Source organism: Ruditapes philippinarum, unplaced genomic scaffold, assembly GCF_026571515.1.
Source record: "Ruditapes philippinarum isolate M1 unplaced genomic scaffold, ASM2657151v2 ctg2999_1_1_1_1, whole genome shotgun sequence".
Classification (NCBI taxonomy): domain Eukaryota; kingdom Metazoa; phylum Mollusca; class Bivalvia; order Venerida; family Veneridae; genus Ruditapes; species Ruditapes philippinarum.
In genome coordinates this window covers 258-72346 of record NW_026854978.1, presented here as the reverse complement: position 1 = coordinate 72346, position 72089 = coordinate 258, and the positions used below count along the sequence as shown (strand labels likewise).

Sequence of the window (72089 nt, the reverse complement as noted above, 5' to 3'; positions counted from 1 at the left end):
TTTAACATGGAGTTCCTACATATAAGTTATTATTTAGTGGAGATGAAGTGTTATCATGTTTTAATGAGCACGACTAAAGATCGTCTACATTTATGAGTTATGTCAGTGTCTGTTCTCTAGAATCACAAATTCGTAAGGTACATGGCAGTAAGTTGTTGCTGTTATGTGGACGGGGATTCGTTCTTAATTGTAGAAAAGACATAGACAAAATCTTAGCAGAATCCATTATTCAACATATGCGTATTGTATGTGTGCATCGGTTATCTAATGTACACATAGCTTTTCAAAACAATAAATTAAAGTCAATATGTGGAATTTCACATGTATTGATTTATGCTTATATAGAACTATAACATGCTTCAAAAAGCGTATATATTTACATTTAATATAAACGCGTTCAAGACTGAATGAAAGACATTTTATTCATAAGGCCAAAATAGAATAGGAACATGTAAAAAGAATCACTTTCATCAGATGCTACCGATTGGCTCCCTTGCATTTTATCAGAATGTTATCTGTTATTATTAAAATAAATTGATACATTAACAAACACCATTTATACATGATTGTCATTATGCTTCACGATATAAACGCCAGTACCGTTTTAGATAATACACTTACATTGAAATAAGAAACCCAAAACCGCTTTTTAAGAAAAAAAATCTACACCCGATGTTAATTGTTATAAAAAAGAAGAAAGATTAGTGACAAAAGAAGAGAACATTATGACAGATTAATCAATAGAATTGGCAAAATTGAACATGTGTACACAGATGAGATAGTAGATATGAAAATGAGGTGATTGAAACTTTGCAAAGTGATCATCATTGTTGGAATATTTCCTTCGGACGCGTATGCCAACATTAATGCATATATGAAAAAATAGGAGAACTGGGTTTCTATTGTTAAGCTCATTATAAGGATATCGTTTGAACTATCATGGAAATGAGAACAAAAATACGTAAAAGCGTAAAAGTTGACCGGAGATGGTTTAATGTCTAAAAGAGCTATCCGTTAGTTCTGTTATTATGTTTTTATCTTCTTTTTTCAAACTCGTTTAAAGGTTCAGTGGGTTTTTTACCATATTTGTTCAAAAGAATGATGTTTAGGATACTGACATGAGGGAATACCAGTACATGTATTAGTTCACAGCGGTAATGTTACGTCAATTAAGAATTTTGTACAAAAGATATACGGGTTAAGGGGACAGTATTGTTCTGCAGAAAATCTTGGAATGTGACCCTGAGTGACTCAGCTATTGATCAAAGACACGATGAAAGAGATTATAGCCTTAACATAATAAAGTCATGTTAATGTCAAATTAAATTTTCTTTTATTGTATTCAGCATAAGATTATTATATGTAAAGAATACAGATAATTGAGGCATCTGCAATACAGTATAATAGACATAATAACACCTGCAATAACAAAAAACATAACATACGTCATTTGCATTGATTCAGGCATCATATCCAAATAAAGTTATTAAAGTGAACGTTATTTAAAACACTGTTATTGTTAACGGTGAAGACACGTTATAAACAAAATGTTATCAACTCATAAAAAGACAGTAAGTATTGACCTTGAAATCTAAATCGCAAGATATCATTGCTAAGCGTCGGGGCTCTTAGTTTAATTTGCCCTCATCACGCCGTGCACGTGCACGTGACCCCTAGTGCGATGAGGTCATATCATATTTTCTCCAAAATAATTGTCCTTAATATATATTATGTATGTAATATTGCTTACTTTCACGGAAAGTTCATCACCTGCTTTTAGTTCTGCCAGTGACGAGACATATCTACTATATGAATTGTAGAAACGGTTGGTAGATATAGTATGTGGTTGAACATTTGATACTAATTCGTCTTCCTCTCCTTCAAGAATATTGAACTTAAAAATACCGTGCTTAATTGGTTTATTAATATCTTTGATATTCGGTAATACTGACGAGGGGTTAGATTCCTCAAAGAAATCAAGATTAGAGTAAATATAATATGTGCCGGTCTACTGGAACGACTAGTCGACCATTTCTGTATCTAATTCCTTGTCTTATAAAACTATCTGTATCTTCTCTTCCATGACGCCATTCTGTAATTGGTACCATATCAGCAATATCATCAGCTGGAAAATAGAAATAAATTGTGTTTTTAGCAATTTATATAAAACATTGAATTACATAAATCACAAATTTCATCAAATACAATATATATATTGTCATACTTTTTCTTAATGGTGGTTGCTCCTTTCCAGTAACTTTAGCGCATGGTTTCATCTCCCAGAAATGTTTGTCATTAATAGTCATTAAGCGAGCTCTGTTCTGTTTAAGATACACTTGTTGTTTCTCCTTGTCTTCTCTTTTGGCTTCATCATACAGATTTGTAACTATCTGTAAAATATGACTAACATGAAAAATCAATATCAATTTTGTAAATGTGTACTTTGAGTGAAATATTCTTCAGATCGATAGAAAGGGGATGTGCAGTTAAATAAGGTAATTAATTAAATTATCTAAATTATGCTAAACACAGAGCTTAAAACTATAATACGATCTTCAGTTGGTTAAACTCGATTATTTTTGCTTACACATATACGACTGATGATGTTTTTCATATATTTGGAAGTAATATACCGTGAAATATTATTTAACTTTGGGTAAGTGGTCACTTCGGTCATTTAATACATTTTGCAAACTTCTACTATGCATCAACATGCTCAATCAAACCGAGCCTGCAACATTTTCAAATTTGTCGTTTTGAGCGTTTTTTTTTGTGATCCTATAACTTAATTTTACTTATACAGAGTATGTCATTCATAACATTTAATTGAGTCAGGATGCACTTGGTTATAGGTCAAGTCCATTGCTTCTGAAAATAGTTTTATACGCTTTGACTGACGTCTTTAATTGTTGGTGGATTGATACCTTTAGTTGTCCTTTAACTTTGAATGTACATGGAGGATAAGTCATCGGTGGAAAATAAGTATTTATCATTTATACAGCCGTTATCTTCCGATGGATGACTTTTTTTTATAGTTGGCATGCAGATACCTTGGACTTTAGTTTACCTTTCGATTGTGTTAAGGGTTACTGAGGTCAGTCGCTAAAGACGATATCTCTCTTTTTGAATAGGGATTAACAACAAAGAACACAATTCCTGATAGACATGATAAAGAAGTAAAAGAACCAATACTTTGAGATCAACCATAAAAGAGCCGGTAATATAATTGCGAATGAAACTTACTATTTCAAGGTAGTCATGTAGCAAATCTGTTGTTTTACCACATTTAAGGGGCCCCGTTCCAAATTCACTTGGTAAGCAGATCTGATCCTTTTGTTCTGTTTTTGCTATATCAGGCATTGTCCACACAAGAGCTAGCACCGAGATCAAACAAATTACAAAAATAATCAGTAAAGCTAGTACTGAAATCTTTAGTTTGTTATCCATGTTAAAATTCAACGAAACGTGCTGTGTACTTTAAAATCAAATTATGTAAAAGCATATGTCAACCACATGTAACATGTATATACATATTTAGATACAACTCATGTATTATTTATTTGGATAGTTTCACATTTTATCACATTGCGAATGTGTCAGGTTTATTCTAGTTTTCCACGTTATGTCATTCATTCCACAGAAAATAACGTTTTTTTTAAAGTTTTATTATGATTTATTGAAATTCTAAATGTAAGAAAATTATCAAATAAAGGTCTTTTTTACAATAATTGTTTGTATGATTGCGAAAGCGTAACTGAATTTTTTAGCAATACTGGGAATAATTTCACCAATGTGGCTAACCTTATCATAACTTATTGTTTGTTGTGGTTCGAAACAACATCATAACAGTTCATAAGAGAAAAGTGGGTATACAATTAAAAATGATTAAAGTCTCAATATTGTGTATGGATTCATAGTATACTTCAGATTTATTTCCTTTTTAATGAAAAAACTTTCGTTTATAAAGTTAAATACATTTCTATGTTTAATCATTACACCTTAAATATATATACATTTCAGATGTTTGCTCTATACTATGGTTTAACGAGTATTCAAAGAAACATTTAGATAAAAAAAGTCCTCCAGTATAAAAGTAAATTGGGTGAACAAGACTTCATAATATTTTTTGGATCTGATGGTTTCTATATCTAGAAATTACATTTTAACAAACAACATTTTATACAAATAAGAAATTCAATATAGGACCCCTTTAAAAAGGCATTTGCAAGGGAATGATTCAGTATTATGACATATTTCAATGTTATATGTCAATGGACTTTAATTCCCTTCAAATTGTCAAAAAATAGAAATGACTGGTAAAATGTTTACAAGTGCATTTATGAAAAATGTTCTTTGTTCAGATCAAATATAATACGCATTATGTGAAACGCATATCAATAAAATCGAGCATACCAAACAAAGAATTCAAACAATTGATTATATTAAGTAATGTGACGCAATCAATGGTTTCGGTGAATGACTAGTGTTTGAAAAAAAATTATTGAACCGGATTTCAATGCTATAATTTGGTTTTCCAAAAAATAAAAATCGGTAAGTAGGCTAAGGACAAGTCACCCAGATAACATTTAGTTTCCATGAAATGATAACGTGTATCCTGCTCCATTTAACAATATTTAAGTTGTTTTTATTTTTAAACCAGGCAACATGCCAGATACAAAAATTGGTTAAACAAGTAATTAAGTTTAATAGATGTGGTGTTTTGTTTCAAGAGTATAATAATATGCTTAAGTGCATTTGTTACACAATCAAATACAAATGACAGATCAAGGTAGTTTAATATTGGTTGTTTATAAACCTTACCGTAATAAACCTACGTAAATGCATGTTTAATGATACCATAATGACATAACGTAAGTAACTTCATACAAAGTCACACTTTTTCTCTCAAACAAATAGGTATATGTATATAACTAATAATTACATTTTTTTATTTTTGTATTATACGACTTTGCCACTGCGAAAATTTAGGCTTCATTGTTGATCCGTTTGCGTGAGAAATCGTTTAAAGGTTTCATTTTTTTTAATTTACATGTATTAGTGTTGGCATTCGCTTTAAAGACTTATCGATACTATAAAAGGCATACCTGTTCTTTGAGAAATGTTAAATTTTCAGAAAAACAGGCATTTTCAGTTCATTATAAACCATGATTGCATAAAATTACTTCTTTGCAAGATTTATGGTGCCGCACCTCTACAAGGTTTATGGTGCCGAAGCTCGCCAAACAAGGTTGGCATCTATTGTAAATTTGAGGCCGTTTAAACCAATGCAAGTGAATCTGCAATATTTGATACTATAAAAGTACATATTATTTTACTGCTAACGTATATAACCTTGATAAGTATGGCTAAGATAAAGGGTAACATAAAACAAGATATCTCGTTACACGAAAATTAGTTCAAATGTTTAAATATACCATAACGTCGCAATAACATAGATAAACATACACCTTGCCGAATATTTGGGTTGTATATATATAAATAAACAGTGCTTTATATATAGATGTTTGGGTATACGATATTGAAGCTATTTTTATCAAATGTGTGTGACTCGACCATTTTTACTTCCGCTATATCTTCACGTGTCTAATACTGACTGTTTGAGCGTTAGTTTGATATAAAAATGGAAAATTTGATTTCTTTTTATGTATGGTTGCTCTCGTGTTTAATATAATAACTTGAATACATAAATACATAATTTAGACATAGTTTATAGAGGATTTTGAATGAATATGTTGAAGTGGCATTGATATCCCCAGGTTCCTATGCTCTTGAAAGTGATGTAAAGAAAGAAAATCTTCGGTAAATAAACAGACAACAAAGAAAGCCATCTGCGATACGTAACATATTATACTTGAAGCATAACGTAACAGTACCTTGATAAAGGTGAGTGTCAGAACTTGGTTTGTAAAATGTTGCAATTTTATTTTATCATTATACACTACATAGTTTGTTTCTATTAGCGCATTTATACTTTGCATTGTAACTTAAAAAGGTATGTAATACGCATTTATTTGTGAGCTAAAGTTTGCAGTCACAAACAAATTTTGTTAGCACATGTCAGTTCTTCATTATAATGAATTTGTTAATTCGTTCATGTATTCTGTATGAGTTCAATACGCCGTTCACCATGAATGAAGCCTATATTGAATGTTCCATTAATCCGCGTGTAAATTCTTATTTGCAAGATTTCACTATTTTCAGGTTTAGATTAAATGGTTGTTAGGGACAAAGGCGGTAATTTGCATTTACTACCTTCCTCCCTTAACAGACGTTGTCAAACCTAGTCTGTTGCCGTTTTGGGCATCTTTTAAGTTATTCTTTTTTCTATAACATATTGTTGAAATAAATAGAATAAAAGATATCTATCAATTATTCTGCACACTTATTCAAATATTAGAGGCCTTTCGTGGATTTGATTATCTGGATTCTATTTCAGTTAAAAAGAATTTGTTGTCCGTCGTTCGTTCATCCATTATATAAGCTGTTCAAATGATATCTCCCTGTTACTTCTTCTTAAAGTTAGACAAACATTACAGTTATTTTTCTTGCATGAAGGTCTTATACACTTAAAACGGTACATTGAATAGCTAATCATTGAAGTTTAAAAAATAATTCACAATTTGTGTAGCATTTAACAAATAGATACTGAACAATTGTGCGATTGAATTCAGAAATAATATTGGCCAGAGTTGTGTTCGTAGACTTATGGAAATTTGTTTGGAGGACGATGCGAAGGAACTATTCTTGCAAGAACGTTAATTACACCCTAAATTAAACGTGGAATAAATATAAGCCCGGGAAAATTATAGCTAACATCTTATAAGATCTTATAATAACTTATGTTTCTTTAATGAACAACAACATCATGAACATGTCACATGACATTATTTACATACCAACCAGTATGCACAAAAATAATTAGCAAAGCCTGTAATTGAAAGCATGTTTTTATTCGAACCTTTTTTTGGAAGATCATATCATAATGGTATAAGAAATGACTATTGTGATAAAATTGTGCTGGATATGTAAAAAGAATATATAACATAAAACGTGTCAGATGCCTTATTTTCCCCTAATGAAAAATTATAATTACTACAGACACTCTGAGAAATAATGTTTTCCATTTATTAACAATCATTTACAAACAATAACACATACATATATCTTATAACGATTCAAATGATAAAATAACAAATTATGGTGAAATAGACAATTCGAAATAACACTGACAACATTACGATTATCAACAAATGAGTTAACTATTCATTTAACACGGAAGGCAACTCATTGTCCCAAAACATGAAAAGTTTTATGACTATAAGAGAAAATGTTATTATTTATTTATGTGCCAAAAGTATTGTGATTTACGAAAAATTAAAATATTCTTTTGATTTCGTGGAACTACAGATAAACTAAAGATACCAATACCCAGCCTCTATCAAAACACTCATTTATGTTATGAAATGTATAAACAAATTAAATTTCAAACAATTCATTGAAAAAAAAACAACAACAAAAACAGTATATTTATCACCAATACCCTTTCACATAGTATTAAATGTGCAAACAATATTGTTTATAAATGTTTCAATATAATGTAATGTGTAGTTGAAATAGCATACTTATATAATGTGAGCAAAACTTCTTAACAAGATCAGTGCCTTTAAAAGTTAATCAAAATATTGTGCTTGGTCTTAAAATTGATTCCTATTTAGTCTCGATTTTGTATACATTTCCTGGTAGTCTGCTCTGCATTTCTGTTACATTTTTTCGTGTACCATATCATTCTAGTCTTATATGTTAAAAGAAATGAAAATAAAACTCAGGGCCAATTGATCCTGATCCTAATCTATTTTTTGTGTAATAGCATTAAATCCACACGTTATGCTGAAAATGAGTTTTTGTTATTTGCAATTTTAATCTCATTTTATTTCCAAATTTGTCACAAATTGTTATTTTTGAACGTTTCAAATTTTAATATTTCATCTTAAAAAATATCTCATCTCAGTGCCAACATGAAGTTATGAAGCTACCAAACAGATTTAATTTGTTAACATAAAAATTGTTATTATATTTTGTCTGTGCATCCGGACAACGCATTGTTCAAATGGTAAACAGAGCATTACCAATCATCGAGTGAAAAATTTTAAACATGAAGTAAAGGTGTGAAGACTCCATATGAACATAAAATAAGAAGTTTGTTACTGAAGTATTATGTTAACCAAAATGTCAAACATTTCTATTTTTAAAAAGAAATGCGTTGACTTGAAAATGAGTTTTTGTTTAATAATAATTATGCATTGTTTACATTAAATATGTTTGCCAAATTAATTTATCATCCATATCACTTGTATTTTCCGTTTAATTTGTAGCTAAAAACTCTCAAAGTTAAATCTGATTAAATCATTGAAACAAGAGAATAGATCTAGTTAATGTGCACGTCGTGTTTTTTCTGAATAAAAGCAATTAAGGGAATTTCTACTCTTCAAGTGTGTCTGCTAAAACACTTGAAAAAACTGGATTTTTTCCAATATTTTACATCTTATTAATAAAATATATGTTATTTTCTCATCAACATTTAAGACAATCAGTTTTAACTGTAACAAGTGAAATGGAATAATTGATTTAAAATGGTGAACAACTTGGAAATCATAATATTCCGATACCGTTGTGCATTATATACTTTTTAGGGCTACAAAACAAGAAATACGGTCTTGAAGAGTGGGAAAAGTTAAAATTCAAACCAAACCATGTTCAATATAATGTACGTAAAATTATCAAATAAAAGTTATTTTGGCACATAAGAAACAGTTTGACCCTTAAGGGAGTGAAGGTAAACCACTGCTAATGGGCACTAAAAGGAACTGTAAAATTTACAACATATGACAGTTATATGCCTAAAAAGTCACCTGTATTTGCAAATTTTAAATAAAATTTACCATGTGGTTTACGTTCATTGAACGCCTTTACTTGTTGATCTTGTTTATCATATTTTATGAGTTATGGACATATTTCTGAACTAAAACTTTGCTATAGGTAGGGATTTTTTCCAGAAATGAGGAAACTCTAAATAATCTATAATAACATCATTATAAAAAATGATTTCCTTTTGCTCATTGTTAAGAAACAAATATTATCTGAGATAGTTCATTGATAAAGTTAAAAGGAAAAAAGATTCAAGCCTATTTTGAATACTCTTCAAAGTGGAGGTTATGCATTAGCAGTGGTCTACCTTAGCGGGAATCTTGGTCAATACGTTTTGTGCAGCGTATAACGTACGGAAATTGACGTATTGTGCCCCCACCACGGCGTGCACGTGTTTCCCAGGGTGAGGATAGTCATATCAGATTTACTCCAAAATAATTGTCCCTCGTGTACCTTATATATGTAATATTGCTAACCTTAACGGAAAGTTCATCACCAGCTTTTAGTTCTGCCAGTGACGATACATAGCTATTATATGAATTGTAGTATCGGTTGGAAGAGATAGTATGTGGTTGTACATTTATTACTAATTCTTCTTCCTCTCCTTCAAGGATATTGAACTTAAAAATACCATGCTTAATTGGTTTATTGATATCTTTAACATCTGGTAAGCCAGATGAAGAATTGCAGGACTCGAAAAAGTCCAGATTAGAATAAATGAAATATGTGCCGTCTACTGGAACAACTAGTCGACCATTTCTGTATCTAATTCCATATCTTATAAAGCCTTTTGTATCATACAGTTCTCTACCATTTAACCAATCTCTTATAGGAACCATATCAGTGCCAATGTCAACTGGAAAATGAAAAAAATATGTAATAAGCCTTTTGCATTAAGAATTGAATTGTAACAATAGCAAATGCATGCCAATTAAAATATTGTTCATACTTTCTCTTAATGGAGGTTGCTCCTTTCCAGTTAGTTTTGCAGCTGGTTTCATTTCCCAGAAATGTTTGTCATATATATTCATAAGGCGGGCACTGTTTTTACTAAGGTAAGCTTGTTGGTTCTCTTCATCTTTTCTCTTAGCTTCATCATACTGCTTCCCAATTGTCTGTAAAACAGAGACAACAGTCAAAGTCAAGGATTGGAATAGATATAACTTTTCCTTTTCTGGCTTTTTTCTGATAATATCCTAATAGCTTTTTTACCTTGGATATAATATCAACTTATTATGTGATAGGACTGGGGCTCAATTATCGGTTCAAAGAATATATAAGTAAAGTTCCTTTTTGTTTATGCATGTAAGCATCATGTTTTGTATTTACATCTGTGATAATTACCTGAGAAAAAATATGTTACTATCATTATAAATAGACAGGAAATATGATAAACAAGATCAACAAGGAAAGGCGACGTTCAATGAACACAACCCCCACACGACCCAGCAACAAGAACCAGTAGCAAGGGCCCAGGCGGACCTCAAACGAAAACAGGACAGGGCACAAAGCAGAGCACGGCCGGGCTAATCACTAAAATGATAATTAATATGAAACTGATAAGGAATTCAAAGAAAACAAATAAATAATTGAATAATAGGCCCACAAAGTCATATGACAGAGGGGAAGTGCCTTAGTTACACTTAACCTTGTATTCTGAAAATTACAGATTGGGATGAAATGCTCCCTCAGACGATCAGGGTCCTTACTTAAGCTTAAAATCATAAATGTCTACAATGCAATTTCTTTTAAAAAGGAAGAGAAAAACAGAATCCCTAAAGAAAGCCCAACACGGCAAAATTGAAAATGTTGCAGGCTCGGTTTAAGTGAGCCTGTTCATGGACGTACTGGATAGTGCAAGTAGAGACAATAAGAATCCCTAAAGAAAGCCCAACACGGTAAAATTTGAAAAGGTTGCAATCTCGATTTGATTGAGCCTGTTCATGGACGGTACTTTCAATTGCAAACTACCGTCCACACCCCCTAGCACCGGCTTAAGCAGAATTCAACATTTAACATGAACTGGTACAGTTTTGAATTTTGAAACATCCTCAGATGGCGGTTATCATGGAACCTTCAATGTGACACGTAAGTGTCATTCCATGAAAAGCGGCATATGGTCCCCAAGTCAAAAAGTGCGTGTGCCCTAAACATGGAATTTTTAAAGGGGATCAGAGGTTATGAAGCCTGCATATTACAGATAAGACGTCAAAAGACAAATTTAAAAAGCAGGCCACCTATCCTAAGGGAGATTCAATTGTATTCAAGTGAGGAATACTGGAATCACCCAACAAGAAAATAGCCGGAAAAAAAACACTAAATTACCACAAGCACCACAATAATGTCGTGCTGAACGATCTGTAGGGATCGGAAATATAACATCTCTGATTGAATGTACGGGGACTTTTTACAACCTACACAAGGCACAAACAACCATGCCGTCCATGTTCCCTAGCACCGGCTTAAGTAAAATTCAACATTGAAACACGGAAATGGTGAAAAACCATTTTCTCTTCCGGTGACCACTTTGTATAATTACTTAAATTGATCTAGCCTAACATGTCTGAAACAATTTGCTGTATGTTATATTTAAAATCTTTTGTTCAGTACTTTTGTTGACTGAATTGAAACCATGAAGAACAATCGTAATCAAAGATGAAATTGTTTAAGGGATGTAATTTCATCTTAACCTTTTCCCTATAAAGCAAATTTAATCTTGCACAAGCTTTACATATCATAGTCATACCAGATAAATTTTGATTTAATGCGGCGCCAAGATAAGTGACATTGTGCTCTTTTTTCATCGTCAAGTTGGACTATTTAAAATGACTGACTGTCATAAGGCTATATAAGGTTGACAATGACAAAATATTATGGATGAAACATTAAACCTTCTTTAAATATGAAAATACTGACTCTTGTGTATCAATTAGTTTATACACGATTGTGAAGGAAGCTTAAACTTAAAGACACACTGACCTCTTTGCAGTTATGTAGCAGGTTTAACACTTAATTGTGTGAAATTCTTATGATACGAGAACGTTATTTTTTTGTTTCAAATAGTTTCGAATTTTTTATGTAGAACGTTATATAAATCAGTTAACTATTGTATTACCAGTTAACTTCCGACAGGTAATAACAGTAAAAATGTATAAGATTCAACATTTAATTATTTATTAAATGGCTAAAACATAATAATGAAATACGAAGTAAAATTGTTAAAAAAATGTAATATATTTCAATGCCAAAAGAAATTATAAGTTGTAAAAAATTAGAATAGCATCAAACACATTCAAATCATTTATAAGATATGGATACCATTAAAATAAACTAAAACTGTAAGGATTTACAGAATGTGGTTAAATTTTCGTTTTTGTTTGAACTACTTATGAATATTTGTTGTTCGCCCTGTTAAATATATAAAGATTTTACACTGTCGAATATTCATTTGGGGAGTATCATTAGGGGTTCGTCTGTCTGTCATGTGTATATACAGATATTCAGAAAGATGAAAGAGGGACTTTGAAATATTTCGTGTGAGAAGCTATTCAGCAAGTCTATGGATGGTCTGTGGTTCTACTTAGGCGCCCGGTCAAGCCTAAAATAATGCACGGAGAAGCATATAATGTTTTCTGTCCCCAGTAAAAACTTGAAAGTCGCCATTTGACCATTTAAACCGTGTCATAAATTAGTACGGGTAAAACAAACCTAAGTTTTAACTGTAATGTGTAACATTTTGAAAGTTAGTATACTTTTATCATAAACACAGAATGAATTGAAAACTTCTTTCATTTTTGAAAAATTAACCAGAAACGTTGAATACAAACATAATTTGTAAAGTTCGATGTTACTTTTTGAATGAACTGAAAAAGTTACCAACTTCTCGTATTTGAATGAAACTTACTTTTTCGAGGAAATCGACCAACAAATCAGTTGTTTTGCCGCATTTTAAGGATCCAAACTCACTTGATAGACAAATCTGATTCCTCTGTTCTGTTGTTGGTAAATCAGGCATTGACCAGACAAGAGCTAACACCAGGGTCAAACAAATTACAATAGAAATTAGAACAACAATTACAGTTATTTTAAGTTTCTTTTCCATGTTTAAAGTTTAAATTGTATCTACTTGGTTTCTAATCGCGCTTTTCACTTATATACGACAGTCGCGTCCATAAAATAGATTAATATTTCAAAGAATCGGACCATTAACTTGCTGACAAAAGTTGTAAAAAAACCAATGACTCACGGTTATCTGTTATCTGGTTAACATTATAAATTATGTCAAAAACATTAGACAATATGAATATATCAACATTATTTGATAGGTATTAAATCATGATGTTAGATATTATTTGTTAGACTGTAAATGTAATATATAAATGTTTAAGACATTATTTGTTAGATAACATTAATATGTTATACATTATCATTTTAAAGAATTGTCTTTTAGTATTTATATGTAAAATATGACGTGTTAGTTTGATTATATGTAATGTATTCTATGTTTAAATGTACAAGGTTAGTTCTTCTAATATTCATCCGTGAAGCACATTCACTTATAGCAATATTGCCTTATGTATATAGTCGTATGTTTAGTGTGAAAAAGTACCATAATGTTCTTGGTGTCTTATTTTGTCTTTATATCAAGACAGGAATCCCATGCAAATGTGCTTGAGACTAGCAAGTATGTGACACTTAAAATTATTATCTGTGCCTGTATTTATTACATTTTTGTTTTAGGCCTGACATGTTGCGCATTGTCCTTAAACTTTGTCATATATTTAAGTTTATCGTTTATCAAAAAGGCTGTTATCAGTTTTTACGCAGTAACATATCATTTTTCTAGGTCTATCAACGACTGGTTTTCCAAACTCATAAACTAGGGTAATCAACAGAAAAACCACTAGCGGAAAAAATCTGTTTGGAGATAAATGGGAAATATTTTTGTAAAAAATATGGTTTCTGTTTTAAACATGTCAATCAAGATTAAATTCCTAACTACAACTATACTACATATCATTTACTAATGTAGCATATTCTGTCTCGACTTAAACATATTGAAAGTTATTCTTTCCCATGATTAAGTTACTCATATTTAAATCATTGGGTTTTTGTTTTATTAAAATACTACTATTGTATGTGATATCATCTAGTGATTAGAATGTAAATAATAAACGTATCAACCTGAATAATAAGGTCGTGATTTACTGTTTTAAACGTTTAAAAAAATCAACTATCATTGTTTGATATTGCGATAAAAGCAAACCCAAAATGAATCGCGTAACCACAAATAATAACAATGATAACAAAGCTTTAAATAAATCTTGTTTCGTATTTTGATTGTGCGATATCTAAACATTACTACAATGTCGATTATGTCCCTGAACCTACAAGTCACTCTCTCCAAACTCGTATAAATATATTTCATCTTTGCTTGTAATTAACTTTAAATAACTATTGTACAAATTTTATAAATGAATTCAATTAAAAGCATTGTTTGGAAGAAAAAAATTTTGACCCTCTACTTTTTACAACAAAAACATCAAAATATTGAAGGATATTCGTACGTCATGCGGTAAAATTAAGAAAAACTTTGTAAGAAGATACAGAAAGTGCATTTGCAATTTATTAAGCCATATTTACTGTTTTGCAAAAAACAGCCTAACTCTTATGAAGTGTAAAGTATTACTTCCCGCAGCAGAGTTACGTGTGTAATACACTTGTAACAAGCAATCCGTAAGTTCCCTATCGGTTGGAGCCCCAACAACACTCTGAAAGGTCATTTGTCATTGAATTATATCATTCGTGTATTCAGCAATGGGAAGAATGTTAGTCTAAAGTTCTAAACCCAATATAAAAACATAAGCATTTGGCATGTAGCATCACTTTATGAGCCTCTACTTAAGCCATAAGTCACATTTAACGATCATTCTATTTGCTATTGACACGATTTCACTTTCCTTTCATATCTTTTTAATTTTTAACAGAACGTATATTTTGTATGATTTCTTTTTGTAGATCTTTTACACATTATCTTTTCACTTTCTAAATACGAGATAAAAGGTAACTAGAATTTACAGATTTAATAAACATAACAGAAATTCCTTATTTAATTATCATTTGACAAGCTAATCAAACCGAAATATGCGTTGATACGGCAATCATACACATTGATAAACTTTGCGAGTGCATGTATGCAATTATCACATAAAATGGTATTAAGTAAGTTCAACTGCGCATTGTATTTTATACAGAAATAATACATTTTATATTAAAATTTACTTCGAATGAATTATTGCAGATAATATTGTTAAAATATCTTTTATGAGCAAAACTGCTGATTATTTTATATCTTTTTACATGTAAACATGTACATTCTATGTTAATATGTTGCTTCATGGGTCTAACACCTTCTTTAATTAACTTGAAAAGAATCTATTTGTAGGCACATAATACCTCAGAAACGACTTTTTACCTCCTTTAGAAAGGACAATATAAGTTTTATAATGTTAAATAATGGTTTTATGGCATGGTAAGTGCTTAAAATCTGAAGAAGATAGCACTGAATGTGAAATTATTTGTCATACCAGAAGTAAAATTTAAACAAACTTCCATACAAAATACTACATCAGTATATCTGTACTAATTGCCAAAAATCAAAAGCTGGTTCAGGTAATTGACCAATGAGTAACTATTTGGGAATAATTATAGGACAAAAAAAAGATTTCGAGAAATGAAAAAGCATTTCTAGGGCACGATATGGGCCTCTCAAAAGTTTCTATGTTCTCTGCTGAGAGTGGAGCTTATAATGATGAGATTAAACCATTTCCAATTAACCAGTAAAATGCTTTTCCGGAACATCAACCATTTCGTATAGACATAAAAACAATGAAGCATTTGACGTTTTATTGAGTATGTATAAATATAATTATTTGAAGTAAAACAATGTATTATAAATGAAGGGATTTGTAAATGTCTGTTGCTGTTTCAATTAGATATACGCACTTGTATTGTACCAAGATCGCGTTACATTTGTTAATGTACAAAAGTAATCAATCATGAGATACTTGTATATAAATATCTATCAAATGCATATTATAAATACATCATCATTATCATACCCCTTAGTATCCATGAAATAAATGTTCATAAAATGTCATGATATATCAATACAATAACATTTTATCATTATCTTCAGCGGTAAACTAATGCTAAGCAGAGCATAAGAGAAAAGTGGGTATACAATTAAAAATGATATAAGTCTCAATATTGTGTATGGATTTATAGTATACTTAAAGATTTATTTCCTTTTTCATGAAAAAAACTTACGTTTATTAAGTTAAATACATTTCTATATTTAATCATTACACCTTATATATATATACATTTCAGATATTTGCTCTATATTATGGTTTAAATAGTTTTCAAAGAAACATTTTGATAAAAGGTCCTCCAGTATAATAGTAAATTGGGTCAACAAGACTTCGTAATGTCTTTTTGGATCTGATAGTTTCTATCTTTTTACAAACAACATTTTATACAAATGAGTAAGAAATTCTATAAAGAACCCCTGTAAAAAGAAACAGCAATATGCAAGGGAATGATTCAATATCATGACACATTCATCAATGTTACATATCAGTGGACTTTAATTCCCTTCAAATTTTTAAAAAGTAGAAATAACTTGTAAACTTTTAAGAAGTTTAAGAAGTGCATTTAAGAAGTTCAGGCATATTTGAAACGGAAATCAATAAAGTTAATCAAGCATAGCAAAATCATATTACGTAATGTGACACAAGCAATGACTTGTGTTTAAAAATATGTTATTGTGCTAAAACTTGGTTTCCCAAAATGAAATCGGTAAGTAGGGTAAGGACAAATCACTCAGATACATGAAATGATTACGTGTATCCTGCTATGTACTTGCTTTGTAAATTATAATGCGTTTTTTTAAAATTTAGGCAACATGCCAACCACTTAATACTCAAGAGGATACTTACTGTGACCTTTCATTTGAATAACACTAAATTTACCCACAAACATTGACAAACAAAATGTTGTGTTGAAATTCTTATTGTATGCACTAATCTGATAATTAAAATTTGACAGGTCAAGGATATATGCATTGGTTTCAACACGTAAACAATACTTTGACGTACGTTGTTAAGTAAAGTCAATGTGTTGTTTCGTTACAAGTATAAATGATCTGTTTAAGTGAATTTGCTTGACGAGTGTTATCCATGACAATCAAAAACAAAGAACAAATCAAGATAGATCAATATTGATCGTTTTATAAACCTCTCCGTACTAAAACTACGTAACTGCTTATTTAATTATAGCACATTGATATAACGTTAACAAGTTCATGTTATCTTTTTTAATTTTGTTTCTTACGATTTTGCCACTGCGCAAATTAAGGTTTCCGTGATAATAAGTCATTTACGAGGGTTTTCATTTCTCCAGCTTAATTAAATTTTGCGGGTCATGCCTGAAATACTTATCCATACCATACATGGCATTACTGTAAAATTGTGATGGGAATATTTGTTTCACTTAAGTTTATTTACTTATAAACCATGATTATATGACATAGTTTTCCTGGGGTAGCTAGCGTAGCAAGTACTGATAATTGTTTATTGCTAACGTGAATGATAAGTACGGGCCTGATGATTGCTTTGATAAAGGCTTAGATAAAACAAGATACCTCGTAGTTGTTTATTGCTAACGTGAATGATAAATACGGGCCTAATGATTGCTTAGATAAAGGCTTAGATAAAACAAGATACCTCGTAGTTGTTTATTGCTAACGTGAATGATAAGTACGGGCCTGATGATTGCTTAGATAAAGGCTTAGATAAAACAAGATACCTCGTTAAACTTAACTTTTTGATAATACTTTTTTTTAAAGTAAAATAACGTCGCCACAACATTATTAGTTATAAGATCGTTGACAGGTTATATGGCCCTATATAAACGGTTATTTGTAAATATAACCCGAGCCGTTAAGCAAGGGTTATATTGCAACAATCTTTATAACGAATTTATAAAAAAGCAAGCATCATTTTTACAGAAAAAAAGTAAGATGTATTCATGAATCGATAGCAGCCGTGTATGTAAAACTATATAAACGTCACGATTATCCAATGAAAAATGACGCTAAAAACAATATAAATATATACATATTTTTGAATAATTCAAATCGCAGGTATGTATACACTTATATGTAGATAAACAGTGTTATATTTATAAATGTTGGGGATATCAGAAGTGTGAATGACTCCACCCTTTTCGCTTCCGCTTCCGCTATGATTACCACGTTTTATCATTTTCTTATATTCAGCAGAATAATTGCACTAATTGAACGAAAGTTATATATAAAGTGGAAAAAGTGAATTTTTCTTTTATATATTTGGAATGTTACTGTGCTCACGTGTTTATTACAATAACTTGTATACATAAACCTATAATTCGGTAAGCATAAGTTTTAAAAGATTCTGGACGAATGTGTTGAAGTGACATTGATATCCCAAGGTCATATCCTCTTGATATATTTTTTTTTGTAAAGAAAGGAATTAATCTTCAGTAGATAAACAGACAACAAAATAGACATCGATCGGAGGTTAGTTAAGTTAATTTTTCATACTTGAGGCATAACTTTACTGTAACTTGATAAAGGTGAGTGTCAAAACTTCGTTTCTTAAATGATCAATTTTTATTTAATCATTTGACACTACATAGTTTGTTTCCATTTGGGCATTTATATTTTGCATTGTACCTCAAATAGGTATGTAAAGGGCATTTATTTGTGAACCACAGTTTGCAGTAACAAACAGTTATTCGTAGATAGATTTGTTAATTTGTTCATGTATTCTGTATGAGTTCCATTCTCCGTTTTCTATGGGTCATATTGAAGGTTCCATTGACCGCCGTGTAAATTCTAAATTGCAAGATTTCATTATTTTCATGTTTAGATATTGAATTCTATTCTGCTTAAACATTGCTTAGGGACGAAGACGGTAATTTGCATTTACTTCACCCATCCGCTATCAAACCGAGTCTGTAACAATTTCAATTTTGCCGTTGTGGGCGTCTTTTAACGTATTCGTTTTTTCTATATTACATTTTGTTCAAAATTAATAAATCGAATATAAAATATCTATTAATAAGTGAAGCAACATGCACACGTATGGCTTTCGCGGATTTGGTATTCGGATTCTATCTCAGTGAAAAAGAACTTTATGTCCGTCGACCTTCCATCCGTTCATCCGTCATGCAAATCGTTTCAAATGATATCTTCCCTGTAACTACTTGTTAAATTTTGATAACTTTCCATGTAGATTTCTTGCACTCTTGCACAAAGCTCTTATAAACTTAAAACGGTACATTGAATATCTGCATGAGTCATGGAAGTAAGCGTTAGACCGAGAGCCATTAATGTTTGCCATTTTCTAATAAAACTCTAGCAAGTTTAATCAAATTATAATACAATGGTTAAAATTTGCCATGGCCTAGCTAGGGGTTACTATACTTGATTGTACGTTGTCTTATGTAGGAATACATTCATAAAGCGCCCAAACCTGAATTCTCATAACTTATTATTAGTTTTTTAGAGTGAAGCCTTTCTGAATAGATCTATACCAAGGATTTCGTTCGAATCATTACACTGAAGGTTCGGTGGGTAGTCACTTGCTTTTACATAGACACTTAGTTTTTGAGTTTATAAGAATCATGACCCTGGTGTCAAAATTGTCCCCATCCCTGTGAACACTTGATTTGATTTTATATAGACTCATAAGGTAAAATATTAAATTTATCCAAATCACAGCATTGATATATATGTATAATAGTTGTCTAGTGGTATTTTACCAAATTTGTTTATTTAAATCATGACTCGTGTCCGGCCCAGTTATTGGGATTACGTTGTTACATATCGTGAATCCATTCTTAAACTAATAGCGCGATTGTGTTCATGATAGACCATTACTACATGTATACAAGGTTTGTTCAAATCATGACATTTGTTCCATTTTACATTGATTTTATAAGAAAAAAGGAATGTGATTAATTATTACAAGTGATCATAAGGCAAATTCAGGTAATGTGTGTTTATTTATCAACATTATCACATATACACGTTTTATAAGAAAGGAGAGATGACTTTTATCTCTTTTCGGAAATATTAATCTAGAAATTTTAACAAATTGTAAATGTCATAGCAAATAAATTTCTAAATCAATATAAGTTGAGTCGCACTTGATCAACTTTGGTTTTGTAATCTAATTGTTCGTTGTTGTTGTTTTGTCTTACCTAATAATAATTATTTAGGCGTTGATTGTTTTGGTCAGAAAATAATTGCACTCACGTTAATATCACAACCGTCTCTGTTGCTTTCTAAGATCTCTTATTGTTAATTAATGGCACATATTTGATTATTTTTTGAGAATTTGTTTTTATCTTTCTTCATACAATTATGACCTTGGAAAATTTATGTCATATATAACCCAAAGTTGTTACGTTCCTTGCTTGGTGAGATAAACCCAGGATGTGAAGCTTTCACGAAAACTTCATCGCCTGATGCTAAGTAGAACACTGCCCCTAAAGAGCTCGTTATCTCATCATTCAGAGATGGCATCTCACAACGTGACTTACTGCCTTCAAGAATTTTCTCGTGTTTTCCCGTTTCACTCGAGGTATGATAAATGAAATGGTCCAAATGATTTGGTAGATCTTCATGCAATGTAATGGTATTATACTGACTCCTTTTCTTTCTTGACGGTGGACTGTGTTTAAAAGTCAGCTGTGAAAATATGTAGTAGAAGCCCGACTTTTTGACTGACAATCGGCCATGTTTATACTCAATCAGGTCGGTCAGGATCGACGGTTCTTCCCTATACCAGTGAATGACGTTGCCATGACCTTGAATAATAAAACAGCATAATACACTTTATGTATCGCTCTAAAATATAATTAAGCTACACAATACAATATATCTTTAAATATAAAGGCTAAAGTCGCTTGTGTAGTTAATACTGAAATGTTCCATAAATGATAATGAATTTGATGAAATAACAATACCGACATTTTAACACTATAAATAAAATGGACATTCATAAACAAGCTTAGTCAAATCCAACCGAAATATTTATTAACAACATTTTCGTCAGTTTAAACGCAAAAATATATATCATAGTTATAATTATTATAATACTAGTATAAATTTAAACACAATGTTTTGGAAGAAATGCCACACCTCTCTCCGTCTGTGGCATCAACACTCCATTGACTTGTGCTGATGGCATTACTTCGGTAGTTGTTTTGCATTCTTCACTAACCAATGGGTATAGACCTGTTTTAATATAATTTCATAATATATTATAATATAATTTTTCTTTGCTTAAGTTAGATATACATGTATATTTACAGGATTAATATACAGTTCAATGTATAATGTTCATAAAACTTTGTCATGTTTATATTAATTTAACTAAATTTATAATGAATATGATTTGTAACAACTTTGCTGGAAAGCTTAAGTTGTTACCTATATATATTTTCAAAATACGAGATTGTTATCAGAACAAGTGATAATATCCCTAGTACTTACTTGATCTAACCTCTGTTGATCTTTCCTGTACGGCCTTAAATATAATAGAAGTTACAAAAGATATGTTAAAAGTAACATTCATTAGACATATGTTCGTTTTAAAGAACAGGTCAGTAAAATGTTTGTAAGCTGACTTGGTTACTATAATCTTCAGTGTTGAATGCTTTTTCTCCTCTTTTTTAGTACTTTTGAAAAGCCTTAAATCAAACAGTAAAGACAGCGTCTAAAAAATTTATAACACTAAAAGACCAAAACATATATATTCGAGGCTGGTTTAATAGAGTATTGAAAAATTGTAAATAATGAGTGCTTCAATTTATAAGATTGTGTTTGATTTGTTTGACATATTTTGAGAACACTACATCGACACATTTATTTCATAGAAACAATACCTCTGAAACCATCCTAGTTAAAATAGTGCTTGTTTGTCCACAACAATTACAGTCGGTTGAATTGCATTCTTTATCTTTTGATATACCCTCTGGAAGTTCGTTTACACCAAGCCCCATTTCTGAACATTTTACACATACTGTCTGTTCCCGGGGTTTCATGCTATCTTGTCTTAATTCCCTCCATTTTATGGTCAAAACAAGCAACGACAGTAACATTATTACGTTCAGTATTATCAGAATCCATGCTGTCACTTTGATAGGGGTTTTGATATATCTTGTGTTCTGAAAGTAAACATGATTTATAGTTCTTTTAGATCAACGGCATAAACCTATGTATGGACTTTAGTAGGACTTCGGTGGTGGGTGAATTCGCTAAAGATATACTGTGCTCAAATGTGATATTAGAAAATATTGCTACAAAGTCTCTTTATAAATATAAAGTAATCATGTTTTGACTTCACACTAGGTAGATATGTTTGGTTGAAAACTCTATACAATATAGGTGGTAACAATATGAATATATAGTGGCATTAAAAACTGGCATTTTTTAAGAAGAAAAAAACTTTACTTGACCTGTAATTGGTAACGCAGCTGCCCATACATAGTTTATTCATTCAAATTTAACAAACTAGTATTCAGTTAGAATTTCATAGAGTTTTGATAAATTCCAGTATAAAAATATTTTAATCAAGGATGAGCATAGAATATCTTTGAACAGATGTATCTTGTTTCTAAATTGAAAGAAAAATCAACACTGCGTACATTCTTAAATATATGTAGCTGTAGAACATTTAGCAAGCAAACATTTTATTATGTTTTGGTAAAATCTTAAATGTGCTTTGAGGCAAGATTGAATAAAGCTAATCATAAGTAAAGTATGTGTGATATTAAAAGGTGAAGAAGCATATTTCATTTTAAGTCGTAAAAAATGGTTTTATCATTAGAGCAAAGTAGTATAACTGACAAAACCTGGCCAAATGATATTAAATCGACGTTAGACTATTAGCAGAACTGTTTGAAGATGACATTCTTCCTCTTTTCTGACTTGAAATCTTAGCATTTAAAAATGTTAGTGCGTGTCTAATGTAGCTTTACTGTTTAATAAATGAAGTAAATTTAACACTACATTTCAATAACCCATTTAGCGCACTAAATGTATCATGAAATAGTACATGTATAAATATTTGATTGTTTTATACAATAATTGCTATAAAATTATTGTCAACGCTTTGCATAATAAATAAATCAATTGCAAAAAGGGGTGCATGTGACTGACATATAACACATTTTGTGAAAGAAAACCAACACCACGTCTTACATTCATTCAGCATTATCAATGATATACTATTCAGCGCAGGCCTATGGTTTCATATAGTGACTAACTATGCAAATACTAATTATATATTATTTACACAAAGCGGCGAAAAAGCCTCCTAGGACAGTTTAAGTATAACAAGAAATTATACAAATACAATGTACATTAAAAAACTAACCTTCAAAACAAACTTAACGTTAATAAATTTCAAACTTTGTCAATTATAACAAAGAACTCTCTGTTAAATTGTCTATCACATGTAGGAGTTTAACATAATTCAAAATGAAATAAAAATCAAAACATGTTGCCTTTCAATATTATTACTAATAATATCAATACATGTATATACATAAGAGAACAGATCGTCTATAAACACAGGGTAGGAACCTAGCCATTTTGCTTGTATATATAACTTATAGTACATATAAACTGATCTGATGTATTTATGAGGTGAAATTTATGAAAATGTAAAACATCATACCTTATGAAAATGGTTTAAAGAGTCTTCGAGCTCTATGTTGTTGAATTTTAACGGATTATTTTCCTTTTTATCCGCCATTTTAGATAGTTTTGCGTCAAATGTAAAGCAGACGATGGCGGATAAAAATAGAAATTTCCTTTGTGCTGATTATAAATATGAAACTAGAACATAATATATTTAGCTATTCGTAGTAAGTCAAGGTAGGGGGGAAATTCCCTATTTTTTGAAAATGTAATTTTAAATCTTGCGACATATTTGTATGTAGGCCACTTGCTCAGTTATCGGATTTCATATTGTTTAACAAAACATTGAAATATTTTTGTACTTGTCACAATCAATATTTATTCAGTTAAAATTGTTTTTCAAGGTCATTTCATTTTTTCTGCTGAAATTTTTTTGTAAGAAGATATACGTGTTAAGGTTAAAGAGGTTATTTCTTTTTTTTACAATAGATAGGTTTAATTCACACGCATGTAAGAAACATGTCTACTATGTTTATTGAGATTGCGTGTTTTTTTCATAATTATTTCGTCAAGTTTAAATATTTGTCATGCAGTACCCAAGATACGCAGGATCGAAGGCGACCAAAATATCTATACTTTAGATCAATTTTACTGTTCTTATTGTGTTCAGGCAATTCATTTCTTTTCAATGCGAGACGACGATCTGGTCGAAAAGAGCCATTAATGTATAATCTTATTATTTCTATTGAATGGATTGATCTAACACATATTTCTATCTTAAAAATTGTTATGATTAGTATTTTCTTCTTATTAATTATCTCGTTTTGAATATAGTTGCTGAAATCTAAATTATAATCCATTAACGTTTGTCCTATACTTATTTCAAGTTATTTGCTAAAATAAAGTCAATATGGTATACTTCAATTAAATATTGGTATAATTTACATTTATCCCGGGTCGTACCCTAAGGTCGACACTTTTTTCCTGGCAATTAATTCGTAATTACGAAATATTAATTCCTTTATACGAAATAATAAAACGAAATGTTATTTCGTTATTTCGAAATATCAATTTGTTTTTACGAAATAATAATTCGTTGTTACGAAATATTAATTCGTTTTTACGAAACATGATTTCGTAATTACGAAATATTAATTCGCAATTACGAAATATTAATTCGTTTTTACGAAACAATAATTCATTTTTACGAAATATTAATTCGTAATTACGAAATGTTAATTCGTTTTTACGAAATTTTATTTAAGGTCATTGTGAGCTTGACAAAGAACCTACTAATCTCACAAAGGGATCATTTACAAGCCTGGATCAACCTTGCGATTATATGCCGAATGGTTCACAAGTTATTATATTTACGTGAACAGGGTTTTTGAGGGAGAAGTCATTCTCTATCCAAAATGGCCTTTTTCTTCCCCATTGTCAAATACATGTTCCTATGAGAAATGCTTAAAATTTTTAGGCAATTAATCTTTTCTGACATGTTTCTTTAAAAAAGAAACATGCTATATTATTATTTTATTTTATCATATACATTAGTTAAACTAAAGGGGCGAGGGGGGCTCCAAGTATATTTCCTTACAATTTATGTATGGGCACCGTGCGATCATAAAAACATAACATTTCATAACAAAACTGAATAATTTCAACTGAACGAAACAGAAAAAAATGTCCATATTTGGATTTCAAGCAAATGACCCCAAATTTTTACAAAAGTTTCCCAGCGCGTGTACTATCACGGCTGTGGCGGCAACGCTATTGCAAGGCGATTATTTTAATTTATATACAAAAGTGTTAAGTTTTAAAACTTGGGGAGAAATAAAACACTATTTATATTACAATTACATGCCTTATATTCAGTCAATAATGATTTATAATGCGTTACATGAATATTAATATGTTTGTCTATTATCTTTTTTTATTAACACTGTCTAATAGACATCTGTATCACTGTTGATCCATTTTAATTCATGTTTCAGCTTTATTTATAGCATAAATATTTGTTTCTACATGTTATCATAGTTTTGCCGCTAAACGCCATAACGTTTTTCGCGCGTTTAACGCGTGTTCCGTTATGACGTCGCTTCCGGTAATTTTATTATGTTTTGCACTGATGAAGGCATATAGCCGAAACGTTTGCAATTAAATTTAATTACTAAATGTTCGTGTTTGTGTGGCTTGTCTGATTATTATATTCAGTCAGGAACTTAGTTTCGAGGCCTTATTAATAACTATTACCAAAACTCTTTGAAACCCTAGTTAAAATTTAATTCGTTTTCACGAAATATCATTTCGTATTTACGAATTATTATTTCGTAATTACTAAATAACATTTCGTTTTTACGAATTAATATTTCGTAGTTACGAAATAATATTTCGTAGATACGAAATAATAGTTCGTAAAAACGAATTAATATTTCGTAATTTCGAATTAATATTTCGTAATTACGAAATAATATTTCGTAATAACGAATAATTATTTCGTAAAAACGAATGAATATTTCGAAAAAAACGAATAAATATTTCGTAATTACGAATTAATATTTCTCAATTACGAAATAATAATTCGTAATTAAGAATTAATATTTCGTAAAAACGAATAATTATTTCGTGAAAACGAATTAATATTTCGTAATTACGAATTATTATTTCGTAAAAACAAATTAAGTTCCGGGGAAAAAAGTGTGGAAAATGTAACCGTAGGGGCTCCGTACGGTCGTTTTTGTATCAAAACATCATATAGATAAAGCGTGCAAAGTGCAAATGATGAACGGCATGTTTTTTCTTGCTTATCAGACTCGCATTTCCGATAGTATAACCCATGCCGGAAATTTCATCTGACATGTGCCCGCCATGCCAAATGACAACATATGACAGATATTATTAATCCTTAACAGACAGTATAATTTAGAAGTACAGCAAAGATGTACAAGCAAATCTTAGAGCAGCCTTTATTTTCTTTTGGAAAAAAAAACAAATCTGTGTTATTTCAAACTAAGGAAAGTGTAGCCTTTCTTAAGAGTTGTCCATAACGCGTCAATGACGTTCGTTTCTAAAAACGGAGGCATTTCATTTTTCAAGACATATTCAAGAAGAATATCCAAATGATACATTTCTTTTGTCATTGCTTTTATCAATATTGAAATACTTATTGTAGACCTATATACTTTTTATTCAAACCTATAGTAAATAATAATGATGTCGTCCGGCTGTGCGACAATGCGATAGTGCAAGATTCATATTCTCTTCTTATTCTATATGGTCAGCAGATTTAACGGACTGTACATTATAAGAGAAATTGCTGACCAGTTCAACTTACAATGAAAACTGCTGACCATGGAGAAATAATTTATTTTGCCGTGAATTGTAATGTTTGTAAATATAACATATTCTACATTTTGTAAAACAATAAAACACTGCTAAGCAACTTTAGTCTTAAGTGAATTTGACGTAATTTTTAATTTTCTTCTTACTCTATATGTGACGAAATTTGCATTATATACATTCATTGCGTGCTTATGTTAGCGTTGCTTCGGAAGCGTTCTTATGCCAATTTAACATGTTCTATAAAAAGTGATAACTCATACGAAGGAGATAAAGAAGCCTAATAAGGTGTCTATAAGTCCTAAGTCCTACCTCCTTTCCAGTACCGTCCATGAACAGGCTCAATCAAACCGAGCCTGCAACATTTTCAATTTTGTCGTGTTGGGCTTTCTTTATGGATTCTGTATTTATCTATTTTATAAGTCAAAGGTAGGAGATAAAAAAGACTAATTAGGAGTTTGTAACTCCTTCATAGGAAATAAAAAAAGCCTAATAAGGAGTTTATAAGTCCTACGTAGGAGATTAAAAAAGCCAAATAAGGAGTTTATAAGTCCTACGAAGGAAATTATAAGTCCTACGGAGGACTTTATAACTCCCAGGTAGGAGATAAGAAAAAGCCTAATAAGGAGTTTATAACTCATAACTTAAAAAGTCCAACGAAGGACTTTGTAACTCCTACGTAGGAGATAAAAAGCCTTATTAGGGGTTTGTAGCTCCCACGTAGGGCTTTATAAGTGTTCTCCTACGTAGGAGTTGTAAAGTCCAACGCAGGACTTATAAAGGCCTACGTAGGAATTATAAACTCCTTAGTAGGCTTTTTTTTATCTCCTACCTAAGAGTTATCGTTTGTATAGAACATGTTAAATTGGCACCAGGACGCTTCCGTTCGTTGTACTATAGGCGAGCCACTTTTTAACAGTTTTAGATATGTGATTAATAGAATTATTCGTGTAGATTCAATACTAAATTTATTGAACTCATTCTATTAATCTGTTGTGACTTAATTCTGTATCAGTCTGTGTTATTTGTATATTTTAATCCGCATAAATGCTGGACAAGAGGCCTACAATTGTTGTGTTCATGTAACTTTATTATCGATTACCATCCTAAATATTTGTCTGATTAAGTCCGTATGGAAACTCAGTCAACACCTGTCGTCATCAATAAAGAAGGCTTATCTTTATAGCGCTAGGGTAACCTCTAAATATGGAGAGAAAATGCATTTTCTATAAATAATGGTGCATAATCTTCTACGTTTAACTTTCGGCACATAATAATGTCAATACAATATGATTGGCTTTCTTTAGGGGTTCTTATTTTCTCTATTTTATCGCCACATCAGCGTTGTTTGTGCCGTGTGGAGGCTGTAAAAAGTCGCCCCGTACATTCAATCAGAGTTGTTATATTTCCTATCCTTAAAGATCGTTCAGCACGACATAATTGCTGTGCTTGTGGTATTTTTAGTTTTAACTTTTCAGCATTTTCTAGTTGGGTGGTTCCAATTTTCCTACATGAATAATGTTGAATCACCCCTAGGATATGTTGCCTGCTTTTTAACTTGTCATTTGACGTCTTATCTGTGATATGCAGGATTCATAACCTCTGATCTCCTTTCAAAATTCCATTTTATTTAGTTCCGCCCATTGTTTTTTTTTTTTTCGTTTAGGGCACACGCTTTTTATTACTTGGGGACCATACGCCGCTTTTCATGGAATGGCACGGACGTGTCACATTGAAGGTTCCATGATAACCGCCGTTTGAACACATCTGCGGATGTTTCTAAATTCAAAATTTTACCATTTCATGTTTAAATGTTGAATTCTACTTAAGCCGTTGCTAGGAGTTGTGAACGCTAGTTTGCACTTTACAGTACCGTCCATGAACAGGCTCAATCAAACCGAGCCTGCATCATTTTCAATTTTGCCGTGTTGGACTTTCTTTAGGGATTCTTATTTTCTCTATTTTGTAAAACATTGATGAGAAAGAAAAACACTGAAAATTTAAAAAAGATCTTATAGATTAGAATATTTTGAATTATATGTGGTTAAAACATTGAGAACTTTTTTTTTCTGTGTATTTTATATACGAGAGATTTTGATTGTAACTTTGAAGAAGAATCTTAGCTAGAGTAACTACAGCGGGGTAGTTATTGTGAAAATATGTATCGTTTATTTTAACCTTTATAATGAACTGGGTTTATCGAATTAGCCAATCATCATCAAATTTATTGATCTTGTTACTATCCATGGCGTCTCTCTTTTCCCAATTCTTTTTAATGCTCACAACTGCAGGTATTGTTATTAGGCAGTTTTAAAACGTTACTCTAAACATCATATAAATGTTTTCAATTTTTGTCCAGGGTAATTGGCCCAAATACGTTATTAGTGTTCATGAAATTGGTATTTTTCGTAATATACGAAAAGTGGACTCATCTTAACTGAGTCAGGTGTTTGTTTGGAATCTCGTACACCCGGTTGTATCATTTCAAAATTCAATTAAATTGTCCTTCAATTTAAACAGAAATATGACTTTGTCCTGAACGTGTTGCACTTAACTACATAATTATTATACAGAATAGAACACTTATAACGGTTGCTAATGCTGGGCCATTTACTCCTCTTGCAACTAAGTTTTTCGGTTAAATAGATAACAAACACATATTATCTGTCACTATCATTTATTTCAACAATTTAATTTTCATAAGATTTGCGCGCACCGTTATTTGTTTCAGCAAGCATATATAAACAAGTTTTCATTTATGTATCGTATAAAAAACAATGCATATACATTGAATAAGCGGGACAAACAAAAAACATAAAAAAAATGGAAGTGACATAAAGTATCAATTCCGAATACTTGCCTGTTCGCTCCAATTTTAACGGTTATATGTTCCCGAGAGGATAACAACCTATCGGTAAAATACTGTAAATGACACGCTTCATTAATGAATAAAGATTCACGCGGACAGTCGCCTGCAAGAAGTAAGCATAAACAAACTCCCCATTGGATCATTCTGAATCAGCATAATTTCAATTAGATTGGTCACAGAGTCATGAAACCTGCGTAGATGATCAACCTACATATTACAATACTGTCGCTCATTCAGCCCTGCAGTCGGACAACGCACGATAGAGACTTTTACATGTAATATCTCAACAGAAAATATAAACAGTTATAATCACGGGAAACAACGGAGCCATGACATTTATTTAGAATTTGACAATAATAGAAAAAGTGAATGTTAAAAAGTATCTTGTCTTTAAATGTGAGTAATATATCATCGAAACATACATACCCAGAATTTTACAATATTTCGAGTAATTTTTACATAATTGGTTTTTAAGAAACGAAAACAGTCTAGATACAGTATTTTTTTACCTTAAACATAGTAAGGAAATATCAAAAAGGAAGTCATGTTGCATTTGGCATTGGCTTGGCTGTAAAATCTTATTTAAAATCGTCTGTTCGTGTCATAGAGGGTAAAAGTAAACATGTCCTTTGGTTTTGCTAATGGAATATATTTTCTACAACTAGAGATCTTTTGTATGGGGGTAGTATATGTGCCACCTGAAAATTCAGAGTATTCGATCGATGACCCTTTTTCTGAAATACAAGTAGATATTAATTATTTCCCGAATAGATGTACACACTTTTGCATGTATGGTGACTGGAATAGTAGAATTAAATCATCGCATTCCTATACAGATTTTGATTTCGGAATTTTTCATGAAAATGGGCTGGATGATATTATGTATGAAAATCAGTCAGATATGAACGAACTGTTCCCATGATACCAATGTCTGTCTCAGGCGAAATAACCAAGATTTAAATGATAAGAATTTTTGGTACAAGTTTTTGCAATAATTTAACATATGTGTTTTTCAAATGGTAGAACCAACAGAGATCTACTCGGGTCAGTGACCTATAAGATAGTTTGCACCGTCGACTATTTTGTGTATTCGTCAAATGTAAAATAAATTGTTGTTATTATCAATCTTTAAATGTTTTTTAATTCTGAGGACCATGTACAAAACAGAACCTTATCGAATGAGAATGTAAGGATTATGGAATTCTGGAAAGGTAGAAGATTTTATTATGAACATAGATGCAACCAGAGTAAATGACATAATGCAGTGTCTAAAATGGGTGATATTTTCCATGAAAGTGGATTACACATAAAGCAAAATATAATAAAGAAAGTCACAACTTTTCTAAATATTTGTTTATTTTTATTCTATTTCAATAAAAATTGTATTGCATTTTTTCCGCAAATCAGTGCTTTTGGCAATATTCACAAAACATATATAAATCACTTAAAATAGGACGTACACACACAACAAAATGTAATATATAATGTTCAAATGAAATGCAGAAACACATCAAATTTACAATTATTGCATTGTTTCTAAAACACTAGATCTTAAGGCGAATGTTTTATCATAATTTAATATTCTTCTTTAATTCCTGGTGACATAATGTAATAGAATTTATTTAAAGATAGAAAAGTAACATGTTTTATAAAAGATTTCTTTGTTCACAACAAAATAAAAAGTGGTATTCTGATCCAACATGTTTATATGAGCATGATTCACGTTATAAAATATTTTTGTCGGTTTTCAAGTTTCTCCTTTATTCAAATTCTAAGAAAATAGAATGAGTACATAATCTAATAGATGATAGTTGTGGACATAAATTTTTATTCTTTATAATATTAGGATATTCATGGAAAGAAAACTGTGTTTTATTTTGCTTATAGTAATCAAGCTTTGGTATATCTACATGTATATATTAGTGTCAATCACTCTTTTAAAAATTGATATCTTATTCTCTGTTTAAAAGACATGTCATAATTTACATTGGCACAGTCGTCAATGACATATGGCAAACCCATATCAGTAATAACAGAATGAATGCGTTTAGCCCAACATTTAACATTCCCGTAAATGTATTGATCTTAATATATGTCGTATATAGGCGCCTGCTGGTTTTAAAGTTCTTTCCTTACATAAAACAGACAAAGAAGTTTTTCCTAGTTCTCCATTGACACCAAAAAACAATAACAAGGCAATGGCAACGTTCACAGAACGCACCCCCCCCCCTCCCAACACACCCAAGCCACCACAGCAGCGCATGCACCAAACCAAAACCGGGAGTGGGCATAAGGGCACAAAATCTTATCTGTAATTTATCAATATTTTTCGGTTTATATAAACCTCTGACCCGTATAAAGAGATTGGAGCTACCATTCTTTCAAATAAGTATAATTTTGTTTCAACATCGAATTAAACTCTATTTTAAGTGCGAAAGCCCTTCATAATGAATGTTAAACAACTAGACGTGATTTTTACAGCTAAACATTTGCATAAAATGAGAAACACAAACGAATTTGTAAATCAAAAGTCATGTATACAAAAATGCATGTAAAAATATATGAAGAATATTCAGTACATATATGCATAACATTGAAAAATAAGGAAATTAGGTAAATTTAATCGCTAAAAGATATTGGAAAATATAGAATTGTAGAACAGTTTCCCAGTTAAGCGCGGACATTAACGAAGTATACGAATATTTAAAAAAAATATTTATTATGATAGTAATGAATATTTGGAAATTAATGTGATATTTACACGAATGACATATGTGAAGAACCGAATACAGATTTTACAACAGATGAAAGAGAAAACTCTATTTAATCACTTAAGAATAATAAGGCTTGTGATGTTGGTCGCATAGTTACAGATTACAAAAGCATTAAATTTGAAAATTAACGACTCAACTCTTGAACTGCTTGGTATTTATGTTGAAAATACACTCAATTGGTACTGTCAGGTAAATGATGTGTGAAAAAAATTAAACTCAAAAGTTAATTTATTTAGGCGTATAAAGTACTTTTTTAAATAAGGAATCTTGCATGCTTTTTTATAATGCATACCTTCTTCCTATTTTTGATTATTGTTGTAATATATGGGGGAAAGAAAACAAAATATATATGCCAAATATACAAAATACAAACACGAATTTGCAAAATTATTCTAGACCTTCCAATGAGAAAATGATCAGAAAATTTATTAATATAAAAGATTAAAAATATTGCCTTTCAAGAAAAGATGTATTTTCACACCGGTGTGCACTGAATAGTATGTCCCCTCAATATATCCGAGACTTACTTACCATATCAAATAATCAAAAGTATAATCTAAGATCGATATCTCACGGAAATTTACATTTAATCATAATATTATAAATGAATATCAGGCTGGGTTTGAAAAAGAATATTCAACTATAAATAACAAGTTCGTATTAAATACTTTATCGATTTGCTCAGAATTAGTAACATAACATAGCATAACATAACTTTTATCCGACATTAAAATTGTAACAACAAAATTATAGTCGGATTTACATCAGATAGTGCAAAAGTGAGACACGTGGTTTCCTAACCTAGATATATATATGATATGATTTACAGAAATTGTTTTGTGCTTATATCGGTTTGAGGTCAGGTTAATGGTCAAAATTTCTGTCATATAATATAATTAGAAAATTTATAAACACAATTAAATACATATATGAAAATGCAAAGTCATGTGTATGTGTTAATATTAATGTGTCTGATTATTTCATATTTTACACTGGAGTTCGTCAAGGTGAAAATCTTTCACCGATTTTGTTTCATTGTATTTAAATGATTTACATGTATAAAGTAATGTTTCATGTAACATACACGGTTTAGAGGATATCGGATTTAACCCATTACGCGATATACAAGCCTTTTAACGCCTTTTTCATCTTCCCCCCTTTTTTGGTGTCTCAAATGGTGGAAATGCCTTATTTAGACCTCCAACACTTGTTTTTGTTTGAGAAATGTTGTTTTAAAAAGTTACCACTTTTTCGGCGCGGCCCCCCAACCAAAAGATACATCAGGGGGTTGCCAGAAGGGGGATGTGCCCACTTCTGTTTGGAGGGTTTGAAGGGGGCGGTGTCACCCTCATCGCCAAGAATATTTTGGACTTGTGAGAGGCTTAACATGACCCCAGATCGATCCTAAGGTAACATGTAACCAACGCTAAAAAGCATTTGACTCTATCTCAATCCATTGAGAAGTTGCAGCACTTTGAAGTCAATTTTGATGGAAAAAAATTACGCAAAATAGTGATTTTTGGCAATTTTGAGATGTCCCCTCGTTGCCATGGTAACAGGAAATTTAAGCCTGAGCATGCTGTTGCAAGGGCAATGGTCTAGTTAACACTTGTGCCAAACTTGGTTAGTATTGAAGCAGTTTTTATAGTTTTATAGCAATTTGAACTTGTAACGGCAGACTTTTCAATGAAAACAGCCAATTTTTCACAAAATGCTCATGAAGTAATGGGTTAATTATGTAAAACTGTTTGTTGTATACAGACAACACTGTAATTCTTGCTGAAACAGAAGATGAATTACAATATGGTTAAATTATTTATAAAGGTATTGTTATACCTGGAAACCTACACTCAATGCAACAAAAAAAGTGTTGGTTTTTACAACTTTTAGAAATTTTAGATGATATAAGTATATATAAAACAAATGTTACGTATAATGTTAGAATTAAAAATTGACATGCAAATATATTCATTTAACAAAATTGTAAAACCTGGTCTGCTGTACGGATTTGAGATATGGGGTTAGGGTAATATTGATTGTATTGAAAGAGTACAACTTGAATGTTTCGAATGTATTCTAGGTTTAAGATCAAGTACACCTTAATTTATGGTGGTGTTAAACCACTATTGAAATTTAATGTAAAATGTTATCGTATTGGTCTGGCCTTACCACGACAAAACTAGTCACCGTGTTTGATATATCGTAATTTGTTAAATAATTTTAAGAACTACCGGATCTGTATCTATATTATTAATTCAGGGGCTTAAATTTGTTCAAAATATTTTGTATGAGTGTGGACTTTTCAATATTTTGAATAATCATGAATTTCATAGCCATAAATGGTTAACGATGCCAGTCAAACAGAACATATCAGATATTTTCCCCGTGTTTCGTTAACAGCAGGAAACGTTTTTTGAAACCTAACTATTTAAAGAAACATACTTTACATTGTTATGATCTGCCTATGAAAACTGGTGTTACCTTTCCAGATTTCAAAAAAAAAACTTACTAAAGAAATCATATTAAGATTCGAATGAGCCAACACGCGAATATAGCGAAAATAAGATACTTGCTGACAAAAACTTGTGATACGGTATATATTAATTTTGCTCGTGACACGTCATTTTATGCAGGCGCGGATCCAGGAATTTTCGCAAATTTCGTCAAGGGTTATGCATACTCCCTATCCAAAGCTCGCAGAGGTTCCACATTTAAACCAAATATAAGCTAGGTTGGTGGGTCATGACCCCTTAGCCATTTCACCTCCGGACTGTGCATGTTAAGACATTGGCATTATTCCGAAAGTGTTACCGACAGAATCGAGGATTAATCTGTTTGCGTATTCAACTTTAACATAAATTTTCTCGCCTTTTGTGATATAAACATTGCCTCGAGTTGACAGCGAGGTCGCGTCATTCATTTTGTTATTAGTGACGTCATTTGTACATGATGTGTTAAATGATTTGAAAGTACTAAGAAGAGTACGCTCGTACCCTCCCCTGTTTGCACAAACATATAGAGCAAATCTGTACATTTTACCGAGGTTCACCATAGGTTTAGTTAGATTCATCATAACAGTTGTATAGATGAAATAAAATCCACCTTCGGACACTCTGATTTCTCCTTTATGGTATGCCACATCTTCAGATATGAAAGATCGCTCTGGGTGTTTGTCCCAGTGAATAATAGTTTCTGACTCTCTATCTATAATGTAAAAAATTATTGACTGGGAATCAAATCAGTAATAGAAAGAGCATCGAAACACGAGGCTATCTGATTTACAAGTACGAGGGGGCATCATAGTCAAACATAAAAACCCGTTCCCTGATACCACAATATGAAACCCCGGATAAAAAAGAACCAATCAACGAGCATCCGAATATGATATTTCTGTCGCTTTCCCTTTCTCTGCCGTCACAATAAGTACACATTTTCAACAGAAAGGTCCCCAAACTATGATACAATAATTATTCTATATGCTTTATGTTAAACTGTTGAGTAATCATCTACTTTTTTTAATTTGTGCGTACTAAGATGTTTCCTGCCACTAAAGTTTTGTCGTATCGCTGATGTCACCTTGAAAATTGTGTTATTTACATACATATTAAGTAAAAAGAAAACCTGTTTGTAAATTACTGTAAATCTATTCAATTATTTTTACTTTTACTTTCAGACTGTTTCATGCTTTTGAACTAGTAAACATAACAGTTCTTAAATGTTGGTAGGTTTTACTTTAAGATTTTTATTTAGTGAATTGGGAAAATTGAGTCATAATTTTATTTTTGTTAAATATATATATAATTACATGTAACACATACCACTGATATCCCTTTAAAGATAATAAAGATTAACAACTTGTTACGAGTCTGGATAATTAGGAATGCAAAAGCATGCAAAATAATTAATTGACAAGGTAGGCAATTTGTTTAATGTTTCGCTATTTACATATAAGTATTCGTTATCTTTATTAATGTTGAGACCATACCATGATCACCTTGATTGGATCAGATAGATAATAATGCAGATAACAAAATATGGAACCTTTTTTTGTTTGATGTTTTGACACACTTCTGAATGCCGCAATTCGATGACCCGACGGCTCTCTCAGACTCCTGTTGCCACATTGAAGATATCTTGTGCCTTCCTGTCCTAATTAGTACATACACAAAGAATGAGAAATATTATATAAACGTAGAGTTGTGTAAGAAATAGAAAGAGCATCGAAACACGAGGCTATCTGATTTGTACGAGGGGGCGGAGCCCCCGAGTATTAATCAGATTGCCAATTGTTTTGATGTTCTTTCTCTTTAGTAACATAATCAAACATAAAAACACGTTCCCTGTCGTCACAATATGAAACCCCGGAGAAAAGTAACCAATGAACGAGCATCTATATATGATTTTTCTGTCGCTTTTACTTTCTCTGCCGTCACAATAAGTAAACCCCAGCAAAAATGAGCCAATTAATGGGCATGCTCTGGAGTGCGGGTAACTAATACCTGCACTCCAGTTAACGCACGGTGCATGTATATGTATACGATTTAACTCGGACACATTTTAAACAGAAAGGTCCCCAAACTATGATACAATTGAAAATAATACCAGGAAAGAAAATGATTATAATTTCAAATGTTAAATTTATATGTACGAGATCATTAAACAATATTACATGCATAATTATGCATCAATATAATGTATACTTTTAAGGTAATGAGATAATACCTGTAGCAAGTCGATGTCTTGATATCCGCTCAACAACCTTTAAAAACGGAAATACTTGATAAAACTATCATTACAAAATTCTATATACAGCAACTACTATAAAATTAGAACATATGCATGATTGTTATAATAATGATAATAATAGCAATATTTGTAAGACTGACAAATCATGATAAACTAAAATGACGATACATTGAATACTTATCTTAATGCTTTACAGCAAAAAGAAAATGTCTTTCAATACACAGAAATTACCTTTTGAAATGGTTCCGTTAGGTTCCGAAAGCTACAAACGTATTTGTCGTCATGCAAATAAACATCAAAAAGTTTCTTTCTCATATTAAACGTAACAACATCTTCGTCAGGACTCAACGACAAATCGTTGCAGATAAATGGAAAGTTATGTAGTTCATTAGTTAAATATACAGATTTCAATAATATTTCATCAGCTGCCTTAAACTTATAGACACATATATTAATCCCGATTGTTAAAATACATGCAATCAACAGAAACAGAGTAATAATCGCTTCTGGGAGCATTATAAACGCGACATTTGTCAAACGTTTTCGTACACTTAATGAAGATAATATTCAAATTGCACTGCGGTACATCTACTATCTGAATTTGCAGACATCAAATCGCTACACTACAAGATAGTAGTATGCAAACATATTACGCAGATATTCAATATATATATTTTCCTGTAAATGTACTATCTCTGATTATGTTTTAAACTTTTTCAAGGTCGTAACCCACTTGAAGAGTAAAGGCCAAATATCTCTTTATAGATATGGAATTTTTTCAAGATCATAAAACACTTAGTTAATTGTGTAAATTGTCCGCTAAAGGACTATGAATAACGGTATTACGAGTATTAGACCATGTAAATGCATTTCGTCCTGAGTCACGCATATGCAACAACGTTAACGGCTGTGGTGTTCGCCTGTGTGCGCAGTTTTTATGCAAGAATATTCTTTATTACAAACTATGGTAAATGTATTAGAACAACATAAGAATTCATTTTAAATTCGACAATATGTGTGAGTAATATAACAAATAAGAAAAGATCACCTTGGAAAAAAGTGTAAAAGTACTCGTTGAATATATTGTGTAATTGACGAAATCACGCCTTTGTAATTCAAAGCAGGTGAGGGATGTGGACAAATATAACCACGCCGTCGGTTACCGTTAAATTGATATGCAGATTTTACAAGTTTATAAATACAATGATTTAAAAATAGATTTTTTTCTGTAAAGTTCATAGATGCAACCAATTGAAGGGACACAATTTACGTAAACTATGCAATTTTGAAGTTGACAGTTATCCGCACAGTATACCAAGTATTGAATGAAATATGTCATAATGTAGATTTAACTGATCGTTCTGCGATAGACTCTCTTTTATTAGGCTTTAACAATGTGATACAAGAAATTGCGAATCCGTTATTTTGTAAGAATTATAGTATACATAATCAGCTTACATTTATTGATAAATGTTTTGTTAAGGATAAGGAGTGGTTTGATTATGATTGTTTACAAGCTGGTTATTGTAAAAAATGGAGCTTAGAAGCAAATATCGATAAAACCAAAGTTGTTGTTTTCAGAAATCTTGAAGGTTAAAAAACAATGAATTATTTTATTACGAAGGGAAACATTTATATTGTCGATAGCTTCAATTACTTAGGAACAATATTTACTTATACTGGTAGTTTTAGTTTAAATCAAGAACAATTGATTGGTAAAGCCCATAAAGCTCTAAATGTACAACTGGTTAATAGATATCAGTTAAAATCTAAAGAGTTATGTCAGCTTTTTGACTCTTTTGTTGGTTCAATTATAAATTACGCTGCTGAAATCTGGGGTTTTACTAAATCTAAGGAAATTGAAAGACTTCGTCTTAACTTTTGTAAAAAGATATTAAATGTTAAAATTAATTCATGTAATGTTGCTGTGTATGGTGAACTAGCACGTTATCCTTTATTCCAAGATATGTTAAGATTTTAAGATTTTGGTTTAAAATGCTTGAGACAGATAATATAATTCTTAAAAATGTATATAACATTGCTCTTGAAAACTGTTATTATAGTAAGAAAAGATGGTTATCAAATTTTAAATTGTTATTATGTTATCATGATTTTAGTGATGTTTGGGATTTTCCAGATTCCGTAAATATTAAAATATTTTTACCAATATTTAAGCAAAGGGTATTTGATTGTTTTATTTTTACAAAGTTGGCTTCCTGGTAAAGAGAGCAGTCCTGTTTTGTATCTGTATTATCATGTTAAAGAGTCTTTTGTATATGAAAATTATCTTGATATAATTAATACCAATACTTTAAGGAAGTATCTTACAAGAATTAGAATATCTTCGCATTCATTACATGTGCAAACTGGTAGGTTTCATAGAAATAGAATTGTTAGAAATGAAAGATATTGTTTATATTGTAATCTACATGACGTCGAAGATGAATACCATTTCATTTTAATTTGTCCTTCACTGATATGTTAAAATCAAACAATAGAAGTATACTTTTAAATTTATCCCTGTATGTATGAGATGCGATGTTTCATAGAAATAACTTAGATATAGTATTCGTAGATACAACTTAAGACTCAATCAAACCATATTGCGATATTTGAGAATAATCACCTCGATAAGATATAGTATTCGTAGATACAACTTAAGACTCAATCAAACCATATGGCGATATTTGAGAATAATCATTTAATATGTTCTTTTTAAGAAATTTTAAAACGATGAATTAATTTTAAACCAGGTTGGCATGTGACTAAGCAAAATACAACAGACAGTAAACTTTCGGCAAACTATCGTGGAAGTGTTTGTTTCGGAATTAAAAAAGAATGGATACAATACTAAAAGTTGGTGTGGTAAGCTTACTGTGCGCTTTGGTTACCACTCTCCCCGTTCTAATGTATCTAATAACAACGAGAGAATTGCCACAGAATGATATGTGTGAACTATATATAACCAGAAGATTTCAATGTGAACCCCAAAAAGACTTGAAGGAAGTAGGTTAAGTTTATTTCATTTTTATGTTTGAAAATTCTGTTTTTATCCAGTAATCAATGGAATAATTGATGGACATAAAGTTGGTCAGTCCTATGATTTGAAGTACTGAATTATCTGGGATATATATATATTCCTGATCAAATTAAAGTGTAACGATCTAGAACAAATGTTTAAATAATGCCAATAAATATATTGCAAAGGTATGTTTTTTGTCTATGCTATAGTATATTAAAAGTATAAAAAGCATTAGTAATATCACTGATTTATCGTTTGCTTTAAACAGTGCACATTTCACCCCGGGTACATAAAATGTACAGAAAAACAACTTTAAGATCCTGTATGTTGTAATTGAGGTTGCTTACCAGAATTAAGTGAAATCATATAGGTATATGTATATAATTATGCTTATAAAACAATTCTCAAACATCGAATAATATGTAAAATATGTACTGCAAATATTTACATATTATATGTAATGCATTCATTTCTTATTGAAAAATTTGACTTAGAATTTGTAGAAAATAAATTTTTTATTACCTTTCTTTATTTACATGAAATATTAAATTCGGTAATATCTTTATAAATAATGTTTTTTGAACTTAAAAAAAATGATAAATCTTAATTTGAGCATAATATTTATGATATAAAACCATAAAAATTGTGTTACAGGATCTTTAATTATAGTTAACATAAATAAATTGCAGCGAATAAAGATGCCAAACAATTACACTGCTTAAAATTTATTCATAATATTCACATCAAGCTGTGCATTATAAATATATATAGAGAGGAAAGCGTTATGAAAGTTTAAATACATCTATATTTATTTTTATTATCTAGGGATTGTCGGAGATGCTTGACAGGCGTGAAATTATAAGACGTACAGAAGAATATCGGACACAAGAAACCCTTTACATGCAAAAGCCTTTTCTGAAACTCATTGGAACAGAGTTGATAAATGAAAAAAGTACAAATTTAGTACATTTTTATTAGCTGGACATTTTTTATAGTCATGTCAGCGTTTCCTCGCACGGTGCCGTTGCCGTCCGCAAACTTGAGCATTGATCATAATTTTTTCTTGTTGTATTGTCCTTGATTGTCAAGTTCAAATTAATGTAATTCTAATGTAAATTAAATATCAGCTGACCTAAATTTTAACAAAGTGACATATTTCATTGCCTTTAATTGACTAACTTTAAAATTTAGACCACGCACACAGATGTGAAAATGAACTTTGATATCAGCTGGTCTTGATTTTGACAAAGTGACTTTCCTTCTTGTCCTTTGATGTATAGCTATTAAGTTTGGATAATGCGCACAGTTTTAGAAGTTAATTTGAAATTAGATATCAGCTGACCAAGATTTTGAGAAGTGACCTTCTTTCTTGTCTTGATGTACAGCTATGAAATTCAGAACATGTGCACAACTGAACTTTGGTATCAGTTGACATAGATTTTGACCTAGTGACATATTTGACTTTTTGTACAAAGCGTGATGACATTTTGACCATGTGCACAGTGTAAAGTGCAGAAGCAGATGACCTAAATATTGGCCTAGTGTCATACTTCCTTGCTTATTTGGTGTACAACTATGAAATACCATGTATTCAAATGCATGTAATCAATACTAGATTTGACTGCTTTCAATGTCTCCCTTGTTTAATTATGATTTAACTTCATATTTAGATACAACAGAAGAACTCAAATAGAACTTAATAGAACTCAAATCGACGTTTATTTATTTATGACCTTGACCATGAAGGTTTTTGCTATAATTGGCTGTAACTTTGTAATTTATTAATGAATTATTTTCATACTTTGACAAAACAACCCCTTAACCTAAAAAGTTGAACTGACCTTAACTTGAGCATTAAATGACCTTAACTGCCAAGGTTAAATTATCCGTATTGTTTTTTGTTTATGTTGTCATAATTTTGTTATCTATGTACGTATTTAATTTATACACTAGACAGACATGTTGAATAATTTAGGTATGACCTTTAGCTTTAAATCACCTTAACCATCAAGGTCAAATAATGATTTTTTCTTGTATTTTATTTAATTGTATTTATTTAAATAATTCATACTTGAAGGAAAAACAAAAAGTTGCCGACCTATTGAAATTTAAAAAAGGGAATGTTTTTAATTTTCTTTTTAAAGATTTATTTAAACCTTTTGTTTTCTTTTAGAAAAAGCAAAAAAATAATCGAGCATTGCCACACTCGTTGGTGGCTCTTTTTAAAGTTAAATTTGTGCTCTTCTATTTTCATATCATATAATTAAAAAAATTATTTAAATATAATTAAAAAATACTTCATTGGAACCAATCGTATACAATCGCTGTCATATGAAATTTTCAATACATCGATAAATATTTTAATATAGTCAATAGAAATGTTGTGTAATATCTCATGGTAAATTCCCGAAAACAAATCATTGTACCGTTTCATTTTCTTTTGTTTCTTTTTCCCCTTGAGAAGACGAGAGAGGAGGAGTGAGCGGGATGACGATCATAACAGACTGGCAATATGACAAAGATATGTTTGAGAATAATGAAATATCTAGTAACATAAAATACACAAGTGGGTATATGACAGTTCCTGATAAAGGTCATTATTTCGTTCATTCGTCTATTGAATTAGTGGTACCACCTCACTTAGTAAGTGGTATGGATTTCACAGTACAAATCAAACACAGTATATTTCGTACATGCATCCTTGGGAAAGAGGACCTAGAGATTACCTCAAACATTCAAACATATCTGGTAACAGACAATGAAAGCTTGTACATCGGTAGAAGTCAAGTATCTTCATTAGTCAAAATGGAGGCACGAGACAAGATTTCTATAAGATTAAGTAACATCACATTTTTCCACAACTCAAAAAATAATGAATTTGCCGTTAGATTAGTTTAGTATATTTAGGGTAATAATATATTAAATAATGAATTTCTGGTCAAGTTACTGTTAGCTCAACACATTTAGAGTCATTCTATCCTGAGACTTTTTTGAGATATTACAGTAATATTTAACATTTATACACAAGTTGTGACACGCCAAAAGGAATACTACAAGTTATGAATGTTTTGTGAAAGACCAGTTTTTTTTTTTTTTTCAAATTTGTTTTGATGTTCTTTATTTTGAAATTCATATATTTTCTTACTCAGTCATCCCTGGATACGAATGACGGGCAACTTTGATCTTTTTCTATAGAAAAACATTGTTAATCACAGATGATGCGTATGACCGGAAAGATTATGAGATTCTGACACATTGTTTGGTATAATACTGAATTTTATTTGAAGAGTTCACAGCTGTAAAACTTATAATTGATGGAGCTAGAACACACAGCTGTGTACTCGTTCAATAGAATCAATATTGTACTTAACAATGTATTCGACAATGTATAATGACCTTTATATTAAATACGGCCAATTAATAAAGTTTTGACAAAGTTTATTTTACCTTGAGTACAATTTTAGATTTAATGTGTATTTTTATGAAAACAAGATAGATGTAGTTCAATATAATTTTAATATGGAGTTTACGACTCAGAAAATGAAACCAAGGCTAATTTAGTAAGATCTGATCCAAATAATGGTTTCTATTGGAACCCATCGCGGTGTAAACGTCGGTAGTTTACTTGTTACATTTAATCTAAATTACATTTTATTGCTTTCGTCACTAGATCTACTGTGCCTTAATATGTTTTTGTTTGTTTGTTTGTCTGTTTGTTTGTTGTTTTTGTATATTGAAAACAAAATAATCGAGGAACTGTTTCTTAGATCGTGTAGTTTATTAAGCAAATAAGTCAATATTAAAATTAGAATTATGCATAAATAAGGAAAACAACGCATATATATGCACTACGGTAATATGTGCTGTGTAGTTATCTCTCTTAGTAACAAAGAAATGTTGTCTCTTTTAACTATACATTGTTTTTATGGTCTTTCTATATGTGTTTTATACGTATGTACATTTTTAGATGAAACGGAAGAAAAATCTTTAGTATTTCATACTGTATATCACACATTTAATATTTGATATTTTACATAAGCAAGGAATAAATCTCCATCTTTTGTCACAATATAAAATAACATATTAATGGCTTTATTGGTGGTTTCCATTTTACTCCACGCTTAATATATAGTACCTACCATATGTCCTCATTGTATTTTAACATGTATTTTTATAAATGTCAGACAAATTAATATTCTATGTTTATTTATAGGCCGGTGCGGCTTAATTGTGTTTTTTATTAAATCGGTGAGAAAAATAATTGTATGTAAAATAAACATCGAAAACTTTGTTTTCATGTTATCCTGAAACAGATCAATTTTAACTAACATATTCTGACATTAAAGATTGAAAATGTAATTGTTTGTGTATTTACTTCAAACATGGTATGACTGAGTTTCTTAATGATAATGAAATGTGTACCATCTATGATCCTTTTTATTGATTGGTGTTTACAACATTGATCCTTCTTTGAAAAATATTTTTGATGTAATTGTATTTTTGTTGTTATTGCAATTATATTTTTGATGTAATTGTATTTTTGTTGTTATTGCAATCATTAACATTTCCACATGGGTCACAGGTTAGATCCTCGAGCGAGGCAAACTTTGTCATTGACAATCGAGTATATTGGTAATTTGTCTCTCGTCGCTGATTCAAAAATCATGTTGATTAAAAGTCAGTAACTTGCGGCGAAATTGGAAATTACTTGTATGTCAGGAAAGCCGGTGAGGTGGATCGTCCGCCAAGATATGACCAAAAATGTGTTAAAATAAGCGTGAAAACCTGGCAAACAAACAAACTTTGTAACGAATAATATTCCTTGACAATGTGCTGCAGAGCCTAATATTCCATAATAATGTGAAATATATTTCTAAGAACCTTGAATTTATCAGTTAACAAACAATAGTGTTTAAACATTACAAATTTATTAACTATAGTAATAACAAATGAAACCAAAAAAGAACAATCAGGTTTTATATAAATATCAAAATACTTTCAAAGGAATATTTTCAGTCCATCAGCAGTAAATAAACTTTCAAAACGACATAAAGGCTGACTATGCTTCCAGAACTTTGATACTGTAAACTTTTATACATGATTAGAGGCGTTTGAGCAAAATATTTTGATATATTTACAAAGTAAATAACAGGAACAGATATACAATGTGTACGATATTGAAAAATAAAAGAAGTCTAGCTTGTCATAATTGACACATATCAACCTTTTATATGACTAATTATTAATTAATACTAATATAAGATAATAAACGAGTATATCACAAATTCACATAAATTTAGCTGCTTCCATGGCTTCCTTTCCATGCATTATCATAAACTGGGCAGCTATCACATCCTCTCTCAATAACCCCTACTGTATCCTTGATTGATGAAAAATCATTAATGTCTTTACCTAAACGTTGTTTAAAGTAGCGGCACTTATGCTAAAAATGAAAAAAATTTAATTTAACCATATCAATTGCAAGACAATTATATTATATTTTTGTAACCTACAACATGAATTAAAAACTTAAAAATAAGTGGTATATATTTGTGTTAAGTGTTGATCAGCATTGTAAGTAAAAACCACCCCTAATACACTCGTTATGTAAATGTGTACTGTAAATACACGTTATGTTATCACAACAGTTCTATTCCAATTTATTTTTATCTAACGTTTTACCTATGACAAAAGTGATAGATATGAAATGGTAATAATAGGAATACCAGTACCTGCATCTTATATTTCACTAGAATAGATTAACACTATGTTTTTAGGTGTCTTTATCTTTTTCTATCACAAATACATACATACATTAATGCAACTCTGATCATTATGTACGCCAAAAATAAAAACTCTTATCATTATTTAAACCCAAAACAAACACATATGCGTAAACAACTTTTACAGAATATCTTTTCACGTATACGTCTTTTATACGAATCAAACAAAATAATAAAATCGCCACAAAACAAAGAACACAAAATGAGTTATTTTACAACTCCTAGATACAGTTTAAACAACAAACATTCAACCGAAAGTATTAACTTCTTATCAGCATCAGAAACAAAACCAAAACAGCTAATAATTACAGATATCTTTAAAACCAAAGCATCAACTATAAGAATCCTGAGAAGACAACCAAATATTTCTTACCAAACAAATATAACTTGATAACCAAATAAAATACAACAATCAACTAAATTCAAGCAATGGACCCTGAGCAATTATATATACATGTTGTATAGTTTAATGTTTCGTCTTTTTAATTGATTTACTTAAAGTGACATTATGCTGATTATTTTTCTTCTTTTTTCATGTTGTCAGTGAGCTGAATTGACTATATTTCAATAGCTTGACTGTTAAAAGTGGTGATTGGCTAACAATTAATATAAAAATCTGTTTAGGATAAAATATAAGTTTTATAAATCGAATGTTACAGGCAAATCGTGACACTTCCATGGACCATGTAATTTATTTATCGCCCATGCGCAGTAAATTACTCTGTGTGCCTTTTTGCCAAATATTCATTTCACTCTCATTCACTAATTGTCTATAACAAGATCGCAATCTTCTATCAAAATAAAAGAAACCATGGTCATAACCGTTGTAATCAAATTGTTATCTAACAAAGAATAAATCTCTTAAGCCTGCCATTTATTTAAGAACCATTAAATATATGTGTTGTTAAAAAAAACAAAGCAGTCTTAGGGACGATTATACCATCTACAGCAGTAGATCTTTTAAACCTTTGACCTACGATTAAGTTTGACATCGACTTTTAAACTATCAACCTGTTTTTTGAGCTCTTTGGGTCGTCTCGTATTGATGATCATTTGTGCAAAAAAAAAACAGAAATCTATGGTTTAAACTTTATGGGGCGGACATAAATGCGGACTTCTTGTATCTGAGCTTTCAGTGTGACATTGACCTTAGAGACAGCGACCACATTGTTGCGCTCTGCACATCTTCCTATAACGGTTATCATTTGTGCCAAAACCAAAAGCAAGGCATTTCTCTAAATCACCGATAGCTCCGCCCTTTTGCTCTACAAGATGTCTACACCTTGTCAATTTTTTAACATGTCACATTTTAATATGATAAGCTAAATAAATGGCCCTTTCAACATATAATCAAGCACATTTTTTACTGAAATGTCACAGAATTTATACCTTTATCTACAATAAGGCCGCGTCTACACCTATTCAAGTTTTTTACATGTCACATTTAGATAAGCTAAATAAATGGCCCTTACAACATATAATCAGGCACAATTTTTAATGAAATGTCTTATTAAGATTGCCCAGGATTTATACCTTTGTCTTTGCAATACTATCATGTTTCTGTAAAATGTGTGAATAAAAAGGCGGGAAAATGATGCAATTAGCTAAAATAATGGAGTAAATGTTATGCGCTATGGAAAATGTGAGAAAAAAATACATTTTGATGCAAATTCTTTATTTGATGAAAACTATTCACTAAATGAACAAGGTTATTTAAAATCCATTTTGACTCTCTTTGTAAAACAGATCTTTTTTATATTTTATTTTTCAAATTAATATATTATTTATATATTTTTGCTCTTCTTTGTATCAGGTAATGTACACTGAATTAACAACAAAAAAGTAAAAAATAATTCAATAAACAGCACTATCACACGTTTGGGCACATGTTTTGTGTCAAACTGGTGTTATCAGTGTCTTACAGCCAAAAACTTGTAGAAAAATAGAACCTGTTCTAATTTTCTTGCAAGAAATTATCTTCATGGATGTCACATAATTTCTCGTTAAAAACCATTCAAGTAGGGTGTCTACATTAGGCCGTGTCTACACCTACTCAAGTTTCTTACATGTCACATTTAGATAAGCTAAATACATGGCCCTTTCAACATTTTTTCAGGCACAATTTTTACTGAAATGTCTCATTAAGATAGCCCAGGATTTATACCTTTGTCTTTGCAATACCATCATGTTTCTGTAAAATATGTGAAAAAAAGCGGAAAAATGATGCAATTAGCTAAAACAGAATGGAGTAAAATTGAAAAAAATGTGACAAAAATTTATTTAGCTGCAAATTCTTTATTCGATGAAAGTTATTCACTAAATGAACAAGATCATTTTAAATCCATTTTGACTCTACTTAAAAAAGAGCTCTTTTTCATTTTTTTACGATGTATTTATTTTTATTTATTTTATTTTTTTTTTGCTTTTCTGTGTATCAGCGTATTGATTTGTTCCTTTGACCAAGACATTGTAATCATTTACTGAAATTCAAAGGACATGTACACTGAATCAACAACAAAAAGTCAGAAAATAATAAAAATAACAGCACTATCAAACCTTCGGGCACATGTTTTGTGTCAAACCGGTGTTATCAGTGTCTTGACAGCCAAAAACTTGTAGAAAAATAGAACGTGTTCTAACTTTCTTGCAAGAAATTATCTTCATGGATGTCACATAATTTCTCGTTAAAAACCATTCAAGTAGGGTGTCTACACTATCCAACTCAAGAGAATATGATACTTGCATTCAAGACTTGGATATGTGTAGACGGGCACTTAGGCCGTGTCTACACCTATTCAAGTTTCTTACATGTCACATTTAGATAAGCTAAATAAATGGCCCTTTCAACATTTTTTCAGGCACAATTTTTACTGAAATGTCTCATTAAGATAGCCCAGGATTTATACCTTTGTCTTTGCAATACTATCATGTTTCTGTAAAATATGTGAAAAAAAGCGGGAAAATGATGCAATTAGCTAAAACAATGGAGTAAATGAAATGCGTACATTCTTTTAAAAATTGAAAAAATGTGACAAAAATTTATTTTGATGCAAATTCTTTATTTGATGAAAGTTATTCACTAAATGAACAAGATCATTTTAAATCCATTTTGACTCTACTTGAAAAAGAGCTCTTTTTTATTTTTTTTACAATGTATTTATTTATTTATTTATTTATTTTTTGCTCTTCTGTGTATCAGCGTATTGATTTGTTCCTTTGACCAAGACATTGTAAACATTTACTGAAATTCAAAGGGCATGTACACTGAATCAACAACAAAAAGTCAGAAAATAATAAAAATAACAGCACTATCAAACCTTCGGGCACATGTTTTGTGTCAAACTGGTGTTATCAGTGTCTTGACAGCCAAAAACTTGTAGAAAAATAGAACCTGTTCTAATTTTCTTGCAAGAAATTATCTTCATGGATGTCACATAATTTCTCTTTAAAAACCATTCAAGTAGGGTGTCTACACTATCCAATACAAGAGAATATGATACTTGCATTCAAGACTTGGATAGGTGTAGACAGGGCCTTAGGCCGTGTCTACACCTATTCAACTTTCTTAAATGTCACATTTAGATAAGCTAAATAAATGGCCCTTACAACATATAATCAGGCACAATTGTTACTGAAATGTCTTATTAAGATTGCCCAGGATTTATACGTTTGTCTTTGCAATACTATCATGTTTCCGTAAAATGTGTTAATAAAAAAAGCGGGAAATGATGCAATTAGCTAAAACAATGACAATGAATGAATGAAATGCGTACATTCTTTAAAAAAATGGAAATGTGAGAAAAAATACATTTTGATGCAAATTTTTCAAGATCATTTAAAAATCCATTTTGACTCTCTTTGAAAAACAGATCTTTTTTATTTCTTTTTAATTTGTTAATTTATTTATTTATTTTTGCTCTTTTGAATCTGTGTATTGATATGTTCCTTTGACCAAGACATTGAAAACATTTACTGAAATTTACAGGTCATGTACACTGAATCAACAACAAAAAAGTCAGAAAATAATAAAATAAACAGCACTATCACACATTTGGGCACATGTTTTGTGTCAAACTGGTGTTATCAGTGTCATGACAGGAAAAAACTTGTAGAAAAATAGAACCTGTTCTAATTTTCTTGCAAGAAATTTTCTTCTTGGATGTCGCATAATTTCTCTTTAAAAACCATTCAAGTAGGGTGTCTACACTATCCAATACAAAAGAATATGATACTTGCATTCAAGACTTGGATAGGTGTAGACGCGGCCTTATCTAATACAAGAGAATATAATACTTGCATTCATTCATGACTTGAATAGGTGTAGACACGGCCTAAGACTATCATGTTTCTATAAAATATCTGGAAAAAAAACAGCGAGGAAAATGATGCAATTAGGTAATAACGATGGAGTTGATGAAATGTGCACATCCTTTGAAAATAAATGAAAATGTGAGAAAAATACATTAGAGGTTATTAATTGATACAAATTCGTTATTAGCTTCAAGTTATTCACTAACATTTAAAATCCCTATTAATTTGCTCATTTGAAAAACAGTTCTTTTTTTGTGCCAATTTAGGTTTACAGGTGGAGGGGGTCCATTTTCAATGAGATTTCAAACCAAAAAGTATAATCATTGTATTCTTAATATCAATGATTGTTAATGCAGTTCATTCCTATCAAGTGAAAGAAAATAATGTTTTGGTTTCTTTTTCTAGAAAATATAAAGTTTAAAACAGTCAGCAATTTATAACAGACATTTTTCTTAGATATAAAAGGATATAAAAAAGTTACTATGTAATCATTTGTCTCTGCGTGCTCCTCATGTATTACCTATGTAATAAATTTATTGATTTTAACCTCTCATTTAGAAAAATAAAAATAATGGCTACACGAACTTGGCAAGTATCTAAACTGTAACCGAAATCTGGGTATAAACTGTAACAAAATTGGATCAAAGTCGCTAGGTCTATGCTGTAACCCTTCAAAATAAACCTCGCTCTATACTGTAACATTGTTTATTTTTTCAAACGGATTTTACCAACAGGAAAATAGGTTCAACTGGTCATTTAATTTTATAAACGTTTCTAAAGAAAAAGGACTAACGTTTTGCAGATTTACTTTTTCTAGGCATGCAAAAATAATGTCAGAATGGGAGAAAAATGCGTTGGTCTCTCGAATCAAATTTTCAAACTGTCAAATCTGCACATTTATGAGACAATATAGAGATAAATCTGCGGTGCAGAGTCTGAAGAAATATATGACTAGATACCGGATTCTGTTCCTTACAAGCAAAGCACAAAAACAACTTTTAGAAACTAAACTACTAGTAGTATGGACCTGAATAAAAATCACCTACCTCTCTTCCCAAAAATAATCCTCCATCTTGAAAATTCTATACTGTAACCGAAAAACGCGATAATGTAACACGTTCCATACGGTGGAAATATCGCTACAATACGTTATGTATTGGACTCTCTCCGAGAAATATGTCGCGATGTCAGCGACGTCATTCGCGCAGTTAACGTCGCTGTGATGTCTTATCACATTCTTAGCTTTTCAAAAACTTTTATTAGGATTTTTCAACACCAAAATAGTTACTTACTTTTATCATGCTTAAGTATTTCGTCAGCATACGATGCGCAGTTCCTGCGCTCAAATAAGCAATTTCGGCAAGCTCCCGCACCTTTAAACGCCTATCCGTATCAAGCGCTAACTGAATTGACGCGACGCTTGACGCTTTCACGGACTTTTTTTCTGCCGGACCATGTTCGTCATTCAAGGATGTGTATCCCTCGGAAAACTTTTGTGTCATCTTAACACTAACGTACGACAAACACTGTCTTTCCCCTGAGCCTCTTGCAACATTGTAAATGTTTCCGTCGCCGATTTGCCTAAATGCAAGCAGAACTTAATGTTCGCCCGCATTTCGGACGTTCTTGCGTCATAATCTTCACGTGACAACGTCAGAGCAACCATGAAATGAGCATAATTTCTATGTCGCGTTATATTTTTTTCTACCAATGCCGGTAATCTGATCAAGAATAAGTTATATTTAATAATGATACAACATTTTGTTATATTTCATGTTAGAATAAAAATATGTGAGGAAAATCTCATTATATATTGAACAGCCCTCGTATATGGCAATCTATAACATTAAGCATGCATAATCTAAGTTGCTGACACGTTTTTTTTGCTCGTCTGGATTGATTCAGTGGATAAGTATGCATATGATGTCATGGGGCATTGAGCGCAACATTTAAGAACAATTTTTATGTTGAACTAACCTATTCAGGAATAGCACGTGCTTTTACGCAGATATTGAGAGAGTACATTAAAGAAACAATTCTAGATAAGTCACTGCGGCAATTGAGTGTACAGTTGTAGCAGAATCCAACATTTACACCGTATATATCCCGAAATGCAGGAATGTTAATATGACGCAAACATTGAAAAAGTGACGCCAGTTTGTGCTATTTGTAGCAGAATAAGCAAAACCATATTACGGATTATACACGGTGATTCCAAAACTTCATAATCGTATGGTAGAGTTAATGACAGTAATAATTTGACATTATTTGCAAAATAAAGTTTGTTTGGTTATATTATCCATGGAAACGAACAATTTGGCTAACAATCAGAGTCAATTTTAGAATATCCAATGACAAACAGATAAAAACTGCCAACATTCAGTTTCAAAAAAAAAGACGTATATAATAGTATATGAATAAAGTACGTTTTCCATTTATAATTATCAGTGCACTTTTGCAAATGAACATGTTTATGCTCTACAACAACAACAGATATAATTATAATAATTTTGTTATAAGACGACTTAAAATATTTCAGTCATACGACCTCTGAATTAATCTTATTGATTATAAATTATAATATAAGATGACATTTCAACAAACATTCATCTTATTTCAAAAGTTATCATTATTGGCCTTTTTTAAACTATTTCAGTAAGCCGCACAAAAACTATATTTAGCTTTTTAAACCCCCCTTTGAAACCAGACCAAGTAGCACTGTATAATAAATCATATAAACCACACTCTATCTCAGAAACAAGTGTGCGTTAACGGTTAAACATTGACAATGGATAAATTACTAAAAACTCTTTCCATGGTTGTTCTTTTATGTGCCGTGTCCTGTCTTATAGCAGTCTTGGCTTTAGTGTTGACAATGCATGATTTACCAAACACAGTTAAAACTGGTGAAATATGTTTACCTAGTGAAAATGGTCCGCTCAAATGTGGATCAACTGTTGACTTACTACATGATTATCTTGAACGGGTAATGTTTTGACTTTTTATTCTTTCCTTTACATATTCAAATACACTTAAACTTTAACATTAAATTAGATTTAGCAGATATCGCATCTTGTTCTGATAAGACTAAATTAAATTTTTATTTAAATAAAAATTATTATATAAAAAAAACTTAAATAGTTTAACACTTTGTCACAAAAATATGTTGTTGTTACTGTAATCCTTCTCATTGGTCGAATAACTGTACTCCAAAATGGATTTAAATATACACATCGGGACTAGCAACTTAATGTATTAACCGATTGCTGAAGATGACGATAGTAATTGCTTTATGAATGATATTCTTAAATTTCATTTTGTGCTTTAGATGTTTGTATGTGTTTCCAAAGATACAAACAGATATGGCAAACGAGATAACGAAATAGGTTTAAGTTATGTTTCTCTAACTACGGATACTTAATGTATTTACTAAGAAATAAAATATTTTCATAGAAATAAAGAATTTTCCTCGCGCTAGCTTGGAAAAAAATTATTCTATAAATGATTGGTGGTGATATTAAGGTTTAACATGCCTATTGCAGAATCTCCTGAACAGTATTTATTTTCAGCCTACGTGGAGCATTGATTTACACCCTACGATTGACCAAAGTCTTGTTTTCTTTTTCTTTCTTTTTTGTACTTTTTTTTACTTGTCAGATTATGAGATTTTTTTTTGGTGATTTCGTAATTTTTTTTTTAAATCTTGAATTAAGAAATATTTGAAAATTGATAAGTACTATTTAATGTTAAGTGAGTAAAATTAAGGTAGTTTACATCTTGAAACGTTTATATTTTCAATTCAGTATGGTAAACCTCCCTTATGTTTGGCACTTATGTTCAGAATTACTTATGTTCAGAATTGATAATTATTATATGAAGATATAACGATGCCCTATTAACAGCTTGTTTTCGGAACGTACGTTCGTTCTGACTTTTACAAGTACAGTACCGTTTAGTCCAAATTATCATCGGAGGACACTCATTTTTCACTTTGTTGTTGTTTTTCTCTACGACTGTTTTATCTTAAATCGTCAATTTTTTTCATGTATGATGGTAAACGTTTTTCTTGTACTTTGGTAAAGAATGAGATAAAGTTTCAGTTTTATTATGTAATTTTTAGATGACTTTTGAAACATTCTAGTTCATTCGTTATCTTATAATTTAATAAACACTCATATACATCGATTATATCTAATCTCCCAAAATTTATTTATCAATTTAAATCAACTCTATGGGACTGTGTCTCCGGCTTTAGTCCACCTTCGTCTCTAGACACCTTACATTTCAGCACTTGTGAATCCTTCTTCGGATCAGCTTCACTGATAATTAGATGTCTTCGACACAGACAGCTATGTAATACTACTTACACAGTTGAGAAAACAGAATCCATAAAGAAAGCCCAACACGGCAAATTTGACAATGTTGCAAGCTCTGTTTGATTGAGCCTATTCATGGACGGTTCTGGAAAGTGCAAATTACCGTCCACGCCCGCTAGCACCGGCTTAAGCATAATTCAACATTTAAACATGAAAATGGTGAAATTTTGAATTTAGAACATCCGCAGATGTGTTCATACGACGAATATCATGGAACCTTCAATGTGACACAGTAGTGCCATTCCATGAAAAGCGGCGTATGGTCCCAAAGTAAAAGAATGCGTGTGCCATTAACGTGAACACAATGGGTGGAACTAAATAAAATAGAATTTTGATAGGGGATATGAGGTTATGAAGCCTGCATATCACAGATAATACGTCAAAAGAAAAATTTAAAAAGCAGGCAACATGAGAGACGGAACACATGGAGCGTTATCTCCTTCATACGATAACCTATGGTGATAATAAATCTTCTATGACACAGGCTGATATCTTATACTACCTTCTTTCTTTCACCGGACACTGAGCATGGTTCAATAATGCAACTGCCCTAAGGTCCACGCAATATTACCTTTCGATGTTGTCTATTCAAAATTCCAAACAGATCCAATTTTTCAGCTGTTCTACTACCCTTTATAAGTATGCTACCTGTCAACTCAAAGCTAATTGGCCAAATTGGCATGGGTTATTCCATTAACTGGATCAATCCATTTTCAATTTAATGTTGCCTTACAGGGCTGTAATGTTAAAAATGTTTCTAAAACAGCATTTACTTTCATTGAATACTGTGTAATTTTACTTTTAATTAACGGTACTCTGTATTCAAAATGAATCGTTTTCCTTCCCAAAGAAGTTCACATTTATTAAACAGACAGCAACCAATTGTTAAAACGTTGAAGAATACACATAATATGCCCTCATGGTTTTTTTTATTTACCCATTGTCACGATAGTTGTTATTTTAACTTTAACATGTGTGTACTTAAAATAAGTCTGACTCACACTGAACATTACTTCTTAATATAACCTACAGATCATATTGAGAAATTGTGACCACATTTCTTTTTTTCACTTACTAGTAAGTCACTGCAATGAGTAACTGAAAATACCACCACTTCCTGTGTAGTTAATATATTCTATTTCAGTTCTTTAAACCAAACCAATACACGTGCCATTTATCGTTTTATACACGAGTCAAATAATCGAATTAATCGAAGTACTTAAATATGTTTATTATGCTATTTGTAAATCAAATGTATATATGCTTGCATATTTATTCAACAGAACATTGCCACGCAGTATTATGAAGCAAAAAGGCAAGATAAAAAGAAACGGCAGAATTACCTTGACCGTTTAATTAATGTTTATGACAAATATTTCTGGGAAATGATACCAGCTGCAAAACTCACCGGAAAGGAACAACCGGATTTGCGAAAAAGTATGCCTTGTTTTTTGTTGTTTTCTTTTCTTCTTTTTGTCCTATCTTTAATTTGTTATGAGATTAATTTTAAAACTGAAATTAATTATTAATCACAATAAATCTAAAATAAATTTCATTCGTAATTGATTATTTACTTTTATTTTACAGCTCATATCGGTGTTGAAATGGTTCAAATAAGACAGTGGTGTAACGGTAGAGAACTTTATGATACAAAAGGCTTTATGAGACATGGAATTAGATACAGAAATGGTCGACTAGTTGTTCCAGTAGATGGCACATATTTCATTTACTCTAATCTGGACTTTTTCGAGTCCTGCAATCCTTCATCTGGTTTACCAGATGTCAAAGATATCAATAAACCAATTAAACACGGTATTTTTAAGTTCAATATTCTTGACGGAGAGGAAAACGAATTAGTATCAAATGTACAACCACATACTATCTCTACCAACCGATACTACAATTCATACAATAGTTATGTTTCATCACTGGCAGAACTAAAAGCTGGTGATGAACTTTCTGTTAAAGTTAGCAATATTACATATATAAGATACACAAAGGACAATTATTTTGGAGTAAATCTAATATGACGCTATCCTCGCCCTGGGGAACACGTGCACGTCGTGGTGGGGGCACAATACGTCAATTTCAGTACATTATACGCTGCACATTACGTGTTGACCAATTGCCCTTTAACTCTACAAAGGATCAAACTGATCTTTATGTGCCAAATTCTTTTTGGTAATATTTTACGTTAATTTCCTTGAACATGGTTTGGTTTGAGTTTCACCTTTTCCAAACTTTTTATATCTGTATTTCATACATGAACCTTTAAAGTATATAATGCACAGCAGTTTCAGAATGTTTTTAATGCCAAGTTGTTCACAATTTTTAAAGCAAATACTCAGTTTCAAACCGACTGTCTTTGATATTGTTGAGAAATAATAACATATTCTTTTACTATTGTGTTATACCTTGGATCTAATATATTGGGAAAACTTCAAGTGTTTCAGCAGGTTAAGACACACCTGAAGAGTAGAGATGTCATTAATTGCTTTTAATCAGAAAGAACACGACGTACACGTTAACTCATCTCTGATTTTGAGAGTTTTGTAGCTACAAAATAAACGGAAATTTTGTTTGTTTGTTTGTTTTGATTGTTTCCGCTATTTGAAAAATTAAACAAATACTTCTATTTTCTATACAAATACAAGTACAAGTTGCTAACAAAGATATTCAAGTAATTTTCAACTATTAGTTTTTGTGTCAAATTAAACATTTTAATGGCAAAATAAAATTGAATTGACCATTCAATCGTGTGATTTTTCCATAATAAACATACTAGTGTCATAATATGTTAGTAAAAAAGAAATAATTGATGCAAAGCATTAAAGGGCGTCCAAGCAGCAAGAAATGCAGCAAGTGAAGATGAACTAGTAGACATCTGATAACCAGATAGTCTTATAAACTTTTCTATGGTTAATTGGTTTTTACCAGAATTGTATATCATTTATGAATGGGCGGACGAAAGACATTGTTCATCATGAACATTGGTAGGCATGCTTAAATGTTTTTCCACAAGAAAAATTCTATCAATATTAACGATGATATCCAAAATATACAGGTCTATAATATCCAAAATATACTCCCTGGTATAAGTTTATTTATTCTATATAGGGGTTATTTTTGGATATTATCGTTAATAATGGTTATTTGATAAAATTTCAAGTTCATGTGGCATTTTCTTTGTTCTTGTGGAACATACAAAATAGTAATCAAAATAAACAAAGTCTGTTCATTGATATATTGGGAGGTCAATCTACTAGTTTAATGAATTACTTCAAAAACCTCGTTTGGCCCACCAGTCTGTGTACATTCCTAACAACTCATGTTAAAATTGCAGACGTAAGTTTCTCTTGTTAAAATGTCACAATATTCTGCAAATCAGCATTCCACTCAAGCTACCATAAAATCGATTGCCTTCAAACAAACCAACAGCAAAAATCCGGGAAATCAGGGTCGACTTTAGCTAAAGAGACTTGAACAGCGAATAGGTTTTATAGTATAGTATAGTAGACCCAACGTCAAAATAAAAGCGACATTTAAACTTATGAACTAGGTCTAAAAAAATATCCAGGCTAAAATGTCAATAATGCAATCAGGGTCGTAAAAAGGAAAACCGGAAAGAACCTACGGAAAAGACAAAATGATAATACTATGATATAACAATTCGTAAAAATGGCCAACTTAAATTGTTTCTATAGTTTTAAAAAGAGTGCAATAAATTGTTCGAGTATTTTTGCATTCCATTTCCTGCAAAATTCTCCAGTTTGTTATTTATTTCCATAGCGCCATACGAATCTTTAGTCTAAAGCAACTTCTATAAATTAATTTTCGGACTTTCACAATGTTAAGGTCATCATTCTAATCATAGTTACAGCAATACCTACTGTGTACTACAAAATGATTAATAAAAAACGGAGAGCGCGATTAATTGTCGGATAAGATTATTTCCTTTGAATATGTTTGCATTGCGAAATTCTCCAGTTTGCTATTCATTGTACATGTCGCTACATTTCATTATTGATAAACACCCTCATACAAAACGAAAAGGCCCGAGAAGTTGCAATTGCCCTTTCACAAAGTCTGATTTCATACAATAAAGAGGGTGGCGCTTCGGCGCAGACGCCAAAAATATGAAAAACAATATCATCAAGGAAGGGCGGCGTTCAATGAACGCAATACAATTTTCCACCTTAACAGTTCCCCCGCCTGACTGCTCTAACCCTATTTTATAGTCTGTATAATATGTGTAGAGTGTTCCACCACATGAATTTTAATGGTCCGTTTTTTTAGCTAAATGTCCCTGATACTCTAGGAAAACATGACTTTCTCTTAAAACAATTCATGTGTGACGAATATTTACATGGTGTCTTGCCCCCTGTTTTAAACTAGAACTCCGCGAGTTGGATGTGTCGCCTTATGAACATAATAGCTGTCACTTAGGCATTTTCTTCTGAAACACTGCTCTTATAATGTACATATACCTTTAACTTTAGTGGCATTTGAACTGATTGTAACAATGTTATATCAGGATTATTAAAACCGTTATTTTAACAAAAATAAAAATACCATTAAAAAGTTTTACACGGACTGATCAAATGGAGTACTCTGTGATGGATTCTTAAGCACTGCACTTCAGGTCAATGAAAAAGGCTAACATAGCAAATTTGGAGTCAATCAAACTTATAGTGACCAAGTTATGCTCCGGGCAAGGAAAATTAACAAATGGCAATAATTAAAAATTATAATGTGCAGAGTAGAAGTTCTTGTGCACTGCACTTGTTCTCAATGAGATATATCACCCTATGAAAGTTCGAGTAAATAGCTTTTAAAGTGCAGGAGAATTGGCCCAGACAAAAAAAGTTCTATAATGAACAAGGGCAATTACTCTAAAATGAATAACAGAGTACCTGTCGTTGTGCACTGCACTTCTTCTCAGTGGGATCTATCATCCTATGAAGTTTCAAGTCCATAGCTTTCATGGTTAGGTGAAATGGCTGGGACAAAAAAGTTAGAAAATTAACAAAGTGCAATAACTCAAAACTCATGGAATACAGAGTACCAGTTTTTGTGCTGTGCACTTTTTCTTAATACGATCTATCATCCTATGAAGTTTCATGTCCATATTTTTTATAGTTTAGGAAAAATGTCCAGGACAAAAATGAAATATAAAAATTAACAAAGGGCAATAACTCACAAATTAAGAACCAGTTTTTGCGCACCGCACTTCTAATCAATAAGATATATCATCCTATGAAATTTCAAGTCCATATAGCTTTTATAATTTATGAGAAATGGCCCTAACAAAAATAAAGTATGACAATTTACAAACAAAGGGCAATAACTCAAAAATAAATTTGTGCAGAGTGACGGTTCTTGTGTATTGCACTTTTTCGTAATGAGATCGATCATCCTATGAAGTGTCGAGTCCATAGCTTTTATACTTTAGAAGAAATGACCCGGACAAATGACAGCATAACCGATTTCAGTTTGTGTCAGGCTTTTGCTTGCGAATGCGATAGGGCGATAGGTCTATTGTCTTGAAAAGGACAACAAGCAACCCCGAATTTCGAAGCGTCCGTTTCCAGTATAAGCGGCTTTGTCGGGTCATAGTAACCTAGTACTGGTGCTTTTGACCTGAGAAAAAGCTCGATCATATACATGATCCCACATATACTGTGTGTCTTTTTTTCAAGAGGCTCCGTAAGGGGGCTGTAACTTCTGCTAGATTTGGCGCGAATTTAGAAAGATAATTGACCATTCCCTAAGAGCCTTTCGACCTTTTCGCGGTTATCGGGGATTGACAATTTCATGATTGCTTCGATCTTAGACGGGTCAGCTTTTAACCCACTTTCTATAATGATATGACCAAAGAATGGTACCGATTTGGCGCCAATGGTGAATTTTTGTTCATTAAACCTAATACCTTGCTCGCGCGCGTAATAAGGCCTGTGTAAGACGTTTGTCATGTTCACATTGCGTGCTTTCCTATATTAAAATATCATCAACAAGAGGGTGTATTCCGTTTATTCCGTCGAATATTTGATTGACCTTTTGACAACATATATCACTTGATGATGATAAACCGTATGGTAAACTTAAGAACCTATATCTACCAAAAGGAGTAGCAAATGTTGTAATGTAAGACGATGGTTTGTCTAGTTATACAGACACAATTTGCATGAGTAAGATCTAACATACTAAAATATTTAGCTCCATCGAGTTTTGCTGTTACGTCATCAAGTGTTGATGTAACATAATGAGGTCTACGTATTGCGTCATTGAGCTGTTTGGGTTTAGGCAAATACTTAATTTTCCGATCGGTTTTTGACCACTACAATCGGGTGTACCCAGTCCGTAGGTTCCGTCACAAGGGTTATATTTTCGTCTTTGACCATTTGCTCAAGCTTTAGCTTAAGTCGCGATTTGAGCGCTTCTGGTAAACGTCTCGGAGGTGTAATTACTGGTATAGCGTCATCACGCAGGTGTAATTTGCTTAAACCAGGGAGCATGCCTACGCCCCTGAACAAATCACCGTATTCAGACATAACTGATTCTTTAGTCATGCGCTGAGTATTTTGGCAGTTAATGTCATATGTGAGTTTAATTAATCAATGGTCAATAGACCCCAATTTTTTTCACCTAAAATGTTTCTGTTATCATATTCTAACAACATGCCAAGTTTAAAGAAATTCTATTGAACAGTTTTAATTTTGCCTATATATGTTATATGAAAACTCCAGAAAACGTCTTAACCTAAAGAAAAACCGTTGCAGAGCAACAGACATAGAAACATTTATTGCAGATGGACGTATTGTCTAAAACAATTAAAGGTGATTTATTAGAGGTGAACTTTTGTAAATGAGCTATTTCATTATGGTTGCATAGTCAAAAAGCATACATTGTGCTGGTTGTAAGTCAATAAGCGTTGTTAATTGAGATAGACTTATCAGATTTTAGTGACATTGTGTTATTTATGAAATTGCGTTGAGTCGATAAAAGTTACAGTTTAAGTTTAAGTATATATCTAACATAGCAGCGAGGAGATGTCGCCGAATTACGTGCTACTCGTGTTAACATGAAAACAATCAGAAAAAATAATAACACGACATTCTCTGCCCTCCAACCAAAGAAAAAAATAAAACAAAGGCCAATACGTTAAGAAAGTGAATAAAGAAACTTAAAAAAATAATCTGAGATCCAAAACGTTATCGATATAACTTTAACGTGTCCGTTTCAATGCACAACGACATAATCTGATTGAATCTCAGACGTTTTACGAGAAAAATAGAGTTTCAGCATTTTCCGAACAAACAAAAGTTAGTTTCGTCAATCAGAAAGAAAAACAGTATCTCTAAAACTACTAAAAGGAATGGGTTAAAATGTCACACACTCATTAAAGAACATAAGTGGAGGTCACTATCCAAGGTCTATCACTCCGATATGGATTTTGACAGAACTATGACCCTTGCTTTTAGAAAAGTCTGCGCAAACCATGATAGCTTAAACAGTGTACACTTATAATTCAGGTTTATAAAATCATCATGTAACATATTGTTAACTAGATAATACTGAGATGACATTTAATAATAATATAGTAGTACAAACCACAAATAACTTTAAGTGCAGCACATAGTATACTAATAAATGTCATAAACATATCTATTGATTTAAATGTGAGTAACTTAATCATTGGAAAGACAAACTGAACCTTTTCGACAATCTGACATTTTACTGATTTCAATTCAAACAATATCTTTTACATTAGTTAATTATAGGTATATTGGTTTTCGTTAGGTTAGACATTTAACTTGGAGTGACATGACGAAACAGAAACCAGTCTTGCTAGAGAAAATATTTTTTTGCTTCAAAAACACATCGCTTTTTAAAGTGCAAAACATGTATTTATGGTTTCAAATAAAGAGAAGTATGTGAAAATTGCGTGTAATTGTCGTACTAGAAAAATGATACGTTCTGTGTAAATACTGATATTTTTTTTGAAGCAAGTTAGGGACAATAAGCATGATTTATCACATAAAAAATATTTTAGTTGTTGTGATAAATATAGGTACATTTAACACGTTATTTTGTTAACGTGTCCTTGAATATCTTCCAAATTATCGAGGTAGAGGTTAAACACCGGACCGTGTCAAGAATTTGATCTCCAATCTGTAATATCTTATCTACATTCTTCAATGACTGGCTAAACTGAGATTCAAAATCAAATATTTTTCATTCATCCGTTTTAATCATAATTGTCAGATGTCTACTTCCGTCGTTAGATAAAGTTCGTTGAAATAATCTATTTATAGACACAAGTCATATGATACGACACAGTACAAAACGCGATTAATTAACTTGTAACGCCATTTAACTTCAACATGGATAAGAAACTTAAAATATCTGTCATTGTTGTTCTACTTTGTATTGTTATTTGTTTGACTTTGGTGTTAGCTCTTGTCTGGTCAATGCCTGATTTACCAACAACAGAACAGAGAAATCAGATTTGTCTATCAAGTGAGTTTGGACCCTTAAAATGCGGCAAAACATCTGACATGTTAGCCGATTATCTCGGAAAAGTAAGTGTCATTTATATACAAGTAGTTGATAAATTTTATAGTTTATTCAAAAGGCAGCATGAAACATAAAGTAAACATTAGTTATAACAAAGTATTTTGTATTCAACGTTTCGCTTAAATTGTTCAAAAATAAAATTAATTGAATAAAATATTCAATAGATTCTGTGTTAATGTATCTTTCTATTTTGATAAAAATACACCAACTTTTAAAATGTTACACATTACAGTTAACCAGACAGGTGTATTTTCATCAGTGATTATAATCATATGGTCATATGACGACTGTTTAGTTTTTACTAGGGATATGAGACCTAAGATGTTTCTCTCCACGACCGGACGCCTGAGTAGAGCCACTCACCTTCCGTAGGATCGCTGGATACTTTTCTCACACGAAAGATTCCAAAGTCCCTGAAGGAATTCGATCCTTCAACTTTCTGTCCATACACAATATATTTTCGATGTACCAGGTATCTCAAATGTTATCCACTTAATGAGAGGTCTATAACGTTAGGAAATACGTGGCATTAACATGTATGGAAGATGTTCAATCAATCCGCATGTTTATGGAGATTGTTTTTTATTAAAATATTCTTTCATGCAATTTATCACCAAACAAAATACCTAAAAAAATCCATAAAATCATGGTTCTTATAGAGTTTAAAGTTATTATCTTATGTTCACTGAAGTGAGATCAAAGCCTATCCATCTTGGAAGTACACTTAATATCCAAGATGTCGGTCAATCTTTGTGTCGAAGAGTGGAAACGAAAATATTTTAAAATCAGTTACCCTCACCCTATGAATCGAATTTCAACAACACGATATGTAACTTAAGATAAAAATATGTAAACTTAAGTAATTTGGTTGATGAATGAATGAGCTTTGAGGAACAATAAGTATAGTGGAATAATAGACTGGCGGAGGGAATTAGGACGCCCCCACCTCTAATTGAATTTTCAACAGTGTGAGATCTTTGTAAACAAATATTCATGGGTAGTCCAAACAAAAATGAAAATGAAAAGACATTCTATAAATCCTAATAGTTTTAGTATATTGAAATGGTATCAATATCTTATAAATATGAATGTATTTGATGCAAATCTAATTTATTTACCATTTATCAATATCTTTTGCATTCAAACATTACAATAACTATCTGCTTCACTATTATGTGTCAGTCATTCAATGCAGTTAGTAGTTACATTCTAAACGTCATCAATAAAAGAGTAAGAAACTATTGATATAAATTATATCGCTATCGCCAGCAAATATTAAAAATGTTGAATTTTTTCACTTTGTTTAAAGTACTGTTATTGCCTGTCGAATTATAATAATTGTAATAAATTAGTAATCTAATGTATATCAAGTTCTCCATAACAATTTGAAAAGAATTTGAAATAAAAAAAAATAACATTCTACGTATCATAAGAATTTCACACAATTAGATGTTAAACCTGCTACGTACATTACTGCAAAAGGGTCAGTGCGTCTTCAAGTTTAAGCTTCTTTCACAGTCGTAGTAAAATAAATTTGCATAAACTTTTTGATACACAATAGTCTAGTATTTTTATATTTAAGGTAGTTTTATTCACGTAAATGTGTTTATGTTTCATCCATAATATTTTGTCATTATCAATTTTTATCAGTAGCCTATGACAGCTTATCATTTTAAATAGTTAATTCAGGCAAACTTGACAGTGAATAAAGAGCAAACTGTCACTTATCTTTGAGCAACATTTATTCAAAATTTATCTGGTATGGCTATGGTATGTTAAGCTTATGCAAGGTTAAGTTTGCTTAATACAGAAAAAACGTTTTTTTTACACAACAAATTTAGATGTAGTTACTTTAAATCCCTTAAACAATATCATTTTTGTTAGCACGACTATTCGATAAGAATAAGTAGAGCTATTGTAGTCACTCGAGCGTCAGCGTCGGCGTTGGCGTCCGCGTAACCACTTATGTTAAAGTTTTTGTAATACCTCAAATATTTTCAGTCCATTAACATATGGCTTTGAAACTTTGCACACTTGTTCACTATTATGACCCTCACCTGTAGACAGGGGAAGGTAACTGTAATAAGCGTTTTGACAGAATGATGCCCCTTTTTCAACTTAGAATGTACGTTAAAGTTTTTGTAATACCTCAAATATTTTCAAAGTCCATTGACATATGGCTTTGAAACTTTGCACACTTGTTCACCATCATGACCCCAACCTGTAGACAGGGGAAAGTAACTGTATCAAGGTTTCTGACAGAGTTATGCCCCTTTTTCGACTTAGAATTTACTTTAAAGTTTTTGCAATACCTCAAATATTTTCAAAGTCCATTGACATATGGGCTTTGAAATTTTGCACACTTATTCATCATCATAACCCCAACCTGTAGACAGGAGGAGGTAACTGTATCAAGCATTTTGACAGAAATATGCCCCTGTTTTACTTAGAATTTACGTTGAAGTTTTTGTAATACCTCAAATATTTCCAAAGTCCATTGACATATGGCTTTGAAACAAGTTGAAATTTAATAGTCTTCTTTGAAAGCATAATAGGACTCTCTCCAATGCCTATATCCTTAATATGGATTTAAAGAAAAGTTTTACCCTCATCTTTATTTAGAAAATTTTACATTATCGAGGCTTTTTTACTATCAAGCACTAAGAATAGTCGAGCGTTGCTGTCCTACCGACAGCTCTTGTTTACGATTGTTCTTTCTGGTTTCAATTTTAAATAAAAGCCCTGAACAAAAATTTTTAAATTACATACAATATAAATAATTATTGTTAGACTAGACCAATTTAAGTATGCTAAGAGGTTACCTGATTGTAGACAGTCATGTTTTAAGCTAAAGTAAGGACCCTGATCGCCCGAGAGAGCATTTCAACCCAGTCTGTAATTTTCAGAATACAAGGTTAAGAGCACTTAGACTAATTTCTTCTTGCAATACTGTTTCTTTATCATAGCAATTTTTTGAAGACAATTGCTGTCATTGTATCCCTATGATAAAATGTAGTTAAGATGTTTTTCTCATTAATATTTACATTAATTTTTTTAATGATGGTAAGATATTTATTAAGTTCAATACTCTTAACTAGCAACTTGTTTATGTTTTATTATTTAGATGATCTCATGCATAGTCATATGATAAGTTAAACTGTTTCTTTTTATAATTATGTGTGAAACCATCAACTCGTGTGAAGTAATTGACATGCCTTTCGGTGTTGCAATTACAGAACAACACTCGCAAAAAGGGAGATTTCATACATTTTTTTCATTTCATACGTCATTTTATATTGTAATTAATGTGCTTTAAATAGTATATAAACTTTTGTATGCAGCCTCTTTAATAACGCATGTGTGCATTATGGTTTTGTTTGTACATCTCGTACATTTGTGATAATTACCTAAGGAAAAATGTAACTATCATTATAAATAGACACGAAATTTACTTTTATATATTCTTTGGACCGATAATTGAGCCCAGTCCTATCAAATAATAAGTTTGAATCTTATCCAAGGTTAACAAGCTATTGGGATATTATCAGGAAAAAGTAAAAAAAAAAAGCAAAACTATTTCCATTAGAGTTTGAAATCCTTGACCTTGACTGTTGTCTCTGTTTTACAGACAATTGGGAAGCAGTATGATGAAGCTAAAAGAAAACATGAAGAGAAACAACAAGCTTATCTCAGTGAAAACAGTGCCCGCCTTATGAATATATATGACAAACATTTTTGGGAAATGAAACCAGCTGCAAAATTAACTGGAAAGGAGCAACCGCCATTAAGAGAAAGTATGAACAATATTTTAATTGGCATGAATTTGCTATTGTTACAATTCAATTCTTAATGCAAAAGGCTTATTACATATCTTTTCATTTTCCAGTTGACATTGGCGCTGATATGGTTCCTATAAGAGAGTGGTGTAACGGTAGAGAACTGTATGATACAAAAGGCTTTATCAGATTAGGAATTAGATACAGAAATGGTCGACTAGTTGTTCCAGTAGACGGCACATATTTTATTTATTCTAATCTTGATTTTTTTGAGGAATCTAACCCCTCGTCAGGATTACCGGATATCAAAGATATAAATAAACCAATTAAGCACGGTATCTTTAAGTTCAATATTCTTGAAGGAGAGGAAAAAGAATTAGTATCAAATGTACAACCACATACTATCTCTACCAACCGATACTACAATTCATATAATAGCTACGTCTCGTCACTGGCAGAACTAAAAGCTGGTGATGAACTTTCTGTTAAAGTTAGCAATATTTCATACATAAGATACACAAAGGACAATTATTTTGGAGTAAATCTAATATGACGCTATCCTCGCCCTGGGGAACACGTGCACGTCGTGGTGGGGGCACAATACGTCAATTTTAGTACATTATACGCTGCACATTACGTGTTGACCAATTGTTCGAGTCCTGCAATCTTTCATCTGGTTTACCGAATATCAAGGATATCAATAAACCAATTAAGCACGGTATTTTTAAATTCAATATTCTTGAAGGTGAGGAAAACGAATTAGTATAAAATGTACAACCACATACTATCTCTACCAACCGATACTACAATTCATATAATAGTCATATCTCGTCACTCGTAGAACTAAAAGCTGGGGTTAAACTATCAGTTAAAGTTAGCAATATAACATACATAAGATACACAGAGGACAATTATTTTTGCGTAAATCTAATATGACCTCATCGCTGCCGTGATAAGGGAAAATTCAACTAGGAGCCACGACACTAAGCAATGAATATATCTGCGCTAAACACTGCATGTTTCAGAAAAGAACAGAACAGAATATATCTTGATTAACTCAAGTTACATAAGGAACACATTAGTATACATACAAACAGTGATGAATCTCTGTTAATAAACTACTATTCCACACATTGTAGTTTTAAACCGGATAACCGAGATACGATCTTCTTGTTTTTTGTCTTTTGTTTTATAGTTATATATATTGTCTTATTTAGTCATTTTGAAATATGATCTGAGTTGTAAATATACTTAATATATAAATTGAATGTATTTTTGTTTTATTTTTCAGTAATTTATCTGGCCCATTCTATTTATTATTGTTATTTTCAAATGATATCTAAGAGACTCTACATAAAGCATATACAATGGGATACTTTTCTTAAGATGTAGAATTCTACCCATAAATTCAGTGTGAATTTTTTCGAGTAAGTTACAGTTTTTATTTCCCCAAACGAATAACTCACATTAAGTTTGAGAATGGCTTAACGTATCTCATGAAGTATGGACGATTAAGAATAACATATATTTATAAACATGCTCATAAAACATTTTATGAAACTTAATCGCCACTGATCGATAATTTCTATGAAGAAGCTCCTTGTTTGAAAATACTTATAAATTAGACTTGAGCATGCGATAATTTCTTTAACTTACTTTTGTTTAAATTTTTATATTCTTAATTAAAAGTATTACAAACGCATAAAGGCAGCATGTAGAGCCTACCAGCTATAAACGTACATTTGTTTAACAAAACGTCGAATTGCTTACACATTTATATTGGACAACAACCTGTACTGTATTAAAAATACAGTACGGTCAGAACAAAAGAATTACGTCATAGTTTTAATTTAATAGGCAGGAAACGCGTGAAATGGATTACACATTACCCCTGGTTATTATCAATGTTTCAAGGACGCCTTTATAGAATTTAGTTTATGTTATGGTGACGTAATTTAAATAAGGAAGTTTAGTAGTATTGTCGATTTTTATCACGAATGTATGATAACAATAAGAGTATTAACTATCATGACCATTTTAATGGGTTTAAGGCAAATTTATACGCTATTTTACACTAGCCTTTTTACAGTCGATATTTTCAAGTTTATGTTTAGTTTATACAATGTATTACAAGATCAAAATTTGTTTTCAGATAATTTTTAGCAGAACACAAATGTAGACTTCAAAAAGTTTCTTTTTCACTTTAAACGTGACGTCATCTTCGTCCGGACTCAACGACAAGTCGTGATTGTGAAGGCAACATAAACTAAACTTTTACAAAATGAAAACAGTTTTACGTTTCCATTTTAGTCGTGATAACTGATATAAATACGATTTACAATTCTTGAACAACTTATAAACTATTTACCTTGATTATAACCAGAAACGCTTTAAGTGGATTTTTTTTTATATCAATTTCATTTTACATTCTTACAAAAGAACATACAAATGTATGTCAAATAATAAGCTAATTATAAGAGGGTTTGAAAAATTACAAAATTCTCTGACCTGGTTTCTTTGGAATTTGCGGTGACAATATACATCAAGTTTATTTTTGTTATTGGGTTTAACGTTTCAAAAACAGTATAGATTATAATTTATGGCAAAGTTTCAATTGGAAAAATTATTAAAATACAATATTTTAGGCACAAACGGGCACCTGAGTACAACAATCGGCGTTCCTTTCTCATTATTATGCAGAATCCGTCGAAGCTTGTGCTGCTCGAACATACAGCACTGAGAAGTGGCTTGAAGCCAACGACGTTATCCACTCGCCCACTGACGCCCTTATTTATATTCATCATTAGTTACAAATGTTTTATGACATGATACATAGGTGTCCCACATATTATAAATTGCTGGCAATTATATTTGTGCTCATATAATTATAGTGCGACTTTCTTATACTTTGGAAAAACGAAAGTCTTCCACTCGTTCACACCATTTAAGAGTAATTTACTTTAAACGTTTTGTATTTTGATTTTAACCGCACAGAAATTGTCTTTTCTCCTTCAAATCGTTATTTCTTATATGCATTATTCTATATATAAAATCGAGTGCACATAGACGAAACCCCTTCTAAAGTAAGCTTATTCGCACGTTGCAAGGGAAGCAATCCAGATAAAATGTTTTAATTCTAAATATTGTATCCAATAATATCACATCATTCTTGTTGTATTAATACTGACATGCATATGAGTACATGTATTGTATTTTATAAGCATCTGTTGCACCTTTTATATAATATTCATCAGAAAAAAATAACATATTAAGAAAATTATACAGAAAAGTACGAAAAAATAACATATTAAGAAAATTATACAGAAAAGTACGAAACTTTTGTTCGCACGTTGCAAGGGAAGCAATCCAGATAAAATGTTTTAATTATTGTATTATACATACATGCATCATTTAAGTAATTTTATTTATACCGTTTAACTTTAAATGTGTTTATATACATACTATTAGATTATAACATTTCTATCATGTTGCACATTAGGAGAATATAATTGTACAATTAAATTAGGAGATTTGATGTTCGAATGATTATCATTGTTTCTCTCATTGCCACTATTTTTATTCTTATCAGTACCATACTTATCATTATTATTAAAATCATCATCATACTCCTAGATATCATCATCATCATTATCAGCAGCATCACATCATTTATTATCGTCATCGTCGTCATAATCATCGAAATTGTCAATTTTATCATCATCGGCATCATTATGTCACTTATATCACTTACGCGTGATTTCCAAAACTAAAAGACCTGGCGTATAAAAGTTTATAAACTGTTGTTCAATTCATTTAAATTTGAACCGGTTATATACATATAATGGATATCGTTTAATCTAGCTTTCCAAAACGTAAATGCAGCAACCAATTAACACGCAGTGATTTACTTTTCAAATATACGGATAAAGTAATTGAAAATATGTCCAGATGCAAACAGGACAATTAAACATCATTTTTGCCTAAAGGAAATTTAAAATGGTAATTTGTTGTTGTTGTTGTTGTCTTTGCGCATTGCGATTATAAAACCTATGTCTAACATAAAGAATATTACATCACCTTACAGCATATAATTTTGTTTCTTTTAAATGTTGATATACATTTTTATACAATTGTAATGTTTTAACCATGAATATTTGATATGAGATATAATTGTCAAAGCATTATTTGGCATTGCAAAACAGACTGATTGTGACAACAGCTTCATTACATTTTCATGTAAAGAAATATAAACTACAAACGTTGTCATTTTGTCATGTCATAAAAGCTGATGTACTTAATTCTTTTACCTAACGATAATAATAGAATTCACTTTTCGTGTTACTAAAAGAAACATTTCGGGCAGTCAGGTACACAACTATAACAGTTGGCACAGCCTATCAAATTACTGTGTCTTAATCGTTGTCAATTATTATTTGATAAAGAGGTCCGTATGAACTTTCTATACCAATTTCGAATGAATTTAGGAGTGTCCACGGTCGAGTGATTTCAAACCACTTAACCCCTCACAACTGTGGGTTCAAATCCCGTCAGTGACTTTGGTGCTTTCATGTGATGAACTATTCAGCAAACAATAACCTTTAAGTTACTGAAATTTAAATACATTCTTGACTTAAGTGTCTCCATTCACAATAAAATATTGATAAGCTCTCACTGTTCTGAATTGTCCTAATATCAAGTAGTAGTTAGTGGTTAAGTCTGTTTACACTTACATGTTTAAATTGAAATTATTCACACAGAAAAAAAGAAATCTAGACGAGGATTGTTTTAATTTTCCCCATTATTTCCTTCCGTTTT

General features: G+C 31.2%; 5 protein-coding genes and 1 pseudogene across 5 annotated transcripts; 3 read left to right on the top strand and 3 right to left on the bottom strand.

The window, feature by feature from the left end:
* Positions 1-1310: 1310 nt before the first annotated feature.
* LOC132741685 (uncharacterized) lies at positions 1311-13144 on the bottom strand (annotated as a pseudogene).
* Positions 13145-20036: 6892 nt separating this feature from the next.
* Positions 20037-23897, bottom strand: LOC132741684 (uncharacterized). Its single transcript, XM_060729914.1, has 5 exons — positions 23739-23897; positions 21943-22224; positions 21551-21584; positions 21197-21292; positions 20037-20862 (listed from the first exon to the last, which is right to left on the bottom strand). Exons 1-5 carry the CDS (start codon positions 23814-23816, stop codon positions 20432-20434), a joined length of 921 nt encoding a protein of 306 aa, XP_060585897.1. The 5' UTR covers positions 23817-23897; the 3' UTR covers positions 20037-20431.
* An 11354-nt stretch (positions 23898-35251) lies between these two features.
* Positions 35252-38102, bottom strand: LOC132741682 (uncharacterized). Its single transcript, XM_060729912.1, has 4 exons — positions 37661-38102; positions 37406-37442; positions 36725-36832; positions 35252-35887 (listed from the first exon to the last, which is right to left on the bottom strand). Exons 1-4 carry the CDS (start codon positions 37943-37945, stop codon positions 35463-35465), a joined length of 855 nt encoding a protein of 284 aa, XP_060585895.1. The 5' UTR covers positions 37946-38102; the 3' UTR covers positions 35252-35462.
* Positions 38103-40222: 2120 nt separating this feature from the next.
* On the top strand, positions 40223-44980 carry LOC132741681 (uncharacterized). Its single transcript, XM_060729911.1, has 3 exons — positions 40223-40435; positions 41277-41403; positions 42916-44980. The coding sequence occupies exons 1-3, from the start codon at positions 40268-40270 to the stop codon at positions 43347-43349; spliced, it is 729 nt and encodes a 242-aa protein (XP_060585894.1). The 5' UTR covers positions 40223-40267; the 3' UTR covers positions 43350-44980.
* An 8312-nt stretch (positions 44981-53292) lies between these two features.
* LOC132741680 (uncharacterized) lies at positions 53293-57502 on the top strand. The gene is made up of 3 exons (XM_060729909.1): positions 53293-53531; positions 56205-56358; positions 56509-57502. Exons 1-3 carry the CDS (start codon positions 53334-53336, stop codon positions 56949-56951), a joined length of 795 nt encoding a protein of 264 aa, XP_060585892.1. The 5' UTR covers positions 53293-53333; the 3' UTR covers positions 56952-57502.
* A 5738-nt stretch (positions 57503-63240) lies between these two features.
* On the top strand, positions 63241-68522 carry LOC132741683 (tumor necrosis factor ligand superfamily member 15-like). The gene is made up of 3 exons (XM_060729913.1): positions 63241-63503; positions 67127-67292; positions 67385-68522. Exons 1-3 carry the CDS (start codon positions 63306-63308, stop codon positions 67825-67827), a joined length of 807 nt encoding a protein of 268 aa, XP_060585896.1. The 5' UTR covers positions 63241-63305; the 3' UTR covers positions 67828-68522.
* Positions 68523-72089: the final 3567 nt, after the last annotated feature.

Coding starts and splice junctions, on each gene's coding strand:
- LOC132741684 (XM_060729914.1), bottom strand. CDS start 23,816: ATGGCGGATAAAAAGGAAAATAATCCGTTAAAATTCAACAACATAGAG. Junction 21,585..21,942: donor TAACTAGGATGGTTTCAGAG/GTATTGTTTCTA, acceptor ATTATATTTAAG/GCCGTACAGGAAAGATCAAC. Junction 21,293..21,550: donor ATCAACAGAGGTTAGATCAA/GTAAGTACTAGG, acceptor ATATTAAAACAG/GTCTATACCCATTGGTTAGT.
- LOC132741681 (XM_060729911.1), top strand. CDS start 40,268: ATGGATACAATACTAAAAGTTGGTGTGGTAAGCTTACTGTGCGCTTTG. Junction 40,436..41,276: donor CCCAAAAAGACTTGAAGGAA/GTAGGTTAAGTT, acceptor TTTATTATCTAG/GGATTGTCGGAGATGCTTGA. Junction 41,404..42,915: donor AGAGTTGATAAATGAAAAAA/GTACAAATTTAG, acceptor CCCCTTGAGAAG/ACGAGAGAGGAGGAGTGAGC.
- LOC132741682 (XM_060729912.1), bottom strand. CDS start 37,945: ATGCTCCCAGAAGCGATTATTACTCTGTTTCTGTTGATTGCATGTATT. Junction 37,443..37,660: donor TAACGGAACCATTTCAAAAG/GTAATTTCTGTG, acceptor CCGTTTTTAAAG/GTTGTTGAGCGGATATCAAG. Junction 36,833..37,405: donor AAGACATCGACTTGCTACAG/GTATTATCTCAT, acceptor TGTACTAATTAG/GACAGGAAGGCACAAGATAT.
- LOC132741680 (XM_060729909.1), top strand. CDS start 53,334: ATGGATAAATTACTAAAAACTCTTTCCATGGTTGTTCTTTTATGTGCC. Junction 53,532..56,204: donor TACATGATTATCTTGAACGG/GTAATGTTTTGA, acceptor TTTATTCAACAG/AACATTGCCACGCAGTATTA. Junction 56,359..56,508: donor ACAACCGGATTTGCGAAAAA/GTATGCCTTGTT, acceptor TTTATTTTACAG/CTCATATCGGTGTTGAAATG.
- LOC132741683 (XM_060729913.1), top strand. CDS start 63,306: ATGGATAAGAAACTTAAAATATCTGTCATTGTTGTTCTACTTTGTATT. Junction 63,504..67,126: donor TAGCCGATTATCTCGGAAAA/GTAAGTGTCATT, acceptor TCTGTTTTACAG/ACAATTGGGAAGCAGTATGA. Junction 67,293..67,384: donor GCAACCGCCATTAAGAGAAA/GTATGAACAATA, acceptor TTCATTTTCCAG/TTGACATTGGCGCTGATATG.